Source organism: Solea senegalensis, linkage group LG17 (assembly GCF_019176455.1).
Source record: "Solea senegalensis isolate Sse05_10M linkage group LG17, IFAPA_SoseM_1, whole genome shotgun sequence".
NCBI lineage: Eukaryota > Metazoa > Chordata > Actinopteri > Pleuronectiformes > Soleidae > Solea > Solea senegalensis.
This window is the reverse complement of record NC_058037.1, coordinates 5,028,430-5,100,518: the sequence shown is the minus strand read 5'-3', so window position 1 is coordinate 5,100,518 and position 72,089 is coordinate 5,028,430. Positions and strand designations below refer to the sequence as shown.

The 72,089-nt window shown below is 41.2% G+C and overlaps 3 protein-coding genes across 3 annotated transcripts in view; all 3 read left to right on the top strand.

Annotated features, from left to right (window-relative positions):
- Positions 1 to 34,215: 34,215 nt before the first annotated feature.
- Positions 34,216 to 45,792, top strand: kcnk13b (potassium channel, subfamily K, member 13b). Its single transcript, XM_044049411.1, has 3 exons — positions 34,216 to 34,898; positions 40,343 to 41,124; positions 45,083 to 45,792. The coding sequence occupies exons 1-3, from the start codon at positions 34,562 to 34,564 to the stop codon at positions 45,236 to 45,238; spliced, it is 1,275 nt and encodes a 424-aa protein (XP_043905346.1). The 5' UTR covers positions 34,216 to 34,561; the 3' UTR covers positions 45,239 to 45,792.
- Positions 45,793 to 50,735: 4,943 nt separating this feature from the next.
- On the top strand, positions 50,736 to 57,384 carry LOC122784397 (26S proteasome regulatory subunit 4). Its single transcript, XM_044049652.1, has 11 exons — positions 50,736 to 50,757; positions 51,240 to 51,293; positions 51,693 to 51,789; positions 52,022 to 52,146; positions 52,236 to 52,421; positions 52,612 to 52,740; positions 53,373 to 53,469; positions 54,186 to 54,375; positions 54,838 to 54,989; positions 55,602 to 55,756; positions 56,488 to 57,384. Exons 1-11 carry the CDS (start codon positions 50,755 to 50,757, stop codon positions 56,620 to 56,622), a joined length of 1,323 nt encoding a protein of 440 aa, XP_043905587.1. The 5' UTR covers positions 50,736 to 50,754; the 3' UTR covers positions 56,623 to 57,384.
- Positions 57,385 to 60,694: 3,310 nt separating this feature from the next.
- The window catches only part of LOC122783960 (calmodulin-1), an 11,780-nt gene continuing 385 nt past the window's right edge, over positions 60,695 to 72,089 (top strand). Inside the window, exons 1-6 of the mRNA XM_044048952.1 lie at positions 60,695 to 60,785; positions 66,125 to 66,155; positions 66,845 to 66,988; positions 70,147 to 70,253; positions 70,536 to 70,671; positions 71,383 to 72,089. The exon at positions 71,383 to 72,089 is cut by the window's right edge and continues 385 nt beyond it. Of these exons, the coding sequence (XP_043904887.1) occupies positions 60,783 to 60,785; positions 66,125 to 66,155; positions 66,845 to 66,988; positions 70,147 to 70,253; positions 70,536 to 70,671; positions 71,383 to 71,411 (450 nt within the window). The 5' untranslated portion in view covers positions 60,695 to 60,782 and the 3' untranslated portion in view covers positions 71,412 to 72,089. The remainder of the gene's footprint in view (positions 60,786 to 66,124; positions 66,156 to 66,844; positions 66,989 to 70,146; positions 70,254 to 70,535; positions 70,672 to 71,382) is intronic.

Below are 72,089 nucleotides of genomic sequence, written 5' to 3'. Positions count from 1 at the left end.
TAATGGTCCTCACAAGGATATACATACAAGTACACACACCATTCCCTAAAATTGTATTGATGTCAGTCCACCTCTCTCTCTTTGTCTCCCTCTCTCTCTCTCTCACACACACACACACATACACACTCACAAACCTCAAACTCATCTCCCCTTAAAGCACCATGGGTAATAAAGACACAAAAGAGGGCTGTGTGTTTTGAAGCCCAGTAGAGCATGACACTGAAGTGAAGAAGTAGCCTTGTTAAAAGCTCAAGCAGCTCCGTCTTTTCCCCGAGTCTACCGCTAATGGATGGATAAATTTAGAAATATAGTCAAAAGAAAAGAGAAGAGGGGGCGGAAGTTGTTTCAGCCTGAGGAACTGTCTTCTTCTTTTTCTTCTTCTTCTTCAGAAAGAGACTTTTGTGTAATATGCTGGGAGGCGGAAAGTGCGTTTTAATCTAACGCAAAACAAACAAAAAATAAATACATTTCCACTGTTGTCATATAAAAACAAAGTTAACACCACATGGCACGATGATGATGTGATGGTTAGTCATAAAATAGGACTGGATGAAAATGACGGGGGAGAGAGAGGACCTATGGGAGATGAATATCATTCATAATGATATTCATCCTAATGCACCATCTGGAGTAATGGCTTCTGGACGGTCCTTTGACTGAGCCCCCGAGCCACAGTGATTTACTGATTTATTGACAGTGACATGCCCCGTGGCAATACGACAAAATAAAAGCTTATAATCATTCCTGTGTGAAATCATTATTTCCTGCACATGCACTCACCGAGCACTTTATTAGGGACACCACATGAATACTGGAAGGCTCGTCTCCTTTCTCGCAAACTAGTGTGTCGTGACACGGATGCAGCTCAGCTCTATGATTTGGCTCATGGTTACATGATTATATCACATCAGCTCCATATTCATGTTGCCGCACCCCTCCCCCCTTTACCCCCCAAAAAATGATGTTACCACACAACCAGAGGTGGAAAGTGAACTGAAATAGTGAAAAGTTCCACTATTTTGATATATATTTAAAGTAAAAGTACTGATGTACACATGTTAAAGTAAAAAAATAGCAAAATGTACTCAGAGTTAAAGTTACTGGTTGGGGTTCTTTCTTGTGTCGTGCAAAAGGGTCAAGAGGATAGAAAGCTCACATTCATTGTTTTTATTTAAAAGCAAACCTTTACAAATTTAAGTGCTGACAAAATAAAATATGTCAACACATAATCTATCAGTCAAAATGGGCCAAAGGTCACAAATAATTTAACTTTTTCACTCACTCAGGGACATTAATTAGCGCCAATTCACCTGTCCTCATGATTCAATTCAACTGTCCTCATGATTCATTCACCTGTCCTCATGATTCATTCACCTGCCCTCATGATTCAATTCAACTGTCCTCATAATTCATTCACCTGTCCTCATGATTCTTTCACCTGTCCTCATGATTCACCTGTCCTCATGATTCATTCACCTGTCCTCATGATTCATTCATCTGTCCTCATGATTCACCTGTCCTCATGATTCACCTGTCCTCATGATTCCTTAACCTGTCCTCATGATTCATTCACCTGTCCTTCATCATACAATCACCTGTCATCATGATTCACTTCAATGGTCCTCATGATTCATTGACCTGTCCTCATCATTGACCTGTCCTCACCTGTCCCAAATGACCTTGAAAAGTACAAGTACACAAAACACTGTGTGTGTGGCACTGTCTGTCCTTGGTTGCAAGAAAGCAAGTTGAATTACATTTTTCCCATTTTTACATGTCATGTATAATGTCAGCAAACACTTTCCTCAGGTCTTCAATAGAACACCATGTCAATTTTGTAACTTAGGTTCCCATTTAGAGGAAAATAGACAATAAAGCATGGCACATATGAGCGGACACCAGTGAGATTCAGCTACAGAGGCCGACAGAGGCTTGTTAGAATTTGTGATAGACACACACGTTGAACACACAACCTTCTGATCTGGAGTCAGATACTCGTCGCGCCACAGAGTCTGTTACACATGTAGGCTGACAGAGGCTTGTCTCTGACTGCCTTGTTACTACAAAGAAGACTGCAATCGTCCGCAGCTGGTTTATTAAGGTTTCCCCAGAACAGTCCACAGAAAACTGGGGATGCCTCCTTTGTTACTTAGGCCCCTGAACTTTGGAACACACTACCCTTAGATATCAGGGAAGCTAGAGCTCTCTAGATATTTTTAAAAGAAGACTTAAATCTCAAATCTTTTTACTCTAACCTTCAACTAACTCCTTTTTATTCCACCCTTTTATTTGCATTTTTAGTTTATTTATTGACTTTAGACTTTTCCCATTTCATTCCACACTGTGTTGTGTTTTATTATCGTGTTTGCACCGCTTTTCTTTTTAAATGTTCATTTTCCTTATATTGTGAAGCACATATTGTGAGCTGAAAGGTGCTATACAAATAAAGTCTATTAGTATTATTATCATTATTGACAGCTAGTATTGTCCAATAGGCGAGAGGAGAATCAAATCAGCTTTATTTTACCAACAGCAGTCAGAATCAGCCCAGAGCTACACTCAGTGGATGGAATGAAACTGAGAGATGAACAGCAATAACATCAAGAAACCAGAAGACAAAAGGGGCTGAGGCAAAAAAAACTCAGGGCATTCAGGGTTACCAGGGCAACGAGGAGGAGAGTAGATCAGGAACAGGAGGTCAAAAGAGGAGGAAATGATGGCGAGTCTTGCATGAGAAGCAAAGAGCTGAGACAGTGGGTTAGCTGAGGAAGAGCTGAGCTGAAGATCCAGGTGAGTGTGATACTACTGATGAGGTGGGCGTGGCTGAGAAGAGGACAGGTTAAAGCAATTGCAGGAGAGGGGACGCACACACAAAATTTGCAGGCTGACATCGACAGTACGAATTTCCACCGGCCAAAATTGAGAATCTCTTCACAACAGGTGTTCATTTTGCAAGCGCATGACTTTTTATACACAGTCCATGGTTAAAGCACAAAAAGCACCTGGCTTTGTCAGCACACTCTCTCTATATATAAAACACAATGAGTCATAAAGTAACACAAAATATATATATATATATATATATATATATATATATATATATATATATATATATATATATATATATATATACATATATATATACACACATATATATACCCCCACATATACATATATATATATATATATGTATACATGCCATGTATACATGCCATAAAATAAGGTTAAAATACACTATGCTGCAGCCTGATATAATTATAACACTATAAAATCCTTTAAGACTCACGGGACGTGAACATTTGGTGTTGACCTCGTCTCAAACGTGGTCTGCTGCTTGTTCACCGTCCTCCTCCACACACAGGTGAGAAGCTTTTGTCATAAATACTTGTAAAACGTCAGCATTATTTAACTATTATGAGTCAAAAATAAATGAAATATGGAAAAAAATAAGTTCCTAATGAAACTGAATTTGAGTTGATAGGATTGGTTTTCCATACTAGATTCATATCTGATGTTTGAAATAAACCAAGGAAGAGATGAACATGGTCAGTCACAACATTCAAACCATTAAGGATGTGAAAAAATATCACGATACTTGGGCAACAAATATTGCCATATTCAAGAGTATCAATAATTCTCCTTAAACCAAGAAATAAATGATTCATTTCTGAAGACAACAAAAAGCTCTGAGTCACATTTCCAAAATCAATGCACCTTGAATGTCAGTCAGTCAGTCTGACATTTATCTAAATTGGATGCGACATAACATGTTGGTGTTTTTTTATGTTAACTGCAACATTTAGCTGCCGCTGCTAATCAGAAAACAAAAAGGTTTTTCTTCAAATAATAATTGAAAAATGCCCAAAACTGACAAAAAGCAGCTCTGCTACACTTTGAAGTCAAATGGGAACTGCTATTTTCAGCCACTTCGCTTCATGAAGCTGGTGGAAAATATAACGATTTTGGATTTAGAAAACTATTTTTTCCCAAATGTTTTCCAAAGAGCTGAAACAATTAATCGATGATTAATCGATTACTAAATTAATTGACAACTATTTTGATAATTGATTAGTCGGTTTGAAGCTTTTTTCATGATTAAAACAAGATTTCTGATTGTTTAAGCTTCTTAAATGTGAATATTTTTTTCCATTTCATTGCTCTAGATAACAAAGAAATCATTAAAAGTCAATCATTTTGCTTTGTGGACAAAACAAGACATTTGAGAACATCATCATTTCAACATCTTTTAAGGTTTTCTGATATTTTATGGACCAAACGAGTAATCGTCTTTGTCTCTCATATTTGTGTCGTGGTCCATCTTCCTCCAGGTTTGACATCGTCAAAGAGAGCAGTTATTCCAGTCTGTCAAAGCTCCAACCATATTCTTCTGACCTCTCCCTCTTCAACTGAGCGTCTCCATCTCACACAGTAATAACTCTACAGACAGCTGGAGAACACATGTCACAGTCTGAGATCACCATTCCCCTTCATTCTGATGTTGATGTGAACATTGATCGAAGCTCCTGACCTGTATCTACTTGATAATTGGCTCTTAATTGCCGGCGTACAGTTGATCTGATTAAATGCTGAGCAATCTCATCGATTTATTTAGCCGTTTGGTCCAGGAAATGTCAGAAAACGTTGATTGGCAAACTTCTAAATGACGATGGTTTCAAATGTCTTGTTTTGTACGGAGCAGAGAAAGCTGCAAATATTCACACTGACGAAGCCCAAAGCTTGTTTGAATTATTTTACAAAGCACAAACAACGCGTTTAATTGATTATCAATCTTCTTATGTGCCTCTTGGCAAAGAGAAAACGGCAAAGAATACTAGAATTCATTTTTCCAAAAGTGAAATATTGCTGAGGAAGTTGCTCGGGGACCGTCGACAATATGGTGCGTTGCGTGTTTCCGAGGGTTTTGTTTGTAACAGCTTTGAGGAGCCAATGAATGACTCAAACATTAAGTCAGCGCTAGAGAACTCCTTGGACTGCATTACAGCAGTCCAAACTTTGGAGAAGTGGGCTTATGAAGATTAAGTAGAGGTGTTGACTGCCTGGAAAAATCACCCGACGCATTCTCTCCTCCCACAGCAGCTTCCACGCACACACACACACACACACACACACAAAACCCTGAGCAAAGCATCTGTGCGAGGAGCTGCTTCACTGGAGTTGCTCCGTGTCCACAGGGGCAGTAACGGCTCCCTGGTGAACTTCTACTAAATAAGGCTACGCACACAGCACACAGCACACAGCACACAGCAGGTGTGTTTTGTCAAACGACTTGCTTGTTAATAAAGTTGTTTTTTAATTTTGAAGTGCAATTTGCAGCTTTTCCCACACTTTTCTAGAGAGCGTATTTCAGTTTGGGTGAGGCGAATGTGAAATATGTCACGTGTGGGGGAAAAAAAGCTTAAAACACGTGGCATGTTTCGATTCTCTCCCCCCGTGAAGACGTGTTCCAGTTGTCATGGTTTCAGTGGCAGCCGGCACACGCGTCTTCCTTGCCTGCCATAAGACACTCGGGTACAAAGACGCACGCCACGACCATGCAAACAGGATTTTTACACTCCCAGACAAAATGAGATTATTTTTTTTGCCGTTGAGAGCGTTCCAGGCAAACGTTCATGTTGTGTCTCAGCCCTGTTTGGGTGCATATTAAAGATAAAATAATGAGGAGGAGAGTCAAGGGTCGGGGAGTTTGTTTCTTATCATTCATTCTCCCGCTGAACGTGATTCCGTGCGAGGAGAAATTAATTGTTGGGGAAAAAAATACACACAAAAGCACTTGCAATCCATTTTTAGGTCTGAGCTGGTATAAGCCCTGTCATCAGACACTTTCGCCTGTGGTTGATAAGTAGTTATTGTGGGCAGGGAATGATACAGTGCTGGTGAATGAGTGACTGCAGACAGCATCCCATGCTCCCAGTCCAATCGTAAGCGCAACACTTCATCTTCCTAACGTTCCTCCTGGTGAATATGAACTAATTAACCACCGACTGTGGTTTGCTCTAACTTTGTTCGCCATATTTATTGTCTTTCATGTGCAGATTTCATTTCAGACGAGCTGCAATTTAAAGCTGCAGTGCATATAACTTTGGGTGGCTTTTGTTCTTGTTGATCTAATTATCCTCCCTCCATTTGTTTTTTTGTGATAAGAAACATCCATCCATTCATCTTCTACCACTTTATTCTCCACATGAGGGTCGAAATGGCGGGTACACCCTGGACAGTCCAGTCACCAGTCTATCACAGGGTCACATGGAGACAAACAACCATCCACTCCCACACTCATGGTCAATTAAGAGTGTCCAATTTGCCTAATCACCAAATCTGTATGTTTTTGGACTGTGGGAGGAAACTGAAGGTTGCAAAGAGTGCTAACCACTACACCAATGTTGTGGCCTGTGATCATTGCGTCTTCATCAGAAAAACATGCTGTCAAGCAAAACTATCAGACCCGGACTGGCATTTCATGGCATTTTCATGTGGGGGCTTGATTATGACATCATTTCTTTTTTTTTTAACTGCTTTTAATCAACTCCCTTTCATACAACACACACAAAATAGAGTTGAGTATAGAAATCCAGCACACTGTCAACAACATAGGTGGAGTTTGAGGTTTCGACATAGCTAAAGTCACAGGCTTCTGACCACTGTAATCACATATAAGCTGGGTTTCGAGTTACATAAGAGCCGAGCTCACATGAAAGTTGTAAAGTCAAACATTGGGAGGGTTCAACTGCCGTTATTTAATCATAAATAATGCAATTTTCATTGCAATGTCTATCATTTACATAAAGTAGATAAACAGTCAAACAGCAGCGCTACGACCAGTTCCAGGGCGCACTAGGTACTAATCACAAGCACACACACACACACACACACACACACACACAGTATACAGTATGTATTAAACCAACAATGTGGATTTTACTTAGCTATTGTAGTAGTAAAGTAAAGAGGTCAAAGGGGAAAGTTATCAGAACAGCACAAGGTCAAAGTGCAGTTAATGTCACAACAATGAGCAACGTCTAATTCATTTATGAAGAAAAAAAACACAATAGACTCAAGATTTATTTCTTGCACCCGTTTTGTCTCATAATATTACTTCAAATATGTATTATACCTTAACAAGAAATGTTTTTATTGGATCTATTTTTGGACTTGATGTAGTATTTTAGCCACTCAGGGGCAAACTCCACCTATGGTCAACAACCTCATACATCAGTGTGTGTCAGCGACACCACTGCAGGTGCAGCATTAGTAGAGTAATAAAACATGTGTTCTCACATTAATAAACCAGAGTAAAGTCTTGTCGCACAAGTGTTGATGCGTCTAATGCCGTGACATTTTTTTATGGCAGTAACACACAGCTGAATGTGGTCCACGCGATGCACAATGTCCACTTTCACAGTCACGGAGCTCGTTCACGCGGAACTGTCCGCCCGACGTAGTCACATTCGACCAGTTTAGTCCTCGTTAGCTCTAGTAGAGGCTTGATTTGCACTACATCCATTAAGTCCTCCCCGTCAGCCACACAAATCATTTGGCTGTTGCACTCACCAAAACACACACAGAGCTTCCCATGCACAGCATCCATAACCATCTCATATCTTTGCACCATCTGCTCCTAAAAGAGCCCTTTTTCTGTCCATACAGTTTCACGGGTTATTTGTTCAAAATCACCTGCTTGGGTTCATCAGTGCCACAGTCACACGCGGAATAATTTAACAAGCCTGCTTAGTCCCACAGTCACATAATCACCAAAACCCGGCAAGCGTCGGCAGAAGGAGTATCATTTAGTGCAGGATCAGAGCTGGTGCCGCTATCAGCAGTGGCTCCATCACCAGTAGCAGATGTTTCTGTTGGCACCATTGTCTTCCTTCCAGGAGATGTTAATGAAAAACCTTTGTATGTCCGTATTTCAGACTCGCTGAAAGACGGAACCCAAAGTAAGTGACTCAGTCCATAGCTGTTAACTCCAGCTCCCACACACTTGGTCCCTCTTCATTTCCTGCCAATCACAAGGGGCCTCGAGATGATAAACAGGCCTTTAGCATCACTGACCGTCAAGATGCATTCACTGACCTCCAGGAAATCTCATTAGAATACAAACTTCATTCTTATCTCACTAAAGATGATACAGATTAAACACACATGTCAGGACCTGACTGAGGGAGCGTTTGTGTGTATCCAGCAGCAGCACAAGGGTGGCCGGGGCAAGTATAACAATACATTTTATTTGTAAATACCAATCAAACACTCAAGGTCACTTTACATCAGTGTCAAACATACGGCCCCAAGGTCCAGAACCGGCCCACCAGACGGTCCAATCCGGCCCCCAGGATGCATTTGTGAAAAATACTATATTTTTCATTTCCAGATACCCGTGACTAAATGTTTTGTGCGTTTGTAACTTCACTGTGATCTGGAAGTTGTAATGCACACGTGTAAATGGTAAACTTAGGCATAATATTGTTGGATTTGCTTTTATATCTCTCCAAAAAAGACACCTCATTAAATATGAAACAAGGAGGGGGGGTGATTTTTAGATCAAATTGCACTGTATGTGGCCCCTGAACTAAAATGAGTTTGACACCCCTGCTTTACATCTTCAATAAGAAGATAAATCAAACTGACAAAAATAAAACAGGCAAATTCAACACAGAGGATGGATGGTTTAAAAATTAATACCAGAGTTTAAAATCTAAAATTACAGAAAAAGATGACCGAGGTGATAGTGGGGGATAAATAAGTGAGTTTTGAGTTGAGTTGTGTTTGCCATCACCTCGCTTTACTAGCCCAAGGTCACGGTTGTCTCTGTATGTCTCGACATGGAACGACTCGCGTCCCGTTTGAATCTTCATCGCAATTGTGTATGATATTTTAAAAAGTTACACATTACAGTTTTAACTCTTGACGACTGACGGTGAATTATTCGGTTTTAAAACCTTTGATCCGCACGTCCTGTGGGCCGCACTAATTAAAAGATCAACATTTAACAGGTACGCCTGGTGCAGACAGCGGCGCAGACGCTGTAGCAGATAATTTGCCATACTACTCCTGTGTGGCTTCAAATTGCAGCAATTGGATTTTAATCTGTGTACCACTGATTAGTCATTTGGCTCCCCAGCCGCTGTGTAATTTGTTCCACAACAGAGAGCGGAACAGGCACGTGCAGACACACATATACAGTATGCAAACACACACACACACACACACACACAAAAATACACACACGCAGACAAGATAGAGGGAATGTATAACATGAGAAGGACTGAGGGGTGTGACAAAAGACTGAGGAAGAAGCCCTCAGACAAACAGAGGAGCACAGGAGAGCAAACAATCATTTGTTTCGAGAGGATGTCAGCACCCTCTCATGGCGACTGAGGGCACGGTGTGCACGGTGAAAACTGGATTGACTGTCGTCGCTGAGCGAGCGTGCACATGTCCAGAGGGGACGGACAATGTCGCGGAGTGGAGTCAATCCGTTTGGACTGTCACAGCCAAGTGGCCGGGACTCCTACAGCCAGAGGTCAAGAGCGTGGCAGGGAGTCGCAGAGGAGAAGAAGAGGAGAGTCATTTCACCTGACAGACAAGGGCATGAGAGAGGAGCGTGTGTGTGTGTGTGTGTGGGAGACATATGTCTCTTTGTCCTTTTCACCAGGACAGCTGTCTATTTTGAAGTTGCCAAATTGAAAGAAAACTGCTTCAAACTTGGCTTGAAATTATTTTTTCACGTAAACAACTGTCAGTGATGTTTCCACAGGACATGCCGGCATAAGTCTGAGTGATTGTGAACGCAAAAGTTCTGGTTTTAAATGGTATATGGTCTGTATTTATACAGAGTTTTCCTCGTCTTGATCACTTATAGCTGCTTTAAAGTTGCCACTCACCCATTCATTCACACATTCATGCAGCATTTTTTGTTTCCGTCACACATCATTCACACACTGTCGGTACAGCTGTCAGGATCAACGTGGGGTTAAGTGTTTTGCCCAAGGACACATCAGCATGTAGACCAGCAGAGCCAGCGATCAAACCCACAGCCTTCCAGTTGAAAGACAAGTCGCTCTACCACTGATCCACCATCGTGTTTTGTCATAAATGGTTCATTTTACCTGAGATAAGTTATGGCAATTATTTTATTTGTAACAATTTTGTAAAAATCAACTAATTTACACTATCAAGAGAAAAATAAGCCAACTCATTTATTTCTTTGACTCAAGGAATCAAATTTGAAATTGTTTTTAATTGTTGAAATGTAAAACTGTTCTGATTAGTCCGTCTATGACGGTATAAGGTAAAATAATTCAATCCTGTGCAACACTACATGTAGTTTACCATGATAAGTGGGCTTTCTTTGACGAGATACTGTATCTTAATCCTGCATCAGCATAAATATAATAAAAGATAAGTGCTAAGACAGTGAGATAGGAGATAATCATGAAGAGTGACAGTTTAATAGAGAATGAAAAGTGATTTGCATTACTGTCGCTCAGGGTGTACTGTGCACTTTCATCCACTAGATGGAAACAGTTGCCTGCACACTTGAAAAAGTTGCATCCATGATTGTACACAAGCTTCACAGAGGCTTAATACTTTAAACCAAGTGCTCACACAAGCTGTTAACTGGTGGACAACAGTCATACAGTTCCCCTAAAGTCTTACATCCCAGAGTAGCTGTGAAAAGTAATGTACTAATGAATGAATATGCCAACAGCCAATGTCAAATCTATTGAAAAGGCCAGCACATGCGGCTTATTTCAAATTAATGGACACCTTCTGTGGTTGTTCAAGTGAATGAAAGTATGGTGAAGAAGACCTAAAATGCCCAGAAGAAGAAACAAGAGCAGAAAGTCGTTCTGCGTTTGGGTGTAAGAGGTCAAACATGCCGGCTAAAACTAAATATGATATCGTAATGTGTGCTGTTATTTATTTTTTTGTTAAAACTGACTTAAAATTGCAGCAAAGACCCAGGCAACAAGGGTCTGGGTCATGTGTGTGGGTCTTGGGTCTGTATGTGTAAACGTGAGAGTGAATGGATGTTTGTTTCTGTATGTTGACCCTGCGATGGACTGGCGATCTGTCTAGGGTAGAGTTATTTAGTCCATAAAAATGTCAGAAAACCCACAGACCAAAATAATTGAGTTTTAATGATTTCTTTGTTATATGGAGCAAAGAAACAAAGAAAATATTCACATTTAAGAAGCAGCAAAACCTGTGATCACCAGTCGATCACAGGGACACAGAGACAAACAACCATAACGCTAACACCAATTTACCTAATCCTCATATTGCATGTCTTTGGACTGTAGGGGGAAACAAAACCCACTCACACACTCCATGCAGAAAGGCCCTTGTTCTGACCAGATCGGGAACTCGGGTCTTGTTGCTGCAAACCACTACACCAACCGTGTGGCCCTCCAGATATCAATATCGTATCAAAACATTTTAATTAATACCCAGCCATGCTACCCACACACCAAACGTACAACAACACAGGTCCATAAACAGAGTCAGTAAGTGAGCAATCAAAGTGATTTTCGAGCTGTTATTTTAATGCAAAAATAAAATCTGCATCATGTTAGTTGAGCTAATTATAAGTTAGACGGTTGCTCGTAGCCAGTAGCTAACGCTCTCTGATGTTAGGGTTAAGGATAAGGTCACGGTGACGAGCAAATTAGCTGCTGGTGGCAATTAAAGCACTGAGAGCCAGAGCAAAACAACAAGCTTGAAGATGCTCCAGATCTGAAGGAAACTCAACTGCACCGTGTGTTGACTATTCTGCGTTTTCCATAAATGATCCACATTTCATTTAACCCCGTGACATTATTCACTACGGCAGCTTAAAAATGAAGAGTACATTCTGTATTTTCGTGGCGCCTCAATCAGCATTTATGTAATCATCAATAAAGGGAATTTATTTCCTCGCGCGTTATTGCCTGTAATCTTAATTTGAGTGGCGCAGTGCCATCTAATCAGTCAGTGTCTGTGAAACATCAGAGTGAAATCAGTGACCATTAGTGGAGAATCCACTCAGCAGCGCTGCCACACTGACAAACAGAGTAGATGATGATCATCTCGAGCCGTGTGTGCCACTTAGCTGCACTACACTATCATCACTCGCCTTTGTCACACAGACAGACTAATTATTGGACTAATACGGGATTACTAGTTACATGGCAGGAGAGGCCCTTTCCATTGTTCCTTCAGTTTGAGGACTTCAGGTGGGCTGCTGGTGCAGAAGGAGGGCATCTGTGTCGCACTGATAACCCTCTCAGCGGTCACAGCTGTCTGAGAATATTAATTTCCACCAAGATTAAAGACAACTGCCGGCTTCTGTTGTCTGCACAGAATTCAGGCTTAATCACAAAATAATCCCACGGACCAATTATCACCTCTCTCGCTCTCCAGGTTTCAACCTAACAAGCAGATCTTTGTACGACACTCTATGCCAACGCACATAATCTTGTCAGGACTCACATTCAACTTTTTTAAAAATTGAATTGTACTGTCAGTGTTGGACGTAGGGGGTGTGGTAGAAAACAGCACCTTCTGACCTCTGTTAATGGAACAGTCAGAGGCATTTTTAATGAGCACATTGATAAAGGGACACATTTGGCTAAAACCGGGACATCTATTCTTAACCTTTTGTAAAATGGACAAAATCCACAGTGGTTCAGTCACGATATTGACCACAAACAACGTTGCATGAAACCAGTGTTGGTTATAAGGTCTAGTATGTCATTTTTTAGGAGATTTATAGGCAGAAATTGAATAGATTATCCTTAAGTATGTTTGAATAAGTATATAACCGATTTGAAATAAAAAAAAACAGCCTTAGATTAAGCCTATTATATGCACTTTTTCAGGATTTTCACACCTGACTTGATTTTAAAAACATGGCAGACCACAGACACAACAAACCTTGTAACTGATTTTCAAACACAGACTTAGACGATCTCCACATTCATCATCGTCGTCGCATTGACAAACAACCATTTACTGCAGGGTTCTGCTCAGTCTTCAATATCATGTTTAATACTTTCAATTTGAAAATAGGGAGATTGCGTCTGTTAACCCCTCACAGTATAGGATTATTTGGCCAGATAATCTGTTCAAATCATCCTAAAATCGTCGGACGGACAAGATCGGGGCCAAAATCTGGCCAATTATCCTCTAGTGTGGGACAGGAAACATGGTCATGTTCCTACAGCAGCCCTGACATTTGGTGAAGGGAGGGGTACAACATATAGAGACAAACCACCATTTAATCTCACTTACACCTACAGTCAATGCAGAGTGTCCAATTAACCTCTGCATTTATTTTTGGACATGTGGGAACCGGAGAACCAGGAGGAGAACCCAGACACACACACACACACACACATACACACAGGGAGAACATGCAAACTCCACCAGACCAGAACGCAAAATAGCAACCCTCTTGCTGTGAGGCAACAGTGTAGCCTTGAAGCAGGGGTTTACTACTAAATCTATTGCATAAACCAAATAAGTTGTACATGTGGTGTATGTACAGAAAGCGGTGAGCGGAGGAGTTCTTCGTTTGCTGCACGCTGCAGTCTCTCGAGACCGTTCACTGTCCTCGCTCCCAAATGGTGGAACGAGCTCCCCATCGACATCCGGACAGCGGAAAGCCTCCACATCTTCCGCCGCCGACTAAAAACACATTTCTTCCGACTGTACCTCGACTAAGACGACGACGAGAAAAGAAAAAAACGTATACATCGCATATACAACGTATACAAGCACTTCATAGTTTGGTTTACTTGAAGCTCTTACTTACTTCTAGCTCTTATTGTGTAAGTCGCTTTAGATAAAAGCATCTGCTAAATGACATGTAATGTAATGTAATGTAAAAAGTTAGTTGTTATTCATTCTTACACAATTTGCACAGTCTCTCCAAAAAAACCAAAAACATGCAACTTGATACAAAGGCCTGCATGAGTAATGGTATGACTAATTTCCAAAGAGACTCCACAGAGAGACCCTCGTGATCACATGATGTCCTCAGTGAGGACGAGTGGCTGACATCACAGTACTCTCTACTCACTTTTGACTCTCTGCTGGTGCAAATTTGAAACTTGAAAACCCACTCTTGATGCTTGGCTACTACCATAACTGAACAAATCAATGTTATACTGCACGGTGATGGTTTCTTTGGTTGTCTACTTTATGGTGAGGCAGAATTGGAGACATTCAATGTGAATGAATAAAAGACCTGGAAGTTAATAATAGAAACAACATTATGACTCAAATGTATTTTTTCCGGGTTTTTACTCCAAAACGGAGCTGGATTAATTTCAGAATTATAGTCTGCCAAATGTGCTTATGTGTGTAATTTATTTTTACAATTACACAAAACAAGTGAGAATTGAGAATTTCCTGTGTTGCATTCTTCATAGTGAGGATCTTGAGCCTGTGTTATATTTAAGATCTCTATGTCATATGTTGATTATTATTGTTTCATTTGTTTACGGGCTAACACATAACATCGTATACTGGAGTACCTTTTTTTGAAGTGCAGTTTTATAAGAAAGTATTGCTGAGATTTTTCGACAGTGACCTCGTCAGGCATTTCAGATTTACCTTCGAGCTGTAACCGATGAGGTTCCTGCCGTCAAGGACTAAAGAAATAAATACTATTTTATCCACTTAACAAAAGCTCACCTCGTAAAATCAGTTCCCTCCTTACGTCGATGATATATTAAGAATATTTTTTAAGCTTTTGCCGTATTTAGAACGACAAACGCCTGGAGACTGAGGTTCATAAACTGCTCAGTGTTTGAGATATTTTAGTGGGATGAACTCAGGAGGCAGCAGGAGAGGTATAGAAATGTCGATTTTCTATATCTCCCACTTTATTGTGGGAGAGTTAATAAGTTCATTCTAACACCAAAAAAAAAACCTAAAATATCCCCCATTATCCCATTTTAACAGAACTAATGCCAATTAACCAACATATTACAAATAAAAGAAATCTGACAATCAAAGGCACTTTACTGCTAAAATGATTATTATTGTGATGTTCCATCACTGGTACAACACAATAAAGTCATCACATATGCACCATTTCCACTGAATTGGAAAACCTTTTCTATTCTGAGTGTTTTTCCTCTCGCCCAGTGTGACACCTCTCTCTCTCTCCACACTCCACAAAACCGCTTCATAAGTGACTCTTTCATTTTCATCTCCGTCATTTTCTGTGACTTTGCCCATTCTTTTCTTTCGCTGCCAAACTGACCTTTGCCACATTTCTCTGGTTTATCTTTTCTCTCGTCACTTAGTGCTTTTTTTATTTTTTATTTTTTATTCAAATGTCCACATCTGAATTCACATTAGTTTATTGACGCGGGGACTTGAACGTTGGCGGCAGAAATTCGCCCAGACTGTGGCGAAGTGGAGCAAGGATGATTGAATCAGAATATAATCAGTCCCCGCTGCCCATTACATGAGGCTCAAAAAGCTCTGTGGAGACACTCAAGACTCTGGAAGCCAATCACGAGCTTGGTTTTCTCTCACAATGTCACAAGAAGATGTTAATTAGGCGGGCAGCAGCGCTGGGTACCTAAAATTAGCAATGACACGGTAACACCATTGACAAAATGTGTTGATCCCAGATATGTCTCCTTTAGTCACAGAGACTTTGAGGGGAAAAGAAGATGAAAATAGCACCTGTGGCTGGAACGAGTTCAAATGTAACACACACACACACACACACACGTGTCTGTCAGCTAAAGTTATTTTCATTCATTTCTCGTGCCTGACTGTAGAAGTGTATTTGACTGTGAGCTCTTTTCTCGCCATCGTCACTCGTGATCTTTTTCATCCTTCTCCTTTTCATCTCTCATCTGCTGCACTTCAGTAACGTGAGGAAACGTATAAGGGACCCTTCAGTAAAAGTTCAAGTATCTTACCAGAAAATGACTTTGGTAGAAGTTGAAGTCACTTTTTAATAATATTACTTAAAGGAATACTTCACCGCTATGCATTTAGCTTTGTATTACTAGGATAGGGGTAGTATTTTTGAAAAAAAACGCCGCTTCCCAACCTCAGTTTCCCCTGAGTCGAGAAATATCTTCATTCTTTGTGTCACTGGTGGGCACGTAACAAAGAAAAGAATGAAGATATTTCTCGACTGAGGGGGAAATACTACCCCTATTCTAGTAATACAAAGCTAAATGCAAATTGCGAATTCCTTCCTATTCCTTTAAGGGTTTAAAAGTCTTTAAGTATATGACATTTACTGTACTCAAAAGTGATTTTCTGATATACAGTAAACTGTACTTAAGTTGGAGAAGTAAAAGTTAAAGCATTAAAAAAGCGAGGAGTTAGGATTGAGTCTTAGTCATAGGGCGAGTTGTCTTTCAACCGAATGTTTTTGGCTTTAATTCCTGGCTCTGCTTGTCTATATGTGTCCTTGAGCAAGACACTGAACCCCCATGTTGCAGCGTGTGAATGGCAAAACTCATCAAGACTGGAAAAGCACTATATAAATGCAGACCATAATAAAATCTTCTTCTGATTTAGTAACGAGTAACAGAGACAGTTAGAGGACATGTAGAAGTAAAAGTTGCAAGAAATACAAATAAAGTACAGATATGTGAATTTTGTACTCAAGTACAGTAACAGAGTATTTACAAAACTGCTTTCAAGACCAAACTCTCTATTAATTCAACTAAACACCCTGGAATGGAAAGATTTCGTAGACTGTGATGCAAAATGACAAAGTAACAAAAATGGACAATGACCACCAAATGTGGTGGAAAAAAACAAAGACGTGAAAAAATGGGGGTGGGGAGTGGAATACTACAATATCACAGAACCGTTACCATGACGCCCTTAAAAAAAAACAACAATCAGAGCTTAAATCAATCTTCAGAGGTCTTTGAGGAGGCTCCTGAAACCACCCCCCCCCCTCCTTAATACAGATGCATCTCCACCGCACCTCCCCAACCATGGCCACGTATCCCTGAAGTACCTCCCACCCCGGGGTCGCCAGGTAACGGGGACTCCTTGAGGCTGGGAGGATGGACAGCTGGATAAGTGGAGGGCTGGAGAGAGACTGGCGAGCGAGGTAAGGGCAGATGAAGAGCTTCTAGCTCTGTGCTATTCACACTGATTTTCCTTATAATCTTCCCTCAGTCCCTGTTGGCAGTCAGACACAGCATGAGCCTATTTAGAGTTTGGCTTCTCTTTCCTTTCACAATATCTTCTGTCTTTTTTAGAGCTGGTGCAGAATGCACTATTGTTCTTCGTATACTTCCATACAGCGTGGGGGAGTTCAGTATCTTGCTAATGAGTCAGTTGTTGGTGTAAATTCTAATTTTTCAGAGGCATATGAAACCCAGTAATCCTTTCTATTAAAAACGCTGACAGTGACGGGGTTAAAGGCTCAGTCCGGACTAAATAAACTGGCATCACAACAAAATAGAGGCATTTATCAGCTTCATATGGATCAGGATATGCCAAAATTGAAAATATGCGAGTGAAATGACTGTAAAAACCACACGTTGGCTTTAATGTGCAACTTCTCAGCTTTCAGAAACCGTTGGAAACCATTTTCCTGATAGCACATACTGTTGTATAACTAGTGCTCAGTGTTAAAAAGTTAAGTCTAGAGGTGACAGGACCTTTGCCCCCAGACTCTGGAGCAGTCTCCCCCTCGTGTACAGCACTTTGATCGACTGCTGTGGTTTTACAGGTGCTCTAGAAATAAGGTTTGAGTTGAGTTGACTTAACGGTTGATCTTTTTATAGCCTTTAAAGTACTTTTCATCTGAAAGTTGAGGAATTTCAGTGCAAAACTTTGCAGGTTTGGTTGAGAGGAGCAATCATGTTAATGTGACACAGCAGACGGGGGAAGAATTAGAGGTGGAGTGTGATTGTGCTAGTTCTTGCTATTCTTAAATAGGCTGTATTGGGTGATGATTATTTAATTTACCTTTTTTGCCTTTTTTAAAAATGATCATTCATTATTAATATATGCAACTTGAAAGTGCTTTGAGGCTTTATTTTTTTCATTGAAAAACAAAATAAAAAAATGCAGATTGGAGCGACAGACTGTGTTGTTCACAGCATGTTGATTCTTAGTTAGAATCCCCCCCCCCATCTCATGACAACACTGTACCTTCAAAGCAAAAAATGCCACGTGGCGTTCAAGGTCTTGTTGAGTTGTAGCCCCCACTGCCAGAGAGGTCACATGATGGTTATTTAGCACAAGGGTTTGTTATTGCACTTGCCTTTTCATCTGTGTTACTTAACCCTTAGTGCTAACGTGGCACAGATCTGTGCCGCAGGTGCACCCGTGTTAATTGCCCTTGGTATAATACACAACTCTTTACATGGACATCCTGAGGATGAGTATTTATAGGTCACATATTATAGGCTTTAAAAAACAAATGTGTTCTTATGAGTCAAAGTTATGATTCATATTATGTGACATTTTTAGCAGTGATATAAAGTTACAATAATTGTGCAGAAGTCACAAAATTGGACTGTTTTTCTTTTCTTGTTCATAAAAACGAGTGAAAGTGAACTTTGAACTGTGATGCATTTCGAAAATTGACAAATTCAATCTGGTTTTAAACATTTTGAGTACTTTTTTCTTTGGTGTGTTTGTAAAGTTGGTGAAAATGACATTTTGTTTGAAAAAAAGGGGATATTAGGCACATTTATATAGCCTCTTTATATACTGTACGTTTTCACATAGTAATGGGAAAAAAAGCACCCAAAATGCTCTGTGTTCTAAGGGTTAAGTACATGAGTCAGAGTTTACTTTACTTTTAAAAAGGATTATTTCGATTACAATTCCAGACACATAAATCAACCGTCTTTAAAATCACAGGTTGTGAAATAAACATTTACACTGGAAAATCTGCTGCTTTCTCGCTGAGAAGATCAATACCACCCTGTTGGTTTAGGTAAACTACACCCAGCAGGCAATTAGCTTATCCTCATTAAGGACTGGAAACAACTTAACTGACACTGTGCAAAGTTCTAAGAGAACATCTAAGGCAAAATAACGAAAACATCCCATATCTTTGTTTGTTTGGCGCACAAAGCTAATTCTCTGCTGGCTGCCACCAGACTACGGGAAGTCACGGCTGCGGAAAACCTAACATGTTTTTTTTTGTTTTTACTTCAATTAGAAAGGTGAAAGAAACAAAACAGAACTCATTGAGAAGAGTAGATGAGAGGAAAGTGTGATCTGTCCCTTGTTGTTAAATCACCCTGATAGCTTTGAATCCCTCCGGCCCTTTTGGAGGTTTTTGACTACGTCTTACTGGTGGCTAACTGCTGAGCGGCTGGATGAGAATAGGAGAAGTGTTAATTTGCTGCGACTGCAATGACAGCACAATCACGGTGGTGGGGAAAGGAGGGCAACATGAATAGCTTTCATTCCAACTGAAGGATCGCTGCTGCTGCTGGTGAATGTCATTAAGCCTGGTTGGTTAGTTAGCATGAGCAAAGTTAATAACACAACTGAGCGTTGTGATTGCTTTATTAGGTTTTAATTAGCTGTTTATCATTCAGGAAAATGTTGTCTGGCACATAATTGCCCGTAGTGAGCGCATACTGGACTGTGTACCGCAGGTTTGGCGTCTGAGTCACGCTCGGCTCGTGTCCTCCTTTGCATTTAAACGACATGTTCATGATTCCTGGTAAACAACACTTCCTCAGTTGCTCCTTCAGTCCCCAGTCCTATCAACAAGCCTCATTGTGTTATGACATGAAAGGGATCTTTTGGGAACACTCGCCTGCCTTGCGCCTCATCCAGTCTGTCAGAGGTCAGTGCGAGGCGTGTCCCTCGCCTACACCAGACTGTTGTTAAAAGCCTTACTTGCACAGACTGATGTTTCACTGCAGGAAAAAAGGTAACAGACAAAGACTGTAAGCATTTTTACTGCCGTCATTTGAGAATTCATTTAATTATAGTTTGGTTTCTCACTGGTTTTTCATGGGCCTCATTTATAATATGACAGTTCTAAAGGATTTTTGGGGAAAATATCTGTAACTGTGACTTATCGAACAGATATTGTGATTCAAAATCAAATTTCAGTCCAATATTCACTGTATAATAAATTGAAATGGATGGCACATTAATGGATTGTGCATTGTGAAACTACTATCGCCCCCTGTGGAAATGACTAAAATCACTCCTCGCTCTCACACATAATGGCTCTTTTCCACTATACAGTTGTAGCACGGCTGGGTCAGATTCTGTGCCCCGGTCATACAGGGAGTACTGAACAAATCTTTTTAATGAACTGATTCTAATGATTCAGTACATCAAAAACAACTGTCACTCGTTTGTGTGTGTGTGTTGTGTATAAAACAGCAGTTCCATGCAGCCGCTGTGATGACCCCGCCCATGTTGACGAGGTACTGTGTCGTAATGGAAAAGCAATCAAACCGTATAGAGTCCAGCTGAGGCGAGGCGGGACTACGTGGTGGAAAAACGCCATATATATGGCTGCCGTGCTTCTGCCTTATCTTCGTCAGTCATGGTGTAAAAGGCACAAAAACGAAACACTGCTACACTGAAACACAGCTGACGGGCTTAGAGGTTACACACCACAGCTTTAACACTGGAAACCATCAAATACTCCAAAGCACGGAGGAAAACTTCAAGATATGAACGGTTTACCACATGGGAAACACTTAATGCATTACACAATGGTAATGATTTTTTAATAGGGAGGTAATATTACCATAATATCAATGTATTTTAAATGCGATTTACAGCGTGGTAGTGATACTTTTGACATAACAAGAGATTTGTAAATCTGACGTCTATACCACATTCAGCTCCTGCAAAGATATTAGAATCTGAAAAACACGCTAAATGTCGGTGGATCACTAAGGTCCAAGATTCCCTCTCTGGAAATTACAACTAACCATATTATATTTCCGCCTATAAAGTCTAATTAAACATTTAACAGCTGGTGGCACTGGATGATGAGTCGGAGCTGTCTAAAGTACCGAGGACCATCCTCTCGGGACGATGATTGTTCCAATTTCACCGCAATCCATTAGTTCTTAAAATATGTCATACAAATATTTTTGCCTAGCATCTGTTGCATCGCCTCCTCTTGCATGCATAATCCAGATAAACACACGTAATCACTGCAATCAGCTCCGAGCCACGGCGCACATACCGTTCACCAGCACAGCTGCAAATACGGTAGCTGCTGCTAAGCCAATCATTCTGATCTATTCGTTTGTCATTTCGTGTGCTCTATGGTCTCTGAAGTGACAGCGCTGGCAAATAGCCCGTCTTTCATACGCGCCGTGTTCATACAGGACTACATGTTTTGTAACTACAGACACATGTACAATATATGGACGCACAAATACGCAGCATGTACACACTCGGGCTTCCTTAATAAAGTGTCCAGATTGTGTTTCCCAGTTCTCTTTGGAAAACATTACACATTTTGTAGAGAACCCAACATTCAAACTCAGATGCAGAAAGGACCTTGTTCCGACTGGGTCACAAACCCGGGTCTGCGGGGGCAGTCCGTGGCCAAGTGGAAAGGGAACTTGACTTGTAACCAGAGGGTTGCCGGTTCAAATCCCCACCCAACCCCCAATGCTCCCCGGGCGCTACTTAGTGTGGCAGCCCGCTGCTCCTAATTCTAGGATGGGTCAAAATGCAGAGGAATACATACTACTTTCCTTAAGGGGATTAATAATAATAAATAACTACAACTTCTTGCTGCAAAGGCAGGAGCGCTAACCACTACACCAACCACATAGAGACTTGTTCTGACTTTTGTGAAGTGGGTAATTCAAATCTCTATTTCCACTCTCTTTTCTCTCACGCACTTTCAGCGTGCAAGGACACGGGAGCTGCTGGTCTACTGTTGCCTTTTTTTTGGTAACTTTGATTTAAAACGAGAAAGTGACAAATATAAATGACACATTTGCAGATACTCATGGAGGCGGCGGTGGATCAACTACTTTGTGCCTCGATGTTAAATCGTTGAATTTCTCGATGAACTTCAGTGCAGGGAGCGAAAGGTTTGCAAAGCGACAACTTCATCTTCTAGTTGGAAAAACTAGAAGCCTATAGTCAGTCAGTCATCATCTAACCGCTTTATCCTCCACCAGAGGGTCGCGGGGGGTGCTGTGCCAATCTCAGCTACATCGGGCGATAGGCGGGGTACACCCTGGACAGTTCGCCAGTCCATCGCAGGGCCACACATAGATAGAGACAAACAACCATTCACTCTCAATATTTAAAGGAATACTCCACCGATGTGCATTTAGCTTTGTATTACTAGAATAGCGGTAGTATTTTTGAAAAAAGCACAATTCTTCAAAAATACTACCCCTATTGTAGTAATACAAAGCTAAATGCAAATCATTGAAATATTCCTTCCGAGGGGACTCTTTTGTTTAGCTCAGAGGTCTCAAACTCACGGCCCCGGGGCCCATATGAGCCCCTTCAATTGATTTCACATGGCCTACTGTTTTCTTTGGATATTTATAGATTAATTTTGCATCATGAAATGATGTTTTCTGTTGGTAATTATGTATCATTACGCATCAGAATAAACATTTATTTTGCAATTATGTAAAATATCATCACATATCTATATCATGATATAGTTTTAAGATAATATCGCCCAACCCTACTGTCCTTTTTACCCGCGCAGTTGGACTTTTTTATCACTTTACTGGGCCCTCCTTACCAGACTTGTGTCAGTACCTCATATAAGAACAGACACTTGGTGATATCTTCTTACACAATCTGTCCACAGAAGCTTAACCACTCTCACATAAGCTCTGGTGTTCCTTTCTCTCTGAGAGATAATGTGCCTGGAAAATGTTCTCATAAGCTGCATCGTGCCAAAGAAAAGAAGTGATTGGAACATTTAAATGGGTCCCACATCGATGGCAAGTTCCCCCAGTGGGGTGCTGAGCCTACGTGAAACATCAGAAAACCAATCTGGATATGACTGGCTGACCAAAGTGCGAAGTGTGGTACAACACGGACACAAGCAGCTGCCGTGACGCATCAAAGGGGCAGCCACTGGAAATAGCCATGGCAACCAGTCTGCCTGACTGTAGTGCAGCCACAGAGGGCATGAACACCCTGTGAGGGCTTTTTGGATGATTCCTGATTTCACTGATTCACGGGGAATAAAGAGAGACAACATGAACAAACTTTGTTGATATAATTATGATCCACAACAGCCTTTTGTGTCTGTTGTTTCTCTGTGTTTCCTTTCAGCTCTTTCAAAAACAAAGCAACAGATGGAGAACAAACTAAATCGGAGCCCTGTGTTTAGAAATGTCAGCATGAAAATGATTGTTTATATGGAATCTGTCCAGCGGATCAATTTAGATAAAAGACTGAAATTCCCCTTTAAAATATGCTATTTTTTTCCATAATTATGCCATAAAGTGCAATTTAAAATGGTCTATTGATTCAATAATCAATAACAATAAAACCAAGGAAATATCATGAAACTAAAAACAAAGAGATTGGATTAAAGTCATAAAAACAGCTTGCAGTGGTTTGTAAATAAATGCAGTGAAAGTCAAGTGAAATAAAGTATTATTAAAAGGTGCATCATGCAACATTTAGCCTCACAAGATGTCAGGAAACAACATAGACGACTAGATGTCTTGAAAAGATTTGTTTCAAACTAGACTCGGTACGTTTGGGGGTTCCAACATTCAGCCGGTCCGAGTTTCAAGAATTACAGAAGGTGAAGACAAGACAAACAATAAACAAGAAAACTCACTTCTGTTTCCTCCATATAAGAGCAAAACATGGAGCTGCACCAAATCAGTCTTGGGTGTTTTTTTTTTTACCTTGTTCCCACTCCACGTCTGACCACGAGCCATTTCTCCCGGCTATCTTTCTACGCGCGTGTATGTATTGGTTGTGTTTACCCACAATGCCCTGCGTTGTAGTCCACTTCTTTCATTTGGTTCCCTTGACGCGAACCGAGAACGACGTGGACAAGCGAACTAGGGTGCGATTAAGACGAGGAGTGGAGGTCGGACACTTTAACAGTAGTCAGAGCGGCCAGCCAAGACATAACTACTTTCCAGGGGATGACGAATAATTTCCTTTACTCCGCTGATAGCATGGGGCCAGAGTGAAACAAAGCTCTCTTCAATTTAGCTTTGCTTTAATGGCACTCCTGTCTCTGCGGCTGATCACTCCTCCTCAAATGGAACAAGCTCATTATCCCTCCCTGACCAATTACAGTAGACTTAAGAGGCTACCGTCTATATTGGCCTTGGTCAGTGTAAAGTGCCACAGTGCCACAGTGCTAGACAACTGTAACAGCATCAAAGGCAGGTGCGTATACAGTAGGCCTCGCACACGCTCACACACACACACACACACAGCTGGCCTTGTGCAGGCTGTGTAATGCACAGTGTAGCACACGAGGCTTAGAGGACACCTTTCTTAGATACACAAACACACATCAATATGTAAAGATATGCACATGCACCATATGTGCACATTGTTCAATGTTGCCATAGAGCCTGAAGCTGCTAATTGACTCGAGATATGGAGCTCGCTGCTTCTCGGTCCGACACAGTGGACTCGTTTCAATAGACTTCTTAAAGATATAAATATTGAGTCATTTACATGACAAATGGTGAAAATGAAGACTCCGAGTTTGCTTCAGAGTGAATGAAAGCCATCACTTGAAGCCAAGGCAAATATGAAATGTTCTCATGCACCGTCACGTCGAGTCTGTTCACCGCATATGCCAAGATCAGTTTTCAATTTCAAATCCAAAAAATTCCAATTTGCTGCCAAGATGTTTCTTCACTCTATGATTTTTTTTTACAAAGCATAAACTTCAGAATTTTCCTTAGATTTTTGCCTTACAGTATTGTAGTTGTCCAGTTTGTTTTCATTTATGAACCCTTTATATTTACATAAGGAGCAGTCTTCTTCATGTTGGACCACCATGTGTTTAAGGGACAAACCAAAGATTTAATGACGACTTATTGTAAGTCGCTTTGGATAAAAGCGTCTGCTAAATGACATGTAATGTAATGTAATGTAAGTACAGGCTACAGTAGTTCCTCCTGTATGTGCTGCTGAATCCTACACACGATACCTTTAATCTAGCTACCAAAGTAAATAAGTAAGTAAAGATTAAGTAAAGAACTGAAGCTTGATTTAAAAAGTTATATGGCAATTAAAATCGTAATCGCAACATGTCAAAAAAAAAAAAATCATCATTTTTGGTCATTATAACGTGTAATAATCACATTACTGGAAATATGTCAAGATATGCAACACTCAGCTTCAAGTCCACCTTTTTTATCCCGGAAAGGTCATTTAAATATCTCTAACCTATTAGAAAATGTCACCAATATAAAGTTTGAAGTTCAAAGTGCTTGGAGACACTGTCGAAAAGACAGGAGGCGGAGCTGGAGGTGCTGGGATTTTCTTTGGGAGTGAACAGGATGGACAGGATTAGAAATGAGCATATTCGAGGGACAGCTCAGGTTGAATGGTTTGGAGATAAAGTAAGAGGGTCAAGGTCTGGTCACATGCAGGGGAGGGATAGTGATAATATTGGACAAAGCATGCAGGAGAAAGGAGGTTCATGGATGTTGTTAAGGAGGCAGATTAAGGGAGAAGCCGAAACCAAAAAAAAAAGACCTGAAACATCTGTCATATTTAGCAAATCACAAAAAGGACACAGAGCATGTAAAATTGTCTCGAAATGTCCACATTCATGGTAATAAAGAAGCAATTCGCTAAATGTGATTGTGTGCCTTAAAATTATAACGTAATAGCACTGGAGCCCCAGAGTTTCAAATCAAAAACACAATTATTCCTAATCTGCCAATCAAGACAAATCAGGTCCGACAGTGCAAACGCAAGTGAACTGATGAAATAAAAGTGACGTTCAAAGACTAAAAACAGGCTTTGGATTCTGGATTAGAAATATCGTGAATGAAGTTCTGTGATGCACTCTGCTGCATGTAATATGATATGAATCAGAGCAGCAGCAGCAGCAGCATCGTCGTAAACCACCTGTACGTGCGAGGGACAGGTGTGTCTCCGAGTGGCTAAATGTCAAGGTATAAATGTGAGACACCGGTGAAGACGGAGGACGGATCAGACAGAGGACAGGCACGGAGACAAAATGTCAAGACAAACACAAAAGTCTATTTAGCATTCAAGGTTCTCCCTGTAAAATCATCCTGGCACAATATTGACTGTCTGAGGCGGCGCACCGTGTATGCTCTCGTGCATTTAACAGTTGTTTATATACAGTACTTTGTAACCTAGTCTTAGTTACTATGGTGACGCCTTGCTCAGCAGATAAATGAGAGAGAGAGAGAGAGGTGTTTGCCGAGCATGTGTCTGCCAAAACTCATATGAGTCTTATGCTACAGCAGTGATACAGCACTACTAGTGATACTCACCATCCAGTTACACTCATGTATTATTTTCTGTCTGGCAGAATAACACTTTGTACAGTTATTTCAGTTCAAGCACTGGATGAATGAATGAATGAACACAACAAGACAGTCTGTACTTCTGACTGGATTTACGTGAAAGGAGTGAAGTGAGAGTATTTCACCGTCTGTCTGCCTGTCTGTCTGTCTGTCTACCTTGAACCGTGTGCATTTGCCACATGTGATTTCCACATCCCTTTGTCCTGCACTTCATCTACACACACACACACAACATGACTGCGTAGGCTGGAGTTTAGATAGATGTAAAATAAGACTCTCTGTTACACTACACTGAAGTTTAATTTATTACTGTTGGTTTAAAACTCAAAATAAATAAATAAATAATAAAAATAAATAAATAATCCCTGACCTAAATAAATCCACCTACTGTATTCTGGGACCGATAAACCTCAGCTCCACTGTGCTAAGACCAACTAATGCATTGTTTTGTTAAGCAAATTCCCTTTGAGGTTTAAAATCCAGATGAAAGGGTGGAATTTTCGCCTTTGCACTCATTACTACTAATATTTTATAACATTGCCTAACAACCACAACTTTCTTGCACACAGAGGTCAAAGGTTAGGGTCAGTTACAGAACAACTATCCCCGCAGCCACTGGAGCTCATGTTGAGATCCAACGTCTCGCTCGGGGACGATTCAGCAGTGCGGACAACTGTAAACCCATGAGCTTCAATTAAAAACAAGGTACTGATTTAGAAAGTCGTCATTTTGTGAATGTGTGTGTGTGTGTGTTTGTGTGTGAAGGATTAGAGCACTGGCACTAATGACGCTGCTTATGAAGTCGGGTTAAACGAGGTGAAGTGCCCACTTACTGATACAGAGGCTGATGACAAATGGCTGTGACCTTGGCCGGCAGCTAATGGCTCAGTCACGGTCACCAGTCGTGAAACCGCGGCAGTCATCACATCCAGGTGTTCGTTCGGTGCGCACTGAAGGAAAAAGAGAGGCAGGTTTGTGAGGAAGTTAGAGAGGTTCTGTTGCGAGTGTGTTCACAAAACATACGGATGCTCAGCTCATGAATAACCCCTAAGGCTATTTGAATATTTCCACTGTATTTCCATGGAAACTGATCTCTCATGGAGGAACACACACACACACATACACAACAGTAAATTATATCTTACATTCAGCATCTTATATTATAAATTAATGTATTCTTGGCAGGATTTGGACCATTAATCAAATAAGGACACTCAAAGTTAGAAAATCTTTTGTAAGTTTTACTTTAGGACTGTATGACAGGATTTATGACAAAATCCACAATTAATAAATGCATGTTCTTCCTCCATGTGATACACAGGTATATATATACATATATATACACACATATATATATATATATATATATATATATACTGTATATATACATACATACATATATATACATATATATACACACTCACATATATACAGATATATATATATACATACATATATATATATATATATATGTATATATACATATATATATGTATATGTATGTGTATATGTATATATACATATATATATGTATATATATATATATATATATATATATATATACACACACATACATATACATACATACATACATATATATAAAAAGGTGAAGATGTTGGTCCTTTCCATGAGAAAAGTAGTTAAATACAATAAAATTCATCACATGCAGACTACTTTTGTAGACCACACTGCACCACTGCATCCATATACTGTACATCAGGGTTTATTTTGCTTTTTTTTTTTGTTGTTGTTAAAATGTCTTCTGATGCCGAGTTCACACAAGACACAATTTCCAGTCCCCGCTGTTCACTTTGCGAAGTCACAATCAGCATTGTGTCAACGTGATTCAAGGACAGCGGCTCTGGAGACTTGTTAATGCCTCCCTGATGTGGATATACTGTATAATCAGAGCCTGAGAAATCACAGATAAGGACAGGGTGAGAATCGCTGGAATCTGAAGAGGAATATAACAATATTAATATAAATAGTAATATTATATGATTCAACAGCGAGAAGAAGAGCAAGAAAGGGGAAAAAGAAATAAAGACAACTGAAATCTTCCGTTTTTTTCCACTATATTTTTTTGTCTTTTAATGTAAACTATCCAATGTTGTACATTAATGACTTATTTAGTAAATGCATGTAAAAACAGTAACAAACATTTGCCACTGAATGTTGTTAGTGTAAAGTAAACAATAGTTGTGGTGATGATGTGGACATAAACTCGATGTTCCCTTTTCATTCTATTCACAGTTATTGTGTATCATTTCAATTTTGACAATTACCGCTTCTTCTCTGAGCCTAACATGCTCATTGTTACATTTACTCTCCCAATTATTATTATCCATTACAAAAGCAGTTTTTTTACTATCAATTCTAGCAACATAATCTCTTTGAACCAGTTCAGATTCAGATTAAAAGGCAGTGGATTCTGGATTCAAACCTGGAGAATGCCAGGTTTGGCACGCAAGCTCTACAGCACTCGCTGACCACTGACCTATGGTGTGATGCCCCCCTGTTGCTGGTTACTCATGTAATGAACTCACAGTGACGCCAAAGACTCATGATCACATGACAGCACACCAAGTACTGTCGGATTGGGTAAACAGTAGTATGGTGACTCCAAACGCTAAACTTTCAAACTCGTAGTCGTCACACTGAACAGACCCTGACTCGAGTGACATCTCTGGAGGCAGATATGTGGAGTTTGAGGAGCCACAAAGGTTTTTTTTAAATTGCTTTTTCTTCACATGGATTGATGCTTGCAAACACCCAGGCCGTGAAGGCCGTATCCACAGACACACAAATAAATTTAGAACATTTTAAACTCTTTGGTCACACTTGTTTCATAGAGAAATTGTTTGTTTTTTTACACACTAACTCACAACTTCTTCTGACAGTCAAACATAAACATTTAGACACACATTTGGCTTGCACTGTTTGTGTTTTGTTGTATAAAGTCATCGCTATCTGTCTTTGCGTTACCTTGTCTGCGGTACTTTCAAACCTCACTTCCTGGTTCAGCCAAAAGATGCAGCTGAGGGTGGAGCCTGGTTTTACAGAGACCCAATAAATGGATCGTACCAAGAGATGCATTAGAATGGGGGTGGTGGTGGTTCATTGTATGAGGTTTTAGCAAGTTGCCAGTCACAAATGTAATATTTTGGACAGCCATTTTCGTTGTTTTTATTTTGTTGTTGTTGTTTTTTATGAGACAGACCATATTTGAAAGGATAGGATTGGGACTGACGGAGATCTTGTCCAATGCGTGTCCACCTACATGATGCACCTGTGTCCACACTCTATAGACCCTTTCGAGAGCTACGTCACAGAAGTGTGTGCGCGCAGTTTGGGGTCAGAAAACACACTCAAACCATTCACTTGTACAACAGTCCAACACATAAGATGCCTACTTCCCTACAGGAACCCAATCTTTTATGGTAGCTAGTACTCATTTATTTAGGGATTATTTTTATTTTTGTCCTTAATCGGCAACAAAAGAACATATCCAGAATTATTCGGTGGAGAACCGTGGACATACATGCTCTTTCCTTACCTGTTATGACGTTTTCTGACCCCAAAGGCTTGGGATGTTTGTATACAAACTGGCTAGTTTTGCAACCTCTGAAGTCGCCCCCCGATGGTTGTTCAACAGAATACAAGTTCTAGACACTTCCACTGTTCAGACCAAGCGACTGCATCCATTTTTACGTTAAAACTATATGGATTATAATCCTTGTCTGTGTTCTCCTCTATGCACACAACCTGTGCGACGTGCAGTGCATGTACGAGACCTTATCGACAACGCAGGGCTTGTGTTTTAAGGCTCTTTTTCTCTGACAGGAAAAATAAGCAGTGAATGAGAGACAGTATACAATAACACAGAAAAAAAACAACAACAGAAAAAGCATTCCTGTAAATGTAGCAGCTTTGTGATAAAGAATGATTGCTGTGATGTGAGCCATTCTATGGGAAATTGTGCCAATTTTCTATAGATTGCGATAACTGTGGCTAAAATGAGGCCAAGGCTGGAGGAGGCTTAGAGACGACAGCAACTGTAGGTGACAGCATCAAAGCCACATGAACGGGCAACACGCTGATGATCTGTGTCCACGCATAAATAAAGAAATTACACGTATGCACTCTCATGCTTGTGAATGCCCACAATTAACGCCTGTAATCAAGGCCACGTATGCACAATCATGCATTCATATGCAGAGTACATATGTTAGAAATGAATGTTTGTTTTTTTTTGTCGTATGCTGATGTACAGTATCACACTATGATCTCTTTAACTAGTCTGCGGTTTACAGTCTATTGATGAAAAAGTTACGGAATCACAGGGAAGCTCAATATCTACCCTTTCTACCTTGATTTACACCAATAATAAAACCACCACAAATCAATACAAGCAGCACGCCATGAACAAAATAACAAATTAACCTTATTTTTATAAGCTGCAGATGGAAAAAGAGTTCTAGTTTCAGCCAGTAAAAGCTTATTATTGCACAAATATGAGGAACTGTGTTGTCCGCAGGTATAAACTTAGCACGAAAAGTAAGGACATTTGTGTTGTGGTGGATTATTTCTTTGTTGGCAATTGGCAAACCGTTGGAAAGCCTGTTTATTTCTCTTGAGCAGCAAATCTTGCCAAATCTTCTCAGCTTATTCTGCTCTCAGCTCTTGTTTGGTGTCGTTTATTGGAGTGCATGATTGAAGTCTGAAGAAACAAGACGTACTGGCAATTTAACAATTTATTCATTTAACAAACAGGGGCCTCGTTAGGATGTGGAAGAACCTTCCACAGCAGCCACAACAACCTGGCACTTCCGCCTCATGCTGGTCACCAGCTTGGTCTCATACTGCTGTGGGATGGCATCCCATTCTTCAACTGGCAACATCCTTTAAAAATGTGGCCTCATTTAAAAAGGGGAATAAACAGGCTTTCCAATTTTACAAGATTTATTGCCAAGACTCATTGTCACAACAAAGAAATAATCACCCAAAGACAAATTTCCTTACTTTTTGTGCTGGGTTTATTTCCTGCTTTGCTGCTCCTACTGCATATAGGACATTAAACCACAGTGAAGCAGGACTTACCACAAAAATAATTTCATTTCAACACGTGGAGCATGTGGGGCGCTGGAGTTTACAGCCTCCACAGTTGCTAAGCAAGCAGCGCCCGACACAAATCTTAACAAAAGTAGACAAACTCAACATCCCTGGTCCCACAGGGGAAAGTAATGAAATAGTTATTTGCTTGGAAAAAGAAAGAACGTATTATTATACAACTGCGAGGCAAAGGACACATCACTCACACGTTATTTTTTTTTTCCATCCACTGCTTTTAAAGCTTGAAAAATGAAAACAAGATATGTGACGGGGGCAGGTGTGTGTGTGTGTGTGTGTGTAGAAGCTGTCACGCTTTGATTAAAAAAAGCAGCACACTTTGAGTCAGCCGTTTTGACAATGGGTGAACAGAAGCTGATAGTGTTGGCTCAGGGAATAGAAGCTAAACAGAGGAGTATTGAGCTCTAGTACAGTATTGTTAAGTACAGCATAGTGACTTATTTTTCAATAGAAAACATCATTAAGTGTTTTTACACTTAATAGTTTCATTTATCAGCAGCCACTTCAGACCCATATCAGCACAACGCTCACATTAAGGCAACATTAATCCACAAATAATTGCCAGCCAAATATCAATACTTAGCTGTTCAGATCCAGTGGCCCAGTCTATTAACGGGTCACAGTGTGACTGCAATCAGGCTGTAAGTAATATGATACGCAGCAAACGTTGTGTTGTTGTGCGTCATAATTGCTCCTATGAACACGTTTCATGGCTACTGTAATAACGTCTTGTGCTTGTTGCTCAATGATACTACTCTCTTATTTACTGCACCTCTCCATCATGACAAAAAAACAGGTGCATCAACATTTATGAACATTAAACATTTACAGATATCAGAAGATACTGGTTTTTTTTACTATTTTCCTTTCCCTATTTTAAGAGGATTTCATTCATTTTGGGTAGTGCTTCCATCCTTGCACGGCAAAAGGGTGAAACATGGAAAGAAGTGCTGGAGGACACAAGATTTTGTTGGTCTCAAAATCACACTGTGAAGGTCTCTTCTCTGAGTCACATTCCTACTAGGTTGTCTTTGTCCCTGTAGAAGACGAAACATTAAAATAAAATAAAAGATAAAAACTCGAACTTCACGTCCTAAATGCAACAAATAACATCAGTAATGAGAATATTTTGTCACTGACTACAGCTGCTACTGTTCCAATAAAGTACATTTGATGTAGACGAGGAGAAGCTGTGTGTTTGAAGATGTTAGGTTAGGTAAGTTAGATGTAAAATGTAAAGCCTATTCATTTATAGGCTGCTTTGTCTGGGTAAGCAGTCGTGACATTATCTTTTATATTGATCATTCTGAGCTCAAATACAGATCGTTATATACCACTTTGTCAACACGTATGCGTGCAACAAACAAAAATAAATGGTTGGTTGGTTGTTGTTGGTGGTGTTTTATGGCAGTTGGTTTGTCTTCTACTTCTTCTTCAGTGTTTTGACAGTTGGAATAAATCATAATTTCTTATTCTTATTCTTCTTTGTCATCTTTGCCTCTTCGCCTGCTCTTTTTCTTGTTTAATGACGTGCCAACTGCCGTTAAAACACCACTGCCAACCAAGCAACCAAGCTGCCTTTGGAGGGAAGAGGAATTATAAATGAATATAATACTAAGAAAAAAAACCAGATGGATTGTAACATAACATAAATGTGTATTTATGTTAGGCAGCTACAACAATTATTCCAAAGAAGAAGAGGAGGATTCTGTGAGCCCAGTCTCCTCATTTAGATAATCGACTGTAAAAATAGAGCAATCATTAAATAGAATAATGAGATGTTTTACTGTACCTTTTAATGCTTCATGTTATTTTAAATAATCAAATTAACCGCTGAATGTGTTATAACTTTGTAGTCATTGACTGAATTCTATGAAAAGTCTTACATTCATACAAACCCAAATTTCAAAGACTTGAAAATTGTGATTTGGCCAATTTTGCAGACTGCCCTTCAAAACTATTTAACTATTTGTAACCAGTGGCTCCTTTCATCTCACTTCCTGGGTTTCAATGTGTAAACCAGTTAGTGGTGTGTTTTTAAATTTTCTGTTTAAATGTTTTGTTTCTGAATTCACTCAACTAACAGTTTACAGAAATAAAACAAAACTCCTCTGCTAAGTCAAGGCTCTGTCCGTGGTGCTGAAACGGCCTTGCCCGCGTCTTTGTGTTGAACCTCCCCAACATTACAAGAATAGATTTTTGTTGTCCCTCTAATCCTGAATAATTTATTTCCAAACGTGGCTCCGCGGATGACATTTGCTCACTTTGTCCCCGGGCATAAGCGTAGGCCGGAGCATGAATCCCTCATCAGAGCACGGAAAGGTCAAGTGATATTGATCTCACAACGCAAACTCGAGCAGTATTGTCAGAATCAAACCTCCGAAGCGCGTGGAAGAACCAGGTCGAACATCTCCGGGGTCAGTCTTGCGCTTGTGTGCTGCCTTTGACAAGGTTAAATCGATTCACAACGAGTAATTAGTTGATTTGATTACACAGACTAAATTCACACACATGATTGTAGACAATCCGCTGTGCGTAAAACGCGCGCTCTTGGGTGGAGACTTCTTTGGAGAGGCAGGCTCACAGAGCGCAACAGCGCAACAGCCTGCATCCACAGGTTGCTGCGCGGATCCCTTCGCTCTCTGAGCGTCTTGGCAACACAGAACTGAACGTACAGACACTCGTTGGAGATGAACAGAGAAGTCCTTTAACGGCGCGTTTGGCTGAACGCGTTGGATTGTACGGATGCGTACTTGCAAAAATGACAAATCCACAGTAAACGCCTCGACTATTCCGCACCTGGACACTTGGAATTGTGATGCGCTGGACTTTTCAGATGTGAAAGTCTTTGTTCAGGTGTCTCCATAGGATTGCGTTCTCTTTGGGAGCACCATGCCACACGTCCCTCACTGCAACTGCACCGCGGCGACAACGGCAGCATAATGGCATGTAGGAGCGTCTGCTGCTGCGGTTCGAGTCCTATCAACGAGGACAACGCGAGGTTCCTGCTGCTGGCGCTGTTCATCGTCATCTATCTCTTCTGTGGGGCCGCGGTTTTCTCCGCGCTGGAGCAGCCCAAGGAGCGAGAGGCGAAGGAGCGCTGGGCGCAGAGGTTCGAGCATTTCAGCCTCAAGTACAACCTGAGTAAGGAGGACCTGAAGAAGTTCCTGAGGAACTACGAGGAGGCGAACGTGGCCGGGATCCGCGTGGACACGATCAGACCTCGGTGGGACTTCACGGGCGCTTTTTATTTCGTGGGAACTGTGGTGTCAACCATCGGTGAGATGAAGACGCGAGCATTTCAGAATTCATGTTAAACTGCAGCTTCTCAGTCAGCTCTAAGAAAAGCACGTTTAAAACTACATTTCACCTGTTCTTAATGGATATAGAATAGATTTAGGTGGAAAAACAGCAACAAATCAGTTTGGCAACTCTATGACAGCAGCATCCTTGATGAAACCCTGAATGTGTGTTTTGTCTCTATATCAAAGCCATTCTTTTTACCTTTAATAACAAACATTCCAAAGTCCTTGATGATGACTGACAGTTGACATGGTGACCATGGTGACAGAGCACTGTCAAGCCTATGACTGATCTCATTTTACGTGAATGTTTGTTTAAACTTCATTCATTCATTGTAATTCATTGTAGTTCATTATTACTAAACAAGATTCTTATTAGCATCTACTTCAGTCTTCATCCGGCACATCACTCCACGATCGCTGACTGTACTATCACAACACCAGCTGATCTCGTGCAGAATGAAAGAGGCCACTGATTTTTAAGGCACAATGCGTCACATCTTTGATCTCACAGATGACAGGCACATTCATCTTAGCCGCTGCTGCTGCAGATACTGTACACTCTCTACATCCTGCCTGTTACTTTTAAATCCAGCTCTCTGAAGAGAAACAGAGCTCGTTAATCAATCATTCACTGCCTGCAGTCTAAAGAAGTCCTTATATCCTCTTCATCTTCTTTTTTATCGGGTGCTTACATATCTCCGTTTCTGGACTATATAACATATAGAGAACGCACCTCACAAACATGATCAGTTTTGGATGAGTACATTGAGTTCCTCCGATGGTTTCTTTCATGATCCAGACTTGGAGTCATGAGGTCACAACCTAATTATTTGAAAGGCTGGCAATTGAGGACCAGAAAATTCATATTCCAGTTAGAGATGTTCCGATACCATTTTTTTCCCTCCCGATACCGATTCCGATACTCATGCTGTTGTTATCGGCCGATACCGAGTACAGATACCGATACCAGTGTGTGATACCATTTATTTTATATTTATTTTTAAATTGAACAGTATAAAAAACAGTAGTGCAACAGCAACTTAAATACATATAGGAATAATTATAAAAAAAAAACTAATTGAAGTGCAGCCATTATGTACTAAAATAAAAAGGCATTTAAATCTTTAAATAGTGTAGTATTGTGGTATCGGATCGGTGCCAGGACTCCAGTACTCGCCGATACCGATACCAGCATTTTCGGCAGTATCGGAGGCTTTTCCGATACTGGTATCGGAATCGGAACAACTCTAATTCCAGTATTTATTTTTAGGATGAGTGGCAGTATTTGATGCATGGCATTTTTATACTTTGTACAAAATGTTCCGCTTTAACTCACACTACCGTATGTGAGATGTCACAGGCACGTCGACGAAAATACTGTGAACAAAATAAAACACCTAACGTGCTATCCTTTCCAGTTTAAGAAGCACAGCTGAGCAAATCAGAAAAATGACAACAATCCGAACCTCTCTGGAGGTTTTTGCATCTGGTTTTGGCTGTGGAGAGCAGATAGGAGCTGTTGTTAAACACAACACCAAATACCAGGCCATTGACTGACCCACTCACTCTGGGCCCAGTGTCAGTCCACCATTTGAGAAACACTGCTCCAGTGAATAGCAAAAATAGCAGCTTCATTGTAAGATTGAAAATATCCTCGTTACAATACACATTTTACTGCGAAGGTTAATGCGAAGATTGGAAAACACCACACCTACATGTGTTGTGTTAGTTATTCACAGTCAGAGCACTTCTGCTGCTTGGATGAGCATGACACTGCCTGCCCAGATGAATCATCAGACAAACGGATGATTAAAGTTCAATAATACGCTGCAATAATTGCTTCTAAAAATCCAAACACAGAATACTGGGGGGGAAAAAATGGGAAATATGCAACCATGATTGAATATCTGAGGCGGCTGAATGCAGATGAATGTGGTTCATTCTGTATTAATAATGTCATTTTCCACTTATGCTGTAGGTTCTGTTACTCCATATCTTTGTGGATTGAATTAACATTAAAGTCAGTCTTTTTTTTGTGGCTGATGAGAGTACATCAAGTGCGGCACTGGAAGAAACTTGGGTCAGCTTTGCAACCATGGTGACGTGCTTTGTTGACAAATTTAAAGGCAAAGCGTTGTTGCCATTGAAAGTCACTGAACTGCAAATGACTTCTTCTTGAAAACAGAAGAGGCCATGTCTCATTTGTAGTGCAGTGTTTATGCAAATCGGCCATCACGCCAAGCTGATGTAAAACACACACACACACACACAAAAGAAAACCTTGACCACAACAAAACATGCTTGAAAACTTCCCTGTTTTCCATATTGTGATAAGCTAAACTCAATGGCTGATTTAACTAATCCTAACCCTGTTTATTCCATGTTATTCCACAAATCAGCCCTTCATATTTTACTCTTTTAAATATTTGAACTAATGAAACAAATGGCATGGACAAAAATGATGGTTTCTTTCATATTTCATTGCTCAACCCCACAGCAATCACTGCCACTTTTAGTAACACAAAAAACTTTTGCATCTGCCAACAGTTTGGCCCAATTTGGAGCAAACTGTTCTAGCTGTCTCGGGTATTTTCAGATTTTCCCATAGATGTTCAATAGGATTAAGATCAGGACTCATCGTGGAAAAAGAATAACTGAGACTAAGACTGATCTTTTGAACAGTGTAGTGTACAAATTCAAGGCCGCCTGTCCTAGATTTAGCAAAGAAGCACTAAAACATGACCAAGCCCCTTCCCTGTTTTAGTTTGTATGGTGTTCTTTTCTTTAATAACTTAATTTTTCCTGTCCATGAACATAGAAGTGATATGATGACGTCAGTCCAATGATTAGGTCAAATGTAAGTCTGACTTGTCATTTAGTACAAACGTATGTTTCTTCTAATCTGAACTATTCAATCTTTCATTCAAAAATGACAAATTTAACAGGTGTGTTGGTTTAAAAAACGTGAATTTGAACCAGACAGTGTCTTGGAACTACTCTTTGACTCAGTTCATCTTTTCTTCCCTCCAGAGCACAGGAACGCAGCATCAGCAACTTTCTGTGCTTTTCGGTGATGCTGCGTTTTTGGGATACTTGTTCAATTGACAGCGTGATGATGAAAAACAATATAAAATAAAATAAGATCCACCGTGGCAATTTGCAACCCTTTCTGTCGCCACTGTTCAAACGCAGCACCTGCAACCGACACCTGTTGTTGGCGCCTTTTCTGTCATCACGTTGCTGCAACTGTCACTGTTGGATTTAGCAAGCTAGCATAAGCTCTGGTGTTGTCTTCTGAGCATGTGCAAGTATAGTGTGCATGAAGAGCGGTACGTGCATAAGGGGGAGGGGGACAGATGGCAGTTTGATTGATGAATCAGGATCCAATTCATTATTTCGGGCCGTTCAATATGATTGGATGGTGTTTTTACAGGCCTGACATTTTTCATTTTTGTGACAATGTATTAATTAATTGGTTACAATCGGGGTTTGAAGAGGATTTTAAGCAATGCAGTAAAAGATTCTCCAGAAAATAATCTCCCAGCTCACTTTTAATCTACTGTCTGGGCCACATGTCAATGCCGGCGGGCCATTTTTGGCCCACGGGCCGCCAGTTGCTGACCACTGATGTAGTATCTGTTCAGGGAGAATGACACATTGTGTCTGTTTGCTGCACATGTACCAACAAATGTGTCCACAGCTGTAGCTCACAGACTCAAAAGGGACATTGGCATCGTTGTTACATAACTGCTCAGTGGATATTGAATAAGCCTCCTCGAAAAGAAATGCTCAGCTTATTGATTTACCTGATTCAAGTCAGGACTGTGTTGCACAACTTGGTGCCTTTGTTCCACTCACACAGACACAGGTGTTGCACAGACACAGTCACACACACTCTTGTCTCACATGAGCTGTGTGTTTTATGCTTTAACGACACATCATATCACTTGTGAGGAAAAACACATCCGTGATGTCCTGCTCATTTAGTTTTATCGCCGTGTTTGAAAGGAAAACTCCAGCTCAATAAGCACCTGGGAGAATCAATTTTGATGCCGAGGTAATCAAAGCCGCCACAAGAAGCCTGAATGCCTGTGGTGGAGCGGCAATTAGACATGATGCGGAGTGCGTTCTTCATGGCGCGCGACTCTGTAACGTTAAAAGAGCTCTCTCTCAGGTTGTAAGAGAATTTACAGCCACTGTGCTTGTAAACAATCAGATATGAAATTGTGGTTGCCATGAGAACACTAATGTTGGAGTTGTCAACTAGGTTATGAATGTAATAAACTAAAAAAAAAAAGAAAAAAGGGAAAGCAGACAGGCGGCAGACATTGCTTCATTGAGCTTTTAGTGTTAAATGGGGGGTGAAAAGTAGGAAAAGATGTCTCTCTTTGACAGCCATTTTGTTCCCCTGCACGTCCTCAGGAGACAAAGATGTCTCACACACCAGTTATTCTCAGTGTAAAATCAGTTGAATTAGTCTTAACCTTTGGAAAATACAAGAGAAAGACCTCAGTGAAGCTGTCAGGGGCCAAATACCAGGAGGGAATACGATGAAATGACAAGCATGCACGCACACACCTGCAATCACACCTACAAACACACACACACACACACAACATTGGCACTAAATGCAGTGATGTGTTCAGACTGAAAACACCCCGGCTCTTTAAGTGTGTGTGCGAGTGCATCACCAAAGGCAACTCCTGTGGATTGCGTCACGCTGCACTTTTCAACTTCAAGAAGAAGAAGATCATTATTTTTAACGCGAGTTTAGTTTAAAAGGTGAACTAAAGCAGCTGGAGGTAAATGAGCATCCTTTACAAATAATCCATTCATTTACCTGGTATACTAAAATGTTTGAAGGCTCTAACCAAGATAAACGCATTGCCCTAATTTGAGAAATGCTTAAGTTCTCTCTCTTGGTTCAAATTTAATTGGACGAATGGAGGACCAGAGAAACTGGGCAGCCCTGGATCATTAAAGGAATAGTTCATATCGGAGCCAGCCTAGAACATAGAGGCTTGCTATCGTAGCTGACAGTGGGGACATAAGAAAAAAATATATTTTAGCCACTTCTTCTCTCTAAAAATCAATGTCTGCTTGCGTCTGTGATATTTCAAGAGAACAGTATATTCATTGCTTCATCTCATCGTAACACAGCCAACTGGAAACTAAAGTCTGTGTCACTTTGTAAACAGTTTACGCCGTTTGCCAAAGTCCATCGAGGAAATCTGCAGTTTTAGCAAAAAGGTAGTCAGGAGTTGTTAATCCACAGTTCGTCCTCCGTCACTAAATTCAAATGTAATAATAGACCAGCAGGTCCTGTGTCCCCGTCAACTAAAACTCCTTATTTCATTCTCATTCATTCATCTGCAAATTAACATTCTCTTAATTTAGCACTTTTTTGTGCACATGTAGGGTTTGGGATGACCACTCCTGCCACAGTTGGCGGTAAAGTCTTCCTGATGTTCTACGGTCTGCTCGGCTGCGCAGCCACCATCCTTTTCTTCAACCTCTTCCTGGAACGTGTCATTACTGTCATCGCCGTCGTGCTCAAGTCCTGCCACGAGCGACGCCATAACAAAGCCGTGCTCCCTCAGAACGGCAGGCAGGTCTCTGAGGAGAGCCGAGCTGTTGGAGGAAGTAGAGGGGGGAAAGGTGGGGACCTGGCTGGGTGGAAGCCTTCAGTCTACTGCGTCATGCTCATCCTAGGAGTGGCAGCCATCTTGGTGTCGTGCTGCGCTTCGCTTATGTTCTCTGCCGCGGAGGACTGGAGCTACTTGGACTCGCTCTACTACTGCTTTGTGGCTTTTAGCACCATCGGTTTCGGGGATATGGTGAGCAGCCAGCGGGTCGCCTACGAGGGCCACGCGACTGTGGCATACAGGCTGGGCAACTTCTTCTTCATCCTGACCGGCGTCTGCTGCATCTACTCCCTCTTCAACGTCATCTCCATCGTCATAAAACAGGTCCTTAACTGGCTGCTGAGGAGGCTGGAGGCCCCCTGCCGCTGCTGTTTCCCCAAGAGGGGTCACCACCCGCACAGACACCCTCGGCGGAACGTGGTGGCCCCGGGTCACATCCGAACCCGCCGGGACCCCTCGATCGAGACAGACGCCATGAATGAGAGCGAGACCGACACTGGGCGCAGGATGTCCGGCGAGATGATCTCCATGAAGGACTTCTTAGCAGCCAATAAGGTGAGAGCTGCAAGGCTAGAGCCGGTTGTGGTTGAACTTTTGACTTGTTCCATGTGATCACACGTGTTGTCGCTCACGGGGTATTACATGAGCAGTAGACGGAACATAATAACCTTGTAGTCATATTCACCGCAGTCATCGACTCCCTCAGCCCACACTCACTCACATCCGTTATTATAAGCTTTAATATTTCTGTGTGCATACTTAAAATTGGAACTCATTAAAAATCCTAGTAGTAATTCATTATTAGATTATTAGTAATTCAACATTAGATGTAAAAAATTCCTCTGAATACAAATGACCTCAATCCATTGCTATCACACCTTCAACAGCCCTTACAGATGCTTAGAGGTGTCAATTGTCCGCACATTTCCATAACTGCTGCCCTGCTGATGCTGAGATGAGGGAATGAGTGGTGGGTGCGCTGCTGAATGTCAAATCCACACTGGAAACTGGAAGAAAAAAAGCCTGATGAGAGAGTCTGAGGTTTTTGACTGATGAATATTAAATGGCGTGTTTCTCTCAAAAAGACGTGATTAAGCTGACATCAAACCCTTGTTACAGAAACACTGACACTCTCACTTCCTGTTGAAGTGATATTATAAAAAGCTCAACAGGGAAATGGTGCGAACCACAACTTTAATCATCGCTTTTTATGTCACCAAATGCACTGTTGCCTCAATGATTAAATCATTACAAGTGCATGCAGTGTTCAATTAAATACAGTGTGATAAAACAAAGGCAGCACAGGAACCCATACCTAACCCTAACCCTAACCCACTGGTGCCCATCTGATACTTGCCATGTTTCCACCGGCTCGACTCGCCTTGCCTCGGCACGGCAAATTTGCATTTCCACTAGCATCGTACCCTATGTGTGACGTCGTCACACTGCCGGCCACTGATTGGTCAGAGTGACATCACAGGAAGAGACGCCCACAAGAATCAATTCAAACAGTGGCGAACTGTAGATCAGTTAAAAAATAACTATCAATCCTAAAATTGTGGGTTCATCTCCAACAATTACCAGGAAAATGTCTAAAAACTCTTTAACAGAGGAGTCTGGTGTATTTAGTGATCATGGGCGGCATCACAAACCCTGCCGCTGTATTTCAGTGCTCAGGTCATCGTGGGAACAAATAGTACTGAACTAACAGTTTTAATTAACTGATTCTAATGATTCCTTTACACTGAAAACAAGTGCTTTACGAGTCACTAGTCACTCGTTTGTGTCGCGTATAAAACAAAGTCACCACAGTTTCATGCAGCCGTGCAGTGATGACTCCGCCCACATTGAGTAGGTACTATTTTGTTGTGGAAAACCAACCTAAACCGTACCGGGCCGTAGTGGAAAAGGGCCATTATTGTGGGAACTAGCCCAATATGGGTCAAAAGAGATATCACGTAAAGGCTTCACTAAGAGCTAACTAAAACCTGACTTAAGATACAGTATATGTAAACACGTTAGTCCGAGCCTTTACGGCAAAAAGACATACGTTCACAACCCGGTCAGAACAAAAGCATCAGTATGTCGTTTGCATGTTCTCCTCATGTGTGCACAAGTTTTATCCAGGTTCTCTCAGAGGTGAATTGAGTAATTGATTAATTGAGTATGAATGATTGTCTCTGTGTGGCCCTGCAATTGACTGGCAACCCGGTCCTATGTCAGCTGGGATTGGCACCAGCGGCCCTGCATATCTTGTGCATGATAAAGCGGTAGGCAATGAATGAATTAATGAAAGAATAAAATAATGTTAGTAAATGGTAAATGGTCTGTATTTATATAGCGCTTTCCTAGTCTTTGACGACCACTCAAAGCTGCTTCACACGACAGTTTTGCCATTCACCCATTCACACACATTCACTCTCACTTTCATACGGCGCATCCTATGTGCGGCACAGACGTCAGGAGCCTGGAATTGAACCCACAACCTTCAAGTTTCGACTAAAATTGTACTAAATCAAATTTCTCAAAGTCGGACTACCCAGATAATGGGTCAAATTATTCCTGCATGTTCACGTTCAGTGGGAATAAAGGAAGAAGCTGGTGCACACAAGAATAAGAATAACAGTGACAAAATCCAGACTGCGGTCAGAGCACCACCTAGTGTAGTGGAGGTGGACACACCATTATTTATTAAACTGCTTGTATACGTGCAAACATACTAGAGAGTGAGGGCTGTGCATCAGCATAGTTGTCACCCAGTGTAGTAGTTTTGTTTCAAAGTGATTGAAACGGACTGATTTTGGAAGTCAAGATTGTGAAATCAGTCACAGAAAAGTGGTATTGAGCCACGCCTATTTAGTAACCTGATGAAAATGACGTTAACCTGTTTCTATCACATAAGGAAACACAGTTTGGAGTACCTCAAAGATCAGGTTTAAACGACAAGGACGTCACATGGGGGGGAGGGCTTTGCTGAAAAAGAGTAGGTAACCGTGGAGATAAACTACCAACATATGCTAGGATTTAGATCACTGACCTCCCTAACACCGATTTAAAATCACTCAACCTCACAGGACCTGAATTCAAATGGGTCCAACTTTCATGCTTGATCACAAAAACTCAAGGCTGTTTCAGCCTTAGAAGTGAGTAGACACATCTCAGCCTAAGGCTTCGTGTATCTGTGACAAGTGACAGCAAATTTGCTGTAGTGCTGTCCCATCTGCCTGTAGAGAGGTATGTAATTCCAGACTTCTGACTGGCCAGTAATGTCGTTTGACACAGGAGACGTCTGAATTCACCCCGAAGGAAACATAATGTTGAGTTGTGGTTTTTGCTGAACCCAAAATAAGGACAAACCAGTGAAGCAATAAAAAATATTATCTTATATACGCAGTCTCTGTGCGGAGGTGGGCATGCTATGAAGATAGATATAAATATGCAAAACAGAGATAAAGAATTTAATAAACCAAACGGGAACATCAGGGAACGGAGCTGGAACATAATAAACTCAGACGGAGGAACTAAATACAGAAGAGAGGCTAGAGAGACAGACACACCTGAAAGTCTCATGGTTGTGGTGTCAGACATAGGAATCTGCATTCCCATCTTGAAACCTCCAGAATCATGATTTGGCTGGTGCCATGTAATCTGTACATATATATATATATATATATATACATATATATATATATCTGTCCTGTATTCAAATGCTCACTGATGTCACGTCAGAGGACAGGTCTCTAGTCTGCCTTTGCACACATGCAGCTCTAGGAAGTGTCCACATGTGTCCACAAACCACCTCCAAATGTGGTTTTTGCGCTCCGATATACAGACTGGGAACATTTGGACCTGGACCTAGCGCGACCTGCTCATGATTGGATCGCTTCAAGGCTTGCACACACAATAACGACCTTTGGAGAATGAGAAAAAGTTTTGTATCATATTAGCTTCGGGTGACAGCTGTGCTGACCGTGTGTGCTGCACAAAGATGTGCTGTATGAATGTGTGGGTGTGAATGGGTGAATGGCAAAACTGTAGGAAAGCGCTTTATAAATACAGACCATTTACCATAAAACACTTGCAAAATGGGTCCAATATGCAACTTTGAGTTAACGTTAATGTCATCGCCCCACCTTTCTAACCCTTAACCCCACTAGACGTCATGTAACAACAAGCTTTTTTTGGTGTATTTCTGTGGGAGCATTACAGCACCACATAAACTACAGCTTTGGAGTAGTTTTGTGGGGTTTTGTGTCAGATTATGTCATCTTTGTTCAAACAAATCCACACACCAAAGGAGAGAGAGAAAAGAAAGAAAAGAGAAAAATACACCATCTGCTGCTGTAACATCACACCTGTGAAATCAGATGTGCTGCCCACAAACACTATGTCGTACTCTCGTCTTGTTTCACTAAAGGTTCAAAGGTCTACGGTTACCACTTCCACACTCAAACCGCAAATACTTCCTCATCTGTTAACTTCATCATCTCCCCCCCTTCTCCCCTCTCCGCAGGTGAACCTGGCCATTATGCAGAAACAGCTATCGGAGATGGCCATCGGTCACCCGCGCCAGTCCAGCTCCAGTTCGCGGCAGAACGGATTCTCGGGAGGAGTGGGTGCCCTTGGCATCATGAACAACCGGCTGGCAGAGACAAGCGTGGACAGATAGGGGGTGAAGAGTGCACATCTTATTGTCAGATGATAAAAAAAAGGCTGAGGCAATGAGGTCAGTTTGACGCTGAACAGACGGTAAAGACAGAATTCCTGAAGAGAGATAGAGGGAGGGGGGGAAAAACAAATTGGGTAGCAGTCTGAATTTATGACTACAAAATATATCCTTCACATCGACAAGTAGTCTGTCCTCCAGCAGCTACATCTCAGCCTACTTCCGTGTTACGAACATGACAACATGAATGATGCATGATAGGTTTCCTGGAGTCTTACATCTGGATCAGACTCTAAGTGCCGGAACGTTCCCCTGTGAGGAATTCAGTTTCCATGGTGATATATTAAAAAAAAAAGAAAAAAAAAAGGCCTGTCAACAGCCCATGTATCCATGCTTTAAAGACCTGGTGCACACGACGTGTTACTTCACAACCTAAGCACAACTTCGACTCATCTGCATTACTTCACAATACCATTACTGTGACGCTGCACATGTCCATACCACGTCTATCTCTGTAAATGACGAAAAATAGCTTTAATAAAATGAGTGTTTCTTTGTCCTGTGTCGAGCGGTATTGTTTGTATTATCATCGCAGTGGAGGTAATAAAAAAGCAGCACACATGCTCACAGACAATCAATAACACTCGCATCATTCAGTGTTGCACAGCCACATTGTAACCCCCCTCTATAACCTCCCTCATAGGCACTGCTTTCATCTGTTACCATGACATAACCTGCACAAGGGACCTCATTACAAACTAAAGTGACCAATCTAAAGCTGAATGAGCAGTGCTCCGTGTCCGAAATGAAAGCTATTACGCGAGACTGCTGTTTACTTAGGGATTTGCGGGACATTATCATCGCCGTCTGCGGACATAAGGACAATTCTCTGTCAGATTAAGATAGTCTCGTCCCTCGGAGAACCATGGTTACACGAGTGTAACCGTCCGTGTAATGGGGCCGCCTTGACCTGTATGTGGTCCGTGCTGATATAAATGCAGTAAAACAAGCAGCTCTGTGTCTCCTTCAGTGCTTTGTTTTGGATTGCCAGCGAGCAGAGTAAACAAAGGGATTGTCTTTTGCAGCCAGGTATTGACAAGAAACATCACGGTTTGATAAATGCTTTAAAAACTGCATCTTTGTTTCCCGTTTTGTAAAAGCATAAAAAGATTTTTAAAGGTTCTATCTCAGGTTTGTCATCAGCTGAGCCTCATGTGTGACATAAGTGTGGCTGGAGCTGATTTATCATATGTACAGCCAGTGTAATCGCTAAAGTTCTGTCCTATCACGGCTTGCAGGGATACTGTATCTGTGACTCATCTGCTGCAAAATCAGCTCCAGTTCACAGGATGAAAGGAGGAGGAGGTGAGATCATCGCCAGATGGCACACACCATTAATTAAGCATATGCTGAGTAAAGAACAAAGGTGTGTGAAAACAAAGAAACAAGTCATATTTGATCATCTGTGAAACCCCGCCCCCCACAAAGCCAACGTCCAATCAGAGACTGATCCACTGTTAACAGGGAAGGCAAACCTATTATAAGCAGACTGCATGGGGCTGCTGTGTCACAGAAAATGAATGAATGAATGAATGAATGAATGAATGCTGCATTTTAAAACTCAAAATAGAAGTGATGGAGCATAAAAAAGTGTGTTTTGATTTACGAGTACAATGTGTTGTATTTTCCAGCTCAATATCCCTCACCCTTCCCTGTAAAGTGTGTTGGAAAACATCAAAACTCAAAAGAGGTTAAGTTTGTCCTTTGTGGGCTACTGTAGAAGTGTGGTGGCCTCTGTAGAAGGCTCCTTCTGGGTAAATGAAAAACAACAATTCATACAATCAGGAGATTGTACACTGCTTTGAAAAGTCAATCAAGTATTATTATGTTATGTTCAATAATGTTTGCCAAACTTTACACACTGGACCTTTAAATATAGTTGATGTATCTGCAGACAAACGTGGTTATTAATAACCAAAACAGCTAAGGACATTCCAATTTTGGAACTAGTGTAGGCAAAACCAATCATATGTTCATATTAATGATAATGAAATAACATTAAACCAATAACAACCATTAAAAACATAAAACAGTACATAAAAGCCAAGCTATTTACTTGTATTTATTATTACAAATACAGTTTTTGTGCTCCTCTCAAATCCCCTGGAAGACAGCAACTTATATAATATAGCCCACTGTTGGGCCTTTGAGGAATTTCAGGTGAGATGCAGTTACTGTATAAATATTCTCCCATTGACCAAATTAGTGTAAACTAATAGAATATACTCCTTTTTCTATTAAATCATGGTTATTTTTAATTCATAATGTGTACAATATATCTTTATTTTATTGTAATATTACTGCTTCAAAAGTCTGACGTTTGAAAAGCTCGAGTAGAGACGACTTTTAACATCAGTGCAGAAATAAACAGGGAAGCAGTGTAATTATTTTAAAATGGGTGCGATGAGTGCTCTTGCTTCCTTAGTCAACTCTCAAGTGGAAAGGTTTTGGAGAAATCGTAGTTTTGTCTAAATGTCTCAAAAGTCAAGGACGCTAAATAGTGTCAACAATTTTGAGTTTTCAAAGCAACAAAACACTAAGAGCAGCAGGTCTGAGGAAGCGGTCATCTCCAGCTGCTTTAAATCATCCTTTCATCCACCGTCTTTGCAATTGTTGTTTTTTAAGATGACAATTTATGGATTAACTTACTGACTTACTAGGTGTACATATATATATATTCCTCCTCTCATCAATACCAGGGCTGGCTGAGATGCCGCCTACATGATCAGCAAGTCTGCTCATTAACGGGCAGAGCAACACAAAGCCTGAAACACTGAAATTCAGTGACACGGATAAATGAAAGAGACAAAAATACTTTGAATAGCGCAGCCTCCACTCTTTGCTATGGAGACAATCTCACCCTGAGAGAAACACAAACCAGAGAGATGTTGACTTGCCGCTGATCCTGCCTGCATGTACACATGGTGCAGGTGCACACACACTAGAACATACGCACAAAATAGCTTAATAAAGAAGCAGAGAGAATGAAATAGAGACTCTGCAAACACTGATAATAACATATTTGTACACATGGTAGTGTGTTCCTGTCTGCTATGTGTGTGTGGTAGAGGTGAGACGTAGAGCGTTTTGTCACCGACACATATTCACCAATTAGCCAATTGTCTTTTAATGAGTTAAGTAGGAGAGCAGGAGTGCATCGTCAGTGTCGTGAGCATAATTACTGATTTATCTTGTGCACGTGTGTGACGTGTGTTAAGTCCATCTGTGTGTAAGTCATCACTGTGAGAGGCAGAATGACAGAAAGACACGTTTATGCCTGGAGCTGCATTCCCTCCTTTCTACTACTGCACTGGAGAAGTTGTCCCTGAAGTGATGTTGACAAACTGCACAATCTTTATTGTCTCGTTTCTTTTCTTGTTGACAGTATAGAGCTCAGCATACGGTTGGCCTTTTGTACCTGCTGCTTTGACCCACACAGTACGCACAATAACGAGCGGCAAAAAATACATGTCACCCATAGCAACGCCATAGGTGATGCTCATTAAAGAAGGGTTCAATAAACTGATTAACACGGATGACAGTGCACTATTACAGTACAGACAGTGATATAATGTGCAGACAACTGAAGAACTGAACTGCAAACAATTCACTCAAGGCATGAAGTTATCTATCTATCTATCTATCTATCTATCTATCTATCTATCTATCTATCTATCTATCTATCTATCTATTGTTAGTGTAGAATAAAGCTTTTTGAATCATTACAACTATTTGACTTAGTACATACAGTATTTACATTGAACATGTCAGAGCGGAAAACTAACAATTGTTTTTATAATTGATTAATCTCTCGATAATTTTCTCGATTTTCTGAGTATTCGGTCCATAAAATGTCAGAAAATGACGGAAATGATGATGTTCACAAATGTCTTTTTTTGTCCACAAACCAAAATGATTCCGTTTTTAATGATTTCTTTGTTATATGGGGCAAATAAACTCACATTTAACAAGCTGAAAATGTGTTTTAACGCTCAAAAAAACACTCAAACCGATTAATTGATTATCAAAATAGTTGACGATTAATTTAGTCATTGATTAATAATTGTAGTAATAGCTCAGATTGGACTTTAATATAATATAATATAATATAATATAACATAATATAATATAATATAATATAATATAATATAATATATAATTGTGTAATACAGCATCTATTAAACACAGACATGATATTCAAAGCTATTCTTCTCAAAACACTTTATTGACTTCCATTCATTTGGACAGCCTACACAACCAACCTTATCACCAACCTTAACCATAACTAGTAACCTAAACTTAACTAGATTCTCAGAAATGGGGTTCTGCCTCACAAGGACCAGGTTTCACCGATCGGGTCATGAAATATTATTTATCATTTAAGTACATTTAGCAACATCTCTTTAATCTCGTCAATATTGTTTGTAGCACTTTTAATTCATGTTAATCCTAAAATAAGATATTCTCACTACAGTTATAAAACGTTTGTTTGCAAATAAAGTTAATCTTTCACACTAAATTATAAAAGATAGGATATGGTTTGTGCACTCGTCTCAGACTCCCTGGTGTTAAATCTCATGTATTTAATTATGGATAAATCCGAAAAAGATCTGTGAGTGAATAAAGAATATTTATGTCATCATCAGAGAGCCTGCGATTTTCTTTAAGACTCTTAAAAGTCCGTTCTGTCATTTCATTGTGAAATTACTTCAGATAAATCAGTCAGACACTTCATTTAAAAGTTAGATCTTGATGATGAAACTATTCCTGTTGAAAATCTTTGCTGATGTACAGTAAATTGTATAATTTCCTGAGAATGAAACTATGATAAAACAATCAATGTCAACAGTGTCAGTGGACGAATAGCTGTATTAAACTACAAAACAGTATATAGAGTGTACAGAGGCTACTGTATTTGTTTTTATAGTTTTACCATTGCAGGTCTTTGTTGACTGCTTTTCAATGTCCCTCAAATATAAAAACAAATGTCCCTTATATTAAGTGGTCTTCACGAGGTGTACTCTGGTGGATAAACTTAATATTATTTGATTTCCTTTTATGGACTTCATAATGTGCTTTTTAAAAAACGTTTTACTTTGAAAACCGGATATCACTAATCCTGCTTGTGCGCTCGAACTGAGTTGTTGTGTTGCCTCTACTATAAGGGCTACAATACGAGGGCACTCCAAATTTAGTGTCGGCTGTTTTAACCACGGAGAACTCCCTGAGAAGTCTATGGGTTTTTTTTTCTTTTCATTCTGCATTTTGTATTTTCCGTTGTTCCCTTAATAACAAATCTGGTATTCATACCTTAGCGCTGATATCTGTTTGTCCTGTTTGGTCTTTATTACTGTCTGAAAATGGAATGGTTAATAAAGTTTTTTAATAAATAAAAAAAAGTATTTTTGGCCAACACTGCTGCCGTATCCTCTGACGTCATTCCAAAGCGACAAGTAACTATGGTAAGTGAGCAAGCAATTTTTCTGCGGCTCGTTCATGTATTATATTAAACGGTTATATCTCCCAAGATAACATAACGGATGGATTTAAACGCTATCAGTATTAGCGCCGTGTATTTGTGATTGTTTTTAAGTTTTATTTGTGAATTAACAATACACTTTCCACTCGTCCACGACCTACTAGCGAAAGGCTAACGACGTTAGCTCTTTTTGTCGGTTTGCAGCAGGGGCTCCGTGAAACAAAGTCATTCATCGTATAGGGACAGTCGATGCTCCCATAATATCAATACAAGTGATTTTCTCTTTGTAGATTATTGTTATCACTCATGTATCTGTGGACAAACGAGACCTTTAACTCTGCTATGACCATGTATCGGCGGCGTTAGCTAATTGTAATAAGCTAAGCTAAGTACTTGATCTCAATCTTACTACTGTCAGGACTTTTTCATCACTTATCACTTATACTATCACCTGTCTGAATTTAGGGTCAAAACCAGAGTGGTGGCCACGGTCCAGGAGGAGGCAAGAAGGATGACAAGGTGAGAGTGACACAGCTTCTGCTCGCTATTGTGTCTGCCTGTCAGCTAAACACGGATTTTTACAACTAACGCTGTTATTACAGGTTTAACACTTTCATAAGAAAACATAATTACATGTGTGGATTGTACATCAGTCATGTGTCACATAGTCCAGCAACTGTGTTGTGTTTTTATACAAATATAGTGTCCTAAAATATATCACTACTCACAGTTAGAAAGGTTGGCCATACATTTTTGAAGTTTTGTATAGCACATGCCACTGAATATAAATATGGAAAAGTGAAAATTAACTACTGAGGAAGTATTTGCCAAAGGTGGTTTCTGTTACTACAAATCACTGCTCTTTAAATGTTCTAAAATATGAGCACTCTTTCTTTGTTGTTGCACTTCTTACTGAAGGATAAGAAAAAGAAATATGAGCCTCCAATTCCCACCAGAGTTGGAAAGAAAAAGAAGAAGACCAAGGGACCAGATGCTGCCAGTAAACTACCATTGGGTAAGACACTGACAAAGTTGATGTTCTTGTAGAAGACTGTCGAACCCAGGGGCTGTGACTCTGCGGTACAGAAGATAATTTCAGCTAGAACGTCATGAGTTCTATCCTCGACTCTGCTTGTCTACACATCATATGTCCAAAATTTGCTTTGCTAGCACTTGTTAATAAACATACAATACAGACTATTTACCACATGTTTTTTAATGCAAGTTCTACATGTGCTATTTTTCAGTTACCCCTCACACTCAATGTCGTCTGAAGCTGCTCAAGCAGGAGCGGATCAAAGACTACCTATTGATGGAGGAGGAGTTCATCAGGAACCAGGAGCAGATGAAACCCCTGGAAGAGAAGCAGGAGGTCAGACGTTTGGAAAAATTGTTTTGTGCTGCATATTTGGTCGAATGGTTGGAAGAAAAAAAAATCAACGTATTGCCTCTGTTTAACAGGAGGAAAGGTCAAAGGTGGATGACCTGAGAGGGACACCCATGTCTGTGGGTACCCTGGAGGAAATCATAGATGACAACCATGCCATTGTTTCCACCTCAGTGGGATCAGAGCACTATGTCAGCATTTTGTCTTTTGTGGATAAGGATTTGCTGGAGCCAGGTTGTTCTGTCCTGCTCAACCACAAGGTAATATTCCACCATCATCCTTACTTCAGAATTACACCTGTCTGCTGAATAATCATTTCAGTAATAAGTTTAATTTTTCCTTCAACTACCAGCTGTACCCAATTACCCACCATCAAGCAAGAACATTCCCACTAAGATCATTTGTGTGAATGTTATCATTAATTGTTCATTGTTTGTGTATCCTGGGTAGGTTCATGCTGTGATTGGAGTGCTGATGGACGACACTGATCCTTTGGTAACAGTGATGAAGGTAGAGAAGGCCCCACAAGAAACCTATGCTGACATTGGAGGACTGGACAATCAGATCCAGGAGATCAAGGTACAGTATACTAAAGGGATTTTAGCAGACTTACTAATAGGGCTGTCGCGGGTACCACAAAGATGGAACTCTGAAGTAAAAACAAGACCGCCACCACCACAATCGAACACATGATGTCCCTTGATTCAGAACAATTCGGACAGAAACAATGGAAACTGCAAATGTGGCTGAACAGGTGCTGTGCCCCTTTAAGAGCAGCAACAGTGACGATGCAATGGTGTATTCTGTCGATTCCTGTTTAATTGGCATAGCACTGTGTTTTATACTGTTCTCTACAACTTGACAAATTCTATTTTTTAACTACTTATGCTCACAGTCCACTGGACATACACTGTATTTCATGCATATGCTGCATTGGACATTCTTTCACCGCAACAGCCCGACTTACAAGCGTATTTGTTAGCATCCACGTTACGGCAAAGATCTCATTTATACTTGGTCACTGCATGAATCATAGATTCTACAGAGTCTAGAGTGCAAGTCATTACACGAGATAGGGACTGTATATGTCAGATACCCATCCCTCTAAAATGGTAAACAATGAAGCAAAACAAAACTCAAGCTTTCTTGTATTAGTTCCTCATAATCATCATCATCCGTCTGACTGTATTGTGTTCCTTTGTGTTCAATAGGAGTCAGTGGAGCTGCCGCTTACACATCCAGAATATTATGAAGAGATGGGTATTAAGCCTCCCAAAGGTGTCATCCTGTATGGACCTCCTGGCACAGGTAAGTGCTTTAGTAAACATATTACCAACACTGGTTCTTTGAATAAGACCAAGCAAGACAAAGACTATTTTAAGAAGCTAATGTCCTTCCAACTGTTAATATCCACCCTGCTGTAAGACACTGGCTGCAATGCAGTGGTTTCCAACCATTGTAATGAAAGTTGAAAAGTGATAACTCTGTTCACGCTCTCCAACTATTTGTAGATAATACCAGATAATAGTACTGGCAAAACCTGACCTTTAATATTTTTGTCAGTCACTTTTTTTGTCTTTTTCAAATGACATCCAGAGGTGAGATGGTAAAAGCCACTGTTTGACACTGTTAACAAATTCCATGGTGGCCTTTTTTAAAGGGCACCAGCACAACAAGTGGCAGAGAGCAACCGGCCTCCTGCATCCTCCCAGTGGTGCAAAATCAGTGCTACACAGTGGAAATGATTTGAAAACGACTTAAGCCAGTAAAGTAAATGAGGATGATGATGATGTTATCTTATGTTTAAACAGTATGTTCCAAAATTAGGAGGCACTTTGGTGCAGCAGGAGCTTTCATTCAATAATGACACAATCTGAGAGAACTCAAAATAAAGCTGAAAGTCTTAAATGTCTCTTAAATGTAAAATGTCTCAAATATCTAGTCAGAGAATTGATATTGTATCAACACTAATTCAAAATAATGTTTACTTTGAAATGCTAAAGTTATGTTTGTGTGTGTTGTAGGAAAAACATTGCTCGCCAAGGCTGTAGCCAATCAGACATCAGCCACCTTCCTGCGTGTGGTAGGTTCAGAGCTGATCCAGAAATACCTGGGAGACGGGCCCAAGCTGGTCAGAGAGCTCTTCCGGGTGGCAGAGGAACACGCTCCCTCCATCGTCTTCATTGATGAGATTGACGCCATCGGCACTAAGAGGTAAACAGGGGTGGGGTTACTTAAGACGGAGCATCAGAGCAGTCATTTACAGTAAGTTGTTCATGAACTGGTATTATCAAATTTCGTAGTGTACATTGGTTTAAACAAAAAAAATAGAAAGGCGAGTCAATGAAGAAAATGCTAAATCAAAAGTTTTGTCTGTTTTTCATCCGTGTCAGAAGAAAATGGCACCATTGTTGTTGGGTAGTATATCATCTGTTGTAAATAAATGAGCCTGTCTGTGACTTTGGTTGAATATCGATTGGCTAAATAATATATGAGCTTGCACGTGGAAGAGACTGCAGACAACTCGGCTAAGTGAGTCCATGACAACAAGACTACATGATGGACAAGCTTGAAGTCCTCGTGTCTGAAGATGTGTGCTGAACAAGATAGACTCCATAAATGTTTAAAATTTAAGCCCATGTCCGATGTATGTTTTTGTGTGTGTGTGATGTATAGGTATGACTCTAATTCTGGAGGTGAGAGGGAGATTCAGAGGACCATGCTGGAGCTGCTCAACCAGCTTGATGGCTTCGACTCGCGGGGAGACGTGAAAGTCATCATGGCCACCAATCGGATAGAAACCCTGGATCCAGCCCTCATCAGACCTGGTCAGTGAGATTGTGACTGGGTCTGGCTCTGCCTGTATCTGTCACTGATTAGTTATAGGCTTACTGTCATGACAGGAAGTAGAATTTATATATTTTTCTGGCTTTGGAACTGTTGAATAAAAGGTGGTCATTTGTATATAAGAAATTAATTTACGTACATAAAGTACAGAGTTCTTCCTCATCATTTATCCTAAAAGAGTCTAAGAGAATAAGTACCATTTCTCTTTTTAATGAAAAACTGTTGTTGCCTCTTTTAAAACTCTTACTCAGCCCACTGTGATTTAATAATTCATTGGCCCACTCTGCAGTTGACTGAGTCTCCAGCTGAAAACTACTGCACGTCAGTTCTGCTATTAAAATGTTTTACTGCACTGAGGAAAGTTAGTGTGAAAATAAAGTCTGGGCAGAGTCATCAGAGGTGCTTTATTGCGTTCTTTGATAGTGTGCATCACTGTGTTTACTAATCACAGTAGTTTTGAGTGACTGCCACTGGAATTAATCTACCCCATAAAACAAAAATAAATACATAAAAACAACCAAACAGGGAAAACCACTTTAAGTACTTTGCAATCAGTTACTCACGTTTTTGTTTTCCCTCTCCCTCCACCTCAGGGAGAATCGACCGGAAGATCGAGTTTCCTCTGCCCGATGAGAAGACCAAGAGGAGGATCTTCCAGATCCACACCAGCCGCATGACCGTCGCAGATGACGTCACCCTCGATGACCTCATCCTGGCTAAGGATGACCTATCAGGGGCAGACATCAAGGTGAGACTTATCTGCAAAATGTTTTCTTGTTTTCTTTATTCCAGTGGCCAAATCTCAAAACCTTCAAGCTCTTGTAAGAGAAGAGTCTACATGTTATAGTTAGGCCAATAAAACAGGACATATTCCAATCATTGTTTCTTATACTTATCTTCAATAAACGTATTTGTAAGGCTATGTTGTCTCTATATCAAACAGCATGGGAGGTGTTTTCAGAAGGTGTCAGCAGTGAGTGACAGAACAGAGAAAACCAAGTGAAGCCCTTTTCAATGTTGATGACTGCGTTTGTTATCCAAGCGCTCTTCATGTCTCTATGACCACACTTTGCTGCCCTCATGTGGGCTGCGACATAATGACACTTTGATAAGACAAACTAATGACATAAAAGCAATCATTTCATGTTAAATGTTGTGAGTCACAGCTCCTTTTTTTTTTTTTTTGAACAGCACATGAATAAAAGTAGAATAAATGCAATATTTAAACTGCAATATTTACTTTAAAATACTTTCTACAGAAACAAGAGTGTAATTGAAATAAATGTTTTTCCTCCAAATCACAATGTTTCCACATTCCATCCCTGCTGCTGCACAAGTTACTAGTCTACTCTCTTCTCTAATAAAACAATACTGACACACAACCAATGTTAAAGCTGCTCTTTGTTTCTGGTGAATAAACATTATTTAAAACATTGATGAAGCTCAACAATGTCCCTCTCCCCCCTGTGTGTCCTCCAGGCCATCTGCACAGAAGCAGGTCTCATGGCTCTGCGAGAGCGCCGCATGAAGGTCACAAACGAAGACTTCAAGAAGTCCAAGGAAAATGTCCTGTACAAGAAGCAAGAGGGCACACCAGAGGGGCTTTACCTCTAACCTTCAAACTTTTGTTTCTCTCACTCCCTCTCACCCCCCGCCCTTCCTCCGTGTGTCGCTGTGTGAAAGAGGGGAGGCAGTCGTGCGTCTTCCCAGAGAGAATTTTGATATTTTGTGCATGTCCTGTCTGGTTTATCTCCCACTTTCCTGTTATTATTTGTTAAGACATTAAATAAAATAACAAAAAAAGAGAAAAGAATTAGCGGATGATGGTGTGTTTGTCATCGCCTGTCTCCTTTTTATTTATTTATATATATACATACACACGATCATTTTAGCTTGCAGCTCACTCTTAAAGCTTGTTTGTTCAGAGGCAGCATCTGTTGACGCTTTGCTCTTTATTAGATTCCAGCTTATTGACTTCATCTCTGCGCTGTAATATCTGGAGATAATTAATCACATGAGTTATTCAATTAGTTGAGGCTCAGTGTTGTCGCCATCAGTGTCGCAAGCAAAATCATTCATATAAATTTGCAAAGTCATGTTTGTTGTCATAGGCCAAAGGTGAGGTGAAGTCCTGAGGGCATTTCTCCCCCTCTTAAAAATAGTCACAAAGTCCTGTTATATACCATATGACTTCCACACACACACACACAGATAAGCATAATTAAATCTCGAGGTTACACAATAAGATAAAATGTCCTGACTGTAGTGTTTTACTCGGACATTTCCCATAAGAGTTGTGTAATGTCTCTGCACTTATGTTTCACTCTTATCTGTAATAAGGGAAATGTTCCAACGCAATAAAGAGAAGTAAAAATGCGTTTTTGGTGCTTGTTTTTGTTGATAATGTACACGCAGAGGGGAGATGAGTGTGGCTTGTAATTTGATTCTTGTCTTCAATTTAAATCAGCCTTGTAAGTCATTACAGCACGGTTAAGTAAATCCAGCTAAGCTGCCTTTGCTGCAGTCTGACATGTGGAGAACAGCAGCGCTGATTTAATTCCTCTTGATGTGGAGCCATGTGTAACTCAGTGCTCAGCAGAAAGTGGCCCCATGCAGCAAGCATCAAACCACTTTATAGGGCCATCTTTGGGCTCGAGTGAGAATGCTGCTGCTGCTGCTGCTGCTGCTGCAGCCCCCTCCTCTCAAGCGCTCCTTATTAAATCAGTCATGCATTTCAACTGCTGCTCATACATCGCAGCACGTTCAGAAAATGGTGGAGAGAGGGGGAGGGAAAGAAAAACATTTAAATCAAGCGTGGCATGTTGGGCCAGAAAGGCTGGGAGGGTTACAAGAAGAGGAGTGTTGCTCTCTAATGAGACATTTGCCCTGTCAGCTTAAAGCAATCTCAGAGTTGGGTGTTTCTAAACCATCCCCACGGGCAAAGAGCCACTGATGGGGGATGACACGGCAAGACTGACCAGTGTGCTGGCACTCTCTAAAAGGCCACATCCACGTTATTGGTCAGTCACAGTATGTACAGGTTGAATTTTACTACATGTAGCTCTGCATAAATAAAGCCTTGTGATTGTGATTATAGACAAAGATCTTCTGATGAAAACCCCCCAAAACCACCACACAGTTTCCACCAGAACTTAAGTTATGACCCTTTCTGTACCCTAGCCTTCCGAAAGGAAGAGTGGGGGGGGGGATATTTGTGGTTATGTAACAGCTATTTTTCCTGGTAAACAGGACAAAAGTGCCGAACAAACAGAGTAAGAAGTCGCGATTAGTTCCGGTAGATTAACAAATCAAACAGCTCAGCTTGAGTTAAGAGTTTCTGGACCTGAGGAGAGGACGACTAACAGCCTGCTTTCTGAGTCTGAAGTGCAGCGTTTTCTTGTTGTTTTTTGAAGATGATCATGTCAAGTTGTTTTTTGTCTCTGTTCCTTCATTGCTTACTCACTGTCAACAATTAAAACATCATACATGTACTGTACCAATACAGTAAACACTTACATGGACTGCTAAGTGAATAACATAAAACAAGAGTATGATCAGCAGGCCAACCAATAAATATAGATAAATGATTCCAGCGGCTGTCTTGTACACTATAGCTCCATTTAATGCACCAGGCTTGTTTTGTATTATAATAATTATTATTATTATCAGCTTACGAAACAGTGCTACATCTCACACGCTTGACTACATATGCAACACACATACCAACTAACTCACTGTGAGGCATTGTATGTGGCTATAACTACATTAATCACACTAGAAACATCTTAACAACAAAACAAACTGCACTGTCTGACGCATGAGAGTGATTCATGGACATGTTTCTGCCTTATATCATTTCATAAAAGGCATTTTTAAACGTTTCATGATTTCAACACGTTGTCCACCGAGTGGTGCTTTTTGTCAAGTGCCCTCCTCATTTACTATCGCGATACTTAGGCTGGAACACACACACACACACACACACACACTCTCTCTCCACGTACTATCGCGATACTTACTGCTTTGCTGCCAAATCCTACATCGTCATTCACACAACCTCAGTTTAACAGCTTCACGCTGCGTATCCGTCTCCTTAGAATGACATATAGTAAACCGTATAGGTAGCATTGGATGTATTAAATGTAAAATGCGTATCCATAAATCGCTCCGAATGAGCAGTATCACTGCCGTGTTCTGTTGTTAATTTTACGCAGGCCTGCCAGACTCGGTAGCAGCCAATAGTACGTCTGCGTACTTCCCATTTAGAGCCTATCAAACATTCACCCCGCACCAATGAAAACCTCTCTGTCGCCTTTTCCACTCGTCTTCACCAGAATAATCTGAATAATTACAGACATAAAAGAGGCAGAAGAAACACGGCGCTGATTTAAAACATCCCCGTATTTATATTTATTATATTTCCATCAAGTGCCACTGCCTGGTGCAATGCAGGTCCCGTGTAGCCAATCGATGCGGCCGACTCATGCAGTATAATATTGCAGGTCTGCAACGGCCAATCAGAGACCACATCACAAACCGGCACCGCAAATTCTCCAGTGTCAACCAGGCGGCCTCCTACTCTAGAAGTATCCTTCCGCGGCTGCAAACTAGTCCCCTGTACTGGGAGAATCCACTCTCTTTCTATGATAATTATGACAATGACAATACCACTACTAATAAAAGGTAATAATAGCTAAATATCATAAATACATTGACTTTGTTCTCACAATTATCAGCTTCAATTTTAAAAGGTACAGTATTTCCTGTCAAGTCTGTGTGTTTTGATTAAAGGCTCAAATTGGCTGTGTGGTCAAGGCAATGGTTTTGAAGTGGACAGAGGGATATTTAACTTTGTAATAAAAAATAAAAACAAAAACTACAAAAAATTCAATTTGGAACTTCAATTTGGAACCAGTCCCAATATTGTGCCTTCCTTTTTGTCTTACACATGAATAACTAATATATAATTTTAGCTACATACATTTATAACGATTAATGAAAATAAATATGACTAGAATTCACATTAGAGCTCTGGATGTTCTACATGACTGGCTTGGAAAATGATGATGTTTTAATTTGCCAACTTACAGTTAGTTGCCGTGTTTATGTGAACCATAACAACTCAATAACTATTTGGGTTTAATTTTAAATTTGCTGCTTCATTGCTGCAGCGTTTACCTGCAGCTTAAATGCAGCTCTCAGGGGGCTGAGCAAACAAACTCCCATCAAATATTCCTTATTGCAAGTCATGTTCATCTGCAGCATGTGCTGTTGCAAAAGTGGGACATGCTTGTGAATATAACTGACATCAAAGTCATCACCTTCAATCATCACTCACAACAATGTAATAATAGGACTTGTATGAGTTTGACGTTGCTTGCTGGTATGGAACATGTGAACAGCTTATTATGCAGGTTTTTTTGTTTCATTCATTAAACTGGTGTTATAGTCATGAAAAGTTGATTCTGCAGGGATGGATGAAGTGATGCTCAGCCTCTGTGACTAACTGTGTGTCAGGATGCTGTGCACTGCAGGCTTTTCAGCCTGGTGATTGGCATGTCTTCAGCTGGAGGCCTGAGCTGCTGCTGCAACAGCGCTGAATTGAAATAAGGAAGTGGGATAGGCGCTAGTGCGGCGGAGGGATACACAGGACAATCCCCATTCTGGCCACGGCCAATATACACGCTGCTAACCCGCCAGTGGAACTCCATCTAAGGAACGAGCATACTCCTAGTCTGCCTCCACAGACCAACAAGCACACAACACCAACCGACATGGTATGTATTCTCATTCATTCTGTGTACCGGGGGAAATTGGGTTATATTAGCAGTACAGGATGCTCATACTGCAGCTGTACACGCGGTTTAATGTTTTTTTATCGCTCCCATATCTGCTGTTCAGTCTTCGGTTGTTCTTATGAGCTGCTCGGTACGGGAAGACGAGCACGGAAAACGCCCGCGTTTCGTGTTTTAGTGCGTTTTAGCTTTTTAACACGAAGCCCAATTATGGACTAGCGTTGTTAATGCGTGTATTCTTTGTCTGAAATCATAACCACATTCAAACTGGGAACGCATTTCTCTCATAACTGCGCAATTCATACAGAGCATTATCGGCTATCCGGCTGTAGCGGGACAAGTGGGCGCTTCATGGCTCCGTGCTGCATGTTCAATTGATTGCTGGACTGGATTTGGTGTCATGGGAATAACTCGCAAGTTAACATTGTGTTATTACAGCATAATAATTGCGTGTGTGTGGTACAATCACAGTGTGAGGAGCGCAGGCGTGTTTGGAAACGTGTGTAACGGTTTTACTAACACTGACGTTTCCTCTGTAAGAGACAGCACCTTCTTTAATGGCACAGAGACGTTGGCGTTTTCATTTCTGTTAAAGCGGCGTGAATAGGAACAGTTGGTTCTCCTTTTTTCTCTAGGTTGCACCATCTTGCTTCTCAAGCCGTGCCGTGCCGTGCTGTGCCATGATGGGAGAATGGCACAACTGAGTCTCGTCAGTGTTCCGCAACGGAAACAGACCATATTCTGTAATTACAAGGTTATAGCGAAGTTGTGCAGCCTGGTTGGTCTGTATTAGTGTGGAAGAAAGACGCAGTTCCGCCTTTACTGCAGGGTATGAGGGTTTGCTGCCGGCTGTGTTATCGTTTGTGTCATGTCGGCTGATTTGGTTGCCTCTTTGCAAATTCCCGATGTAATGCAAATGTGAGTTGTCCAAGAAGCTCTTTCTGCTACTAGCCAGTAGCCATAATAAAAACGTCATCAGTATGTAAAAGTGACATCACTTGTGAAATATAAACATTGCTGTGTTTCCCTACTGTTACCTTACATGTGACTGTTTCATATGATATGAAACTGTCTCTATGAAACGTAATTTCTATGAAACCTGTTTGACCAGATGTTGTTTGAGACACATGCTCACATGCAGACTAACATCTGCCACTAGTTAATGTAACAGCCTCATCACCGGCAACGTCACATTCGAAAAAGTAACCAGATGTAGATGTGAAAAATAGGCCTTTATGCTGGTTCGTTGATTATCAAGCTTGATAGATCATTAATGGCCAGAGGGAACCTAGAAGCTGTAGGCCTCTTTCACCCCGCTGCTCTGATCAAATATCCCATATATGGTATCAAGCCACGATGCAGTTTCATGTTGCAACGCGGCACAGTAATTGGAGTGTAAAGTGGAATTGTTACAGTGTTTGCCTGCGTATCAGCATCTCTGAAAAGTTTAAATCCACAGGCGTAAGCCTCTTGTCTGCATCAATACGCCCACTGAGGTGGAAACAGCCTCCCCCATTGAGGTGGAAGTATCGAATAAGTAGCCGGACCATGCTAAGGCCCTATCATATTCCTGTTACGCTCTTGTTTGCTGATGCATGTTTAGTAACTTGACGGACATCTGATCCACTGCAGTGAATAATTTATATGCTTGGCGGCAACACCTAGCCATGTTCCATGTCCCGAGTGCAGTACTGTGCGCTCCATGGTGTGGAGGAGTACCCAGCCACCAACTGCCACCAGGCCATATGGTGGAGCAGCCATGTCTGCTGGGTGTAGGGAGGCTGGTGTTGTTTAAATGGTAAAATGGTCTCTATTTATATAGTGCTTTCCTAGTCATGATAGCCACTCAAAGCTGCTTTACATTCCAGTTTTACCACATTCATACAACATTTATCTGCTGCACTCTTTCTACCTCATATCTATCATACCCATTCACACGCTGCCGGCATAACCATAAGGAGCAACTTGGGGTTAAGTGTCTTGCTGTGGGACTCATCAGCATGAAGACAAGTGGAGCAAAGTCTCAAACACACAACCCTCTGGTTGAGGGATGACCTGCTCTACCACTGATTCACAGCTGCCCCGTGCTCTCTCCCTCCTCCCATCCAGATGCAGCCCAGCCCAGAGGCCTCACTGTCTTTTGTCCAGCCTCAAAGAGAAGAGGCGTTCAGCATTCTCTGGAGCTAAGGGCTCCAATAGAAAGAGAGTGTTGTGTCACACTGACTCTTTGTGTTTGTGCGCGTGTCATGATGAATGCTAGCGTGTGTTTGAGAGTGTGTGTCACACCCATCTGTCAGCCGGTTGTTGCACCTTTTGTGAATATAGAGAAACCGTTTTGAGAATTGTTTGGGTACCTCACAGTGGAGAACCTTCAATTCAAAAGACCTGATAAGTGTTGATAAAATGTACAAACTGAAAATAAAAATGGGGTTTCTCTGGCACTACTTTGAATTCCCCATAATAGTGAATTAAGAATGAAGAGGGGAGGATGTGTGCAGGTGTGGTGAGGCATCAAGTGAGATATTCCTCACTGGCCCGGTGAACTGCCTCCCGCAGTTGAGGTTGGAAAGCCTGCCCGAGGATGGCTGCCTGGGCAACTGGGAGTTGTTGACTGACTCGTGCCAACGGACTACTGCCAGCAGAGCACCACCCATCCCCCCCGAAAAACACAAACACACAATGCTAAAGAAGCTGTTTTTAACAGTGGATGTCTTGCAGCCAGAACAACCATGTCCACAAGACACTATGGATGGTGATTCACAGGGAGTTTCCTCTTGAGTATGGTCACAGTCACATACACACAGAGAAAAAAATAATCATTGGGGGGAAAAGGTCTTTGGGAGGAGGAGTTGGTGATGGCCGCGGTCCAAGTGCCAGGGGAAAAAAGGAAGAAAAAGGCAAAAAGGAAGGGATGGGCTGGTAGTGGGCAGTGCAGTAGCACTCTCAGGCCCCAGCATTTTGGGCCTAAGCCAAAGGAGGATCCATAGCACTGAGTCACCAAACCCCACACCCATTCCACTTAGAGAGACAGCAGGGGACAGGAGACTGCATAGATACAACAGGAGCAACACAGTATGACAAAGAGGATGACTAAGATAGGAAGAGAGCCTCATCCCCACTGAAGAGTGAGAAGTCAGGACAAGGACAGAACATAAGACACAAGAGGAACTGGGTAAGATGGCGGCTGAAAACAAAACAGCTGAATAGAAGTCAAAATATTGTGCATGCTGGGTGGCATGTTTGTGCTGGGAAGGCTGTGTTGTCTCTTGACATTTCCCTTTGTCAAAGATAGAAATGGAGACAGGAAGAGGGTGCGGGGAGGAAGAAGACAAACAAGCTCTTTTGTGAGGAGCAGGTTATTGAATCATGTCAGCTAATCATATGAGCACTGTTGAAGTCATCCATGAACAACCCCTCGCTGACCAGATCAATTTATCCTCTGGTTGCTGCTGCTGCTGTTGTTCAGGCCATGAGTACAGGCCCCTTTGTCTTTTTGAGCAGCTAAAGGTCAGCTTGCAGTGTATCATGCGGCGATCTGCTCAATCTCATCCCTCGTAACCAAATTGAGTCATTACGCAAGAAATTCAATTCACTGGCAAACTAAAGTACCCTCACCTCAGCACATGGATGCAATGAGGCCCAGGTTTACACATGGGACAAGCGTCTTTCATAGCAGACACTCTGAAATACTGTAGCTGAAAGAGCACATATCTTACTGATAACATTAACAATGGCTCCGTCTCAGTATTTAATTTCATAAATTTCACCTGTGCCATGTTCAAATGTCTGCTGTTAAAAAGGTCTTTTGAGTGTGACTCATTTATTGGCGGTGGGCTCGGCTGTATCCACAGCTTGATTGCTTACAAACACATAAATACATGGATTGCTGGAGGAATTTGCTCAGACGCAGAACTGGCGACTCTGACTAATTCACATTGAAAACAGGGATGGAAAGTATTGGTGTTGTGAAAGAACGCCTTTAAGAGAGATGTGTGTGTGTGAGAGAGAGAGAGAGAGAGGGAGAGGGAGAGAGAGAGAGAGATTGTCATAGGTTACTGTTAAGGACAGATTTAAGTCAAAACCAGTTAACTGGGGAGGGCTTGTCCAATTGGGGACACAAGCTGTGTAATCACTTGAGAGAAAGCAGATTTTTGGGTCAGGGATTTAGGTTAGGCTCGAAGTGGTTCTGTTCTCCAGGAAAGTAAAGAGAAGTGTCTATGTATTGTCCCTAAAGGAGACCCATGACTGTCTGTGTTCAAAGTACATTAGTATGTGTATGTGCACATCTGCTCATGTTTGCCTGGGGTGTGTTCCTTCTTTGTTTCAAGGCTCAATCATGTCAGTGTTGTGTTACTGATAATAAAACGATAATGAAGCGTTGATGAGGTACAGGGTACCTGTGGGAGTACATTTTTGCACCACAAGCTCTGTATTCACACTCTACTGCTGTGGGTGTTTGTTTCAAATCGGTGCTTCCTTTTACAAAGCAGTCTGGATCCATCTATGTAAAAGGCCTGGCACTGGAGACTCGCTTCCAAGCCATTTAAAGCATGTGTGAGTCACTATCCATCAGGACAGAACCCCAGCTAGTGGATGGAACAAACTGGGAGGGGCACCAAACTGTGGCAACCAAGAAAGACTCTTTCCCCGGTTGCTAGGACTATGGGAAACACTCCTATGCTGAAATGTCCTAAAACTGCCCTGTCAAACCAATTTCTCCTGGTTTGGAGAGAGCACTTTATCAGTTTAATTACGCTACCTTGCTGTTTCCCAGCAGTCCACACTGCGAGGACCACCATGACAGCCTACTTTAATACAATCCCATGGAGCCAGCTTTACAAACGCCCTCCAAACAAACATAACCCTTTAAAAACCTTTAAAATAAGCCTTTGCTACCAGATCGTCAGCAGTAGAATCAATTATATGGCATTTAAAGTCAGACTTGAGACCAGCTTTACGTCAAAGGGACAAAATCAATTAGACATGGTTCAATTTTGAGAGCAAAATGTACTTTTGACAAAATATATTAAGGGATTATTAGGTTACGCATTTTGAAGCGTCTCACTGTCATTGAAAGCATTGTCACTGGTAAATCTTTGCAGCCATATGAGTAGATTCCAGTTACTGCTTTGGTGGTGGCCTTGCAATGAGGCCAACAGCCTCTTGAACACTGTGGACACTGTGTCAAGCCGCGTGGTGGCTGGTGGGTGGGGGCAAAGAGGAATGTAATGACGAAACTGTTTGGGTTTTGGAATAATTGCCTTATTGAATAACACTCATGTTATTCTCTCTCTCTCCCTCCCTATTTTTCCCAACCACAGGCTGACCAACTAACAGAGGAGCAGATTGCAGGTAGGAACAGAGAAATCTTCTCTCCTTTACTTCACCTCACAGTCAAGTCCCTTTATTCACACGTTTCCCAGCTAATGGTGGATCAGTTCTGGCTTCTTTTACTTCACCTATAGAGAACATCACATGAAAGAGAACATTGAAGGATCTGGCGCCCACATCCCTCGGTAGATAATTAGTTTACACAAACTGAAAAGGAAGTAAGGGGAAGAAGTATTTCCAGCATTTCATGAGTCAGGACGGAAACCCATAAAGATGCAGTGAATAGACACTTTTCAGGCACATCTTGCATGAAGTTTCAAGCACTCAACCAAACTGATATTCTTGATAAATAAATGATGTGAGCTCTGTGTTAAAATTGGAGGCAATCAGTTTCATCTCAGTCAAACCCCCTCTGTGGTTAATTAGCATGCACTAATGCTCACCATTGCCTGCACTTTCTTGGATGGGGCTTCATGGTCTTGCCGTTCAGTATGAGATAAGATCCTCGTTAGCTCAGCACATTTATAGCTTCAGTTGTGTGTCTTACTCTTGTGCGCCAATTGAAAATGAACTGAGTTAACACAGCTCCTCTCAACACAACATTTAAAACAATCCATTAAACCTGCAAACATGTGGTGTCCTCATATAGCAAGTCTACAACTGTTTCACCACAATTATCTAAACTGTCACTATTTCCTCCACCCCTGCAGAGTTCAAGGAGGCTTTCTCCTTATTTGACAAGGATGGCGACGGCACCATCACCACCAAAGAGCTTGGCACCGTCATGAGGTCGTTGGGCCAGAACCCCACAGAGGCTGAGCTGCAGGACATGATCAATGAGGTGGATGCTGACGGTCAGTATACTAAATATATTCAAATTTACCGAGAGTTTCTTATTCCTGTTATGAGAGAAATCGTGTAGCTCTCTGTTAAAGAGGACATATAAGATGCCAAATAAGGAAATAGAGATAACAAATCCCTCTTAATTGGTCCCAAAAGATATAAAAAAAGAAAAAAGTGTGCTATTGGTGGTGGTTTATTTTCCAAAAACTATACTGTAACATACACTAAACACTACAAACTGCATCCAATTTGGGTAAGATTACTTAGCTTAGTCCTGATTTCTATTAAAGAATAAACAGAAGACTTGACTAAATCATCAAGCAGTGTTAAAAATGTCTTGCATAACAAAGACGGCAGGAATTTGCCTCTGTTGTGTGGATGATTTTGTGACCAGGCTTCTACAGAATGCTTCTGTACAGCTCATCATTTCAGCTCAATCCCAAATGTACTGAGAGATTCATTAGTTCATGTCAGTTGCTGCGGTAGAATATAGCCATTATTTTAACATATCCTTGCATGACTGCAGAGATAAAACCTCTGTTACAAATGGATGTGGGATTAGACAGACCGCCCCATTACTGCCCCATTTTGAAACACATCAGTCATGTTGTTGTCCACCTCCCTCCCTTTTCTGCCAACTGTCCAAGCCAACTGTCCGGCCAGCTTTATTTTCAGATGACGTGTCCCTCTGTGTCAGCAGTTAAGTCACTCAGTGTCAGAGGTATGGTTGTGCAGGAGGTGCTTGCAGTGCTGGTGAGAAAAGCAGGCTAAGTGTCAAAAGACTGTCAGTGTTGGTGCCCCATACTGGGTGCCAGAAGTGGGACAGATTCAACTCCACTGCAGCGTCACTCAAAGGCATTGAAAATGAAAGACAGGTATTGACAGAAAAGGAAAGCAAGGGAGGAGTCAAAGATGTTGTCAAATAGTTGCCAAACTCACTGTCCTTGGGCAGTGGAGTCAAGGATGTTAGCCATCAGCGGGGCCTTTACCCCTGTGGTGCTCTGTCAGCTTATAGGATTTTGTAAATGGGACCACATTGATCAGGAGAAATCAATTGCTCCGCAGCTTGGCTGTCCCTCTTTTGAAATGTCCTCCTACCTTCCTTAGTGCCCTCCCATTCAGTTACACTAAAGAGCAAGCATACACACACACACCATCACTAACATCCCCTTGTTCTGCCTCTGCCTCCCTTGGCTGATGCAATCTAGGTCAGACAGCACTGAAGCTAGTAATGGAAAATAAAAGTGGTTACATAAGGCCTCTCTGCGCTTTGCACATCTCGTACCCACATAGGCAGCCATGGGATGTCAGCTGGACCATTGAAAATCAGCTTTATTTATCAAACAAGGATGCTGTGGTTCAAGAACGACAATGAATGGGAAGCAGGGACATAGGCTTTAGATGGAGAGATGGCTATTTGTTTGTAAAAGCCAAGCTGCACTTAATGTGAAGTGTGGATTACAGCACGATATACAGGGGTGCTCTTTATTTCTGGCATTGTCAGACCATATGAGGTAAAATATGTAAAAGAGATGTGAGAAACAAGATAAGGCATTTGAATTATGGATGGAATAACTGCATGACAAAGTCCCGCCACGTCACTCATCGTCGTTACACAATCACTCTTTCTTAGTGTATCTCAGGGATGATAGTTGACTTTATGATGCAGATCAAACAATGACCACACATACAAGTGCGCTGTGATGCCTCAGCCTTCTATAGTTTGCGTCAGCACCTCTTATGTGTAATCGTACCATCTCCCACTCGGTTCACTCCTTATATTCTCTCCTCTTCACATCTCCCTCATCTCCATCTCCCTCTCTACCACCCACTCCCTCCCTCTCTTTTCTCTCTCTCTCTTTCCCTCCTACCATTTTCTCTCTCTCTTTCTTCCTGCCTGCCCTCCTCCCTCCCTCCCTCCCCCAATCTTCCACTACAGCAGCTGGCTCTAGGTGCAGTTGAGCAGATATCACTTAAGGGCTGTCTTGCTTCTCTTGTTATTGTGCCCCCAGGATGATGGTTTTCCACTTGTACTCCTGCCCTACTGCAAGACACCCCCCCCTCCCTTACTCAGTGCTCATAGCTGTCTCTGTATGTTAGATAACAGGTCCTTAGATTGTTACCCAGAGTCATCAGGTCACCATCTGCCCCATCAAATTACTGCATCCTTTACATCCGTTACACCCATGCACATCCATTCTCTATATCTTGCTCTCTGAGGCATGTGCTGAAAACCATCCACCGAGTCACTTAAGTCTCCTCGCTAATTTCTCAAAGATTCAAACCTTTCAGACTTCGCACATCATATAACCAAAGTTTACCACCATTAGATTTATCACCCTCCCACCCCTTCCATCCATGGTTGAGCTGCTGAGCTCCTCATAGATCCCCTCCCTTGACAAGACAACCTGATCCCCCGCTAATCCCGTCTTGACAACTGCAACATGGATATTGATCCTGTTGCACCCATTGTATGCATCACAAGATACTTTTGGATGTTCACATGAACACATGCAAATGCTTCCAGATATTTAACAAGAATAATAAAATGTAAGATGAATAAAACTGGGGAGGAGAGGTGGAGCTCCCCGCCCTACACATTATTGTCCTTGTTAATCTCCCTTCAGCCTCAGTTTCTGTCAAGGGCATCAGGAGAGATGAGCCTCACATGCATCCAAGCCAAACTGTTCTGTAGACCCCCCACCCCCCAACTGCAATGCTGCTGTGCTGTGTCTAACATCAGTAAACCTCCTCCTGGGGCTTCCCTAAAGGCAGAAGCATAAACACACACACGTATATACTTCCACCTCACCAGTAGTAGTGTTTGTCACAAGAAGGAATGTGCTCGCTTAAATGATTTGAGGTCTGCTATCCTCCCTGTGATTACTCACGCCACTGCCACAAACGCCTCAGGGGAGAGGTGATGCCACATACAATAATGTAAATGCTACCGTCCCTCTCTCTCGCACACACACACACACGCACACGCTCACGCTCACGCACACGCACACAGGTGGGGAAAAAAGCTGACCGCAGCACTAAATGAATATCAGTCAGGTGATTTCCATCAGCTAAATGATGGGATATATTATCTCTACTTATCGGACTTAGCTGTTAAGTAATTGCAGCTTTTGCTGATTAAATGTGACTCATTGATCACCCATTACAGGTAATGGAACCATCGACTTCCCAGAGTTTCTGACCATGATGGCCAGAAAAATGAAGGACACAGACAGTGAGGAGGAGATTCGTGAAGCTTTCCGGGTATTTGACAAGGTAAACGTGGAGTTTTGATTTAAATAAAGTACAATGAAGAGATGATGTCACTGTTTCTGTGCCTGGCAAAGTTTTATAGTACTCTGTAGTATTTGTGTGTGAGTAAGAGTATTCAGATGGGGGGAAGAAGATATCCGTTTCCTACTTAATGCTTTACACTCACTGCAATATCCGCTCATAATTGATCTAGTGGGAATTTGTTTTTGCCGAAGCAGTTATCAGCCTGTGGGGATATTTTTACATGTTTTTTTACACACACGATCTCCCCCCACACGTTTCCAGGATGGAAATGGCTACATCAGCGCAGCAGAGCTCCGTCACGTCATGACGAACCTGGGAGAGAAGCTAACAGATGAGGAGGTGGACGAGATGATCAGAGAAGCAGACATTGACGGAGACGGACAGGTCAACTACGAAGGTAAAATTAACACCAAAAAAAAGAAAAGGAAATAAAACATAACAAATAAAGACTTTTGTAAAGGAAGTAGATACTGGTGCAGAAATAGCTTAGCAGAAGTATCTAGGCCACGATGTTAGCTTTATTAAACAGGGAGACCAGAGCACATCATTTTCTAACCTGTGTATTTCTCTGAGGGTGACTGCAAGTTGAGCCAGACACACATAATATTAGTGATACGACAGGGGCTATAGATGGAGCCTGGTGAAACAGAGATGGGTGAAAATCATCCCTCTGAATTTATCATCAGTGTGCCAGGAGTGCTTTTCTGTCCATCTCCCATCCCGCTACCCTCAGTCTCCTGACACGTTACACCACAGACTGAGCTCGTCTTCTAGAAGGCTGTTGGTACTTTATGAAAAGTCTACAAAGCCGTGGTTGAAACGTGCCCTCCTCACACACACTCCCACTGCAACCCAGGCTTCTCATCGTCACATTGCTCCAGAACGTAAAAGCTTTTTAATCAAATGGATTTGATGAGATGAACATGGAAGCTATTTGGAAATTGAACACCATTAAGGCTGTTCTGAACCTGCTCGAGTTGATTAAAAAAAAATAATAAAACTTAACAATTTAGCAGCTCTTACTGGCAGCAGGCTGTGCCAAAGCTGTAAACCTGATGTCCTGATTGCTTTGTGTGCTCTCTCTCTCTCTCTCTCTCTCTCTCTGCAGAGTTTGTACAGATGATGACTGCAAAGTGAAGCCTGTCCGCCCCATCCTGACCCTCTTAGGAGAAAACAAAAAAGAAAAAAAAAAGTTAAAATGTTTTACTTACCTCTTGGAAAAAAAAAATGTTCATTTATTCATACCGTTTCTGTATAGAAAATAATTGAATGTTGAATTAATCTATCCTTCTGTCCACACAGGAAAAATATAAAAATATACAAAAAATATCTGCATGAAAATGATGGTTAGTGATCCTGTCCCCTCCCCCTCGGAAATCAGTTTAGCATCAGTACTTAACAAGTAAAAATAATAACAACAAACCCTGTAACTACTACCTTCAGACTAAAGCAAAAGCATTTGGCAAACTCCTTCCAGTTCCATTTGCTAGTGGTAAATGTCTGGGCTGGCCATCTCTTCTTTCTCTCTCTCTCTCTGTTTTCTGTTCTTCATGCATGCAGCTTGAGACCGGAGCACTAACCCCCATGTCCCCCCCCCGTCCCCCACACCAACATCCCTCCTCCGGGCTACCAGAGCGTGCTGATTCCACTATAAGCTGTCCTCTTGTTGGTTTGGTACAGTTTTTTTGTATTTGGAGAGAGAACCCTGTACTGTTAAGATGAGAGTGGAGTTCAAGTGGAATGGGTTTTAATTGTATGCTAGATAAAACGAGAAAAAAATTATGTACAAAAAATACATTTTCAAATGTTTGGCAT

Excerpts from the sequence above, each read along its gene's own strand:
- LOC122784397 (XM_044049652.1), top strand. Across the intron at positions 51,294-51,692 it reads GAGGCAAGAAGGATGACAAG|GATAAGAAAAAGAAATATGA; the intron begins GTGAGAGTGACA and ends TTCTTACTGAAG. Across the intron at positions 52,147-52,235 it reads CCCTGGAAGAGAAGCAGGAG|GAGGAAAGGTCAAAGGTGGA; the intron begins GTCAGACGTTTG and ends TCTGTTTAACAG.
- kcnk13b (XM_044049411.1), top strand. The coding sequence starts at position 34,562 with ATGGCATGTAGGAGCGTCTGCTGCTGCGGTTCGAGTCCTATCAACGAG. Across the intron at positions 34,899-40,342 it reads AACTGTGGTGTCAACCATCG|GGTTTGGGATGACCACTCCT; the intron begins GTGAGATGAAGA and ends GTGCACATGTAG. Across the intron at positions 41,125-45,082 it reads ACTTCTTAGCAGCCAATAAG|GTGAACCTGGCCATTATGCA; the intron begins GTGAGAGCTGCA and ends CCCTCTCCGCAG.